Source organism: Mobula hypostoma, chromosome 12 (assembly GCF_963921235.1).
Source record: "Mobula hypostoma chromosome 12, sMobHyp1.1, whole genome shotgun sequence".
Classification (NCBI taxonomy): domain Eukaryota; kingdom Metazoa; phylum Chordata; class Chondrichthyes; order Myliobatiformes; family Myliobatidae; genus Mobula; species Mobula hypostoma.
In genome coordinates, this window is record NC_086108.1 from 31,558,700 (window position 1) to 31,630,788 (window position 72,089).

At 42.5% G+C, this 72,089-nt stretch overlaps 2 protein-coding genes across 4 annotated transcripts; both read right to left on the reverse strand.

The window, feature by feature from the left end:
* Nucleotides 1-9,450: 9,450 nt before the first annotated feature.
* Nucleotides 9,451-14,860, reverse strand: LOC134355127 (tumor necrosis factor ligand superfamily member 6-like). The gene is made up of 4 exons (XM_063064883.1): nucleotides 14,528-14,860; nucleotides 14,359-14,398; nucleotides 13,857-13,913; nucleotides 9,451-10,711 (listed from the first exon to the last, which is right to left on the reverse strand). The coding sequence occupies exons 1-4, from the start codon at nucleotides 14,762-14,764 to the stop codon at nucleotides 10,308-10,310; spliced, it is 738 nt and encodes a 245-aa protein (XP_062920953.1). The 5' UTR covers nucleotides 14,765-14,860; the 3' UTR covers nucleotides 9,451-10,307.
* Nucleotides 14,861-19,182: 4,322 nt separating this feature from the next.
* LOC134355128 (tumor necrosis factor ligand superfamily member 6-like) lies at nucleotides 19,183-51,651 on the reverse strand. Of its 3 annotated transcripts, none has more exons than XM_063064886.1 (4): nucleotides 44,586-44,886; nucleotides 44,464-44,503; nucleotides 44,291-44,347; nucleotides 19,183-19,370 (listed from the first exon to the last, which is right to left on the reverse strand). In XM_063064886.1, the coding sequence occupies exons 1-4, from the start codon at nucleotides 44,820-44,822 to the stop codon at nucleotides 19,312-19,314; spliced, it is 393 nt and encodes a 130-aa protein (XP_062920956.1). In that variant the 5' UTR covers nucleotides 44,823-44,886; the 3' UTR covers nucleotides 19,183-19,311. The 3 variants fall into 3 exon arrangements, with proteins under 3 accessions (XP_062920956.1, XP_062920955.1, XP_062920954.1); XM_063064885.1 differs by lacking the exons at nucleotides 19,183-19,370; nucleotides 44,586-44,886 and adding exons at nucleotides 42,115-43,515; nucleotides 51,383-51,651; XM_063064884.1 differs by lacking the exon at nucleotides 19,183-19,370 and adding an exon at nucleotides 42,115-43,515.
* Between the last annotated feature and the right edge of the window lie 20,438 nt (nucleotides 51,652-72,089).

The window sequence follows — 72,089 nt, forward strand, 5'->3', positions numbered from 1 at the left end:
GTTCTGTCCAGTCCCAAGTGTTCCAACAGGGACATTCACCAAGAATGACCACTCACCCAGGGAATGCCAGGACCCTCCAGTTTATCAAAAGGCGGTAGTGGTGGCCTGAAATGACAAAAGAGGTTCAGCAGTACGTCCAGGCATGCAAGGTGTGTGCCCGAAACAAGGAGCCCCGAACCTGACCTCAAGGGCTCCTCCACCCCCTACCTGTTCCGGAAAGATCATGGGCGCATGTCTCCATGAACTTTGTCATGGGTCTACCGTCATCCAAGGGAAAGATAGTATGGTAGTTGTCAATTGGTTTTCAAAAGCTTGCCTTGCAGAAGCTACCATCTGCAGTGAAAATGGCCAAAATTGTCCTGGATCAGGTCTCCAGGATCCACAGATTCCCGGAGAATATTTTCTCGGGGATTGTGGTCCACAAGATGAATTTAGGGAGTTAGGAGGTAAACTAAAATGTAGGACCACAAAGGTAATAATCTCTGGACTACTACCAGTGCCACGTGCGAGTCAGAGTAGAAATAGGAGGATATATCAGATGAATGCGTGGCTTGAAAAATGGTGCAAGGGGGAGGGATTCAAATTTCTGGGGCATTGGAACCAGATCTGGAGGAGGTGGGACCGGTACAAACAGGACGGTCTGCACTTGGGCTGGACTGGAAGCAATGTAATAGGGGGACCATTTGCTACTGTTGTTCAGGAGGATTTAAACTAATGTGGCAGGGGGATGGGAACAAGTGCGGAGAGACGGAGGGGTGTAAAATGAGGGTAGAAGCAAAAAGTGGTAAGGTGAAAAGTAAAAGTGGCAGGCCGGCAAATCCAGGGCAAAAATCAAAAACGGCCACTTTTCAACATAATTGTATAAGGGCTAAGAGTGTTGTAAAAGCAAGCCTGAAGGTTTTGTGTGTCAATGCAAGGAGCATTCGTAACAAGGTGGATGAATTGAAAGTGCAGATTGTTATTAATGAATATGATATAGTTGGGATCACAGAGACATGGCTCCAGAGTGACCAAGGATAGGAGCTCAACATTCAGGGATATTCAATATTCAGGAGGGATAGACATGAAAGAAAAGTAGGTAGGGTAGCATTACTGGTTAGAGAGGAGATTAACGCAATAGAAAGGAAGGACATTAGCAGGGAGGATGTGGAATCGATATGGGTAGAGCTGCATAACACTAAGGGGCATAAAACGCTGGTGGGAGTTGTGTACAGGCCACCTAACAGTAGTAGTGAGGTTGGGGATGGTATTAAACAGGAAATTAGAAATGCGTGAAATAAAGGAACAGCAGTTATAATGGGTGACTTCAATCTACATATAGATTGGGTGAACCAAGTTGGTAAGGGTGCTGAGGAAGAGGATTTCTTGGAATGTATGCGGGATGGTTTCCTGAACCAACATGTCGAGGAACCAACTAGAGAGCAGGCCATTCTAGACTGGATATTGAGCAATGAGGAAGGGTTCATTAGCAATCTAGTCGTGAGAGGCCCCTTGGGTAAGAGTGACCATAATATGGTGGAATTCATCATTAAGATGGAGAGTGACATAGTTAATTCCGAAACAAAGGTTCTGAACTTAAATAAGGGTAACTTTGAAGGTATGAGATGTGAATTAGCTAAGACAGATTGGCAAATGATACTTAAAGGGTTGATGGTGGATATGCAATGGCAAGCATTTAAAGATCGCATGGATGAACTGTAACAATTGTTCATCCCAGTCTGGCAAAAGAATAAACCAGGGAGGGTAGTGCACCCGTGTCTGACAAGGGAAATTAGGGATAGTATCAATTTCAAAGAAGAAACATACAATTTAGCCAGAAAAAGCGGCTCACCTGAGGACTGGGAGAAATTCAGAGGAGGACAAAGGGCTTAATTAGGAAAGGCAAAACGATTATGAGAGAAAACTGGCAGGGAACATAAAAACTGACTGTAAAAGCTTTTATAGATATGTGAAAAGAAAAAGATTGGTTAAGTCAAATGTAGGTCCCTTACAGTCAGAAACAGGTGAATTGATCATGGGGAACAAGGACATGGCAGACCAATTGAATAACTACTTTGGTTCTGTCTTCACTAAGGAGGACATAATTAATCTTCTGGAAATAGTAGGGGACCGAGGGTCTAGTGAGATGGAGGAAATGAGGGAAATACATGTTAGTAGGGAAGTGGTGTTAGGTAAATTGAAGGGATTAAAGGCAGATAAATCCCCAAGGCCAGATGGTCTGCATCTCAGAGTGCTTAAGGAAGTAGCCCAAGAAATAGTGGATGCATAAGTGATAATTTTTCAGAACTCTTTAGATTCTGGACTAGTTCCTGAGGATTGGGGGGTGGCTAATGTAACCCCGCTTTTTAAAAAGGGAAGGAGAGAGAAACCAGGGGATTATAGACCAGTTAGCCTGACATCGGTGGTGGGGAAAATGCTGGAGTCAGTTATCAAAGATGTGATAATAGCACATTTGGAAAGCGATGAAATCATCGGACAAAGTCAGCATGGATTTGTGAAAGGAAGATCATGTCTGACGAATCTCATAGAATTTTTTGAGGATGTAACTCGTAGAGTGGATAGGGGAGAACCAGTGGATGTGGTATATTTGGATTTTCAAAAGGCTTTTGACAAGGTCCCACACAGGAGATTAGTGTGCAAACTTAAAGCACACGGTATTGGGGGTATGGTATTGATGTGGATAGAGAATTGTTCGGCAGACAGGAAGCAAAGAGTGGGAATAAACGGGACCTTTTCAGAATGGCAGGCAGTGACTAGTGGGGTACTGCAAGGCTCAGTGCTGGGACCCCAGTTGTTTACAATATATATTAATGACTTAGATGAGGGAGTTAAATGTAGCATCTCCAAGTTTGCGGATGACACAAAGCTGAGTGGCAGTGTTAGCTGTGAAGAGGATGCTAAGAGGATGCCGGGTTACTTGGATAGGTTAGGTGAGTGGGCAAATTCATGGCAGATGCAATTTAATGTGGATAAATGTGAAGTTATCCACTTTGGTGGCAAAAACAGGAAAACAGATTATTATCTGAATGGTGGCCGATTAGGAAAAGGGGAGGTGCAACGAGACCTGGGTGTCATTATACACCAGTCATTGAAAGTGGGCTTGCAGGTACAGCAGGCGGTGAAAAAGGCGAATGGTATGCTGGCATTCATAGCAAGAGGATTCGAGTACAGGAGCAGGGAGGTACTACTGCAGTTGTACAAGGCCTTGGTGAGACCACACCTGGAGTATTGTGTGCAGTTTTGGTCCCCTAATCTGAGGAAAGACATTCTTGCCATAGAGGGAGTACAAAGAAGGTTCACCAGATTGATTCCTGGGATGGCAGGACTTTCATACGATGAAAGACTGGATCGACTAGGCTTATACTCGCAGGAATTTAGAAGATTAAGGGGGGATCTTATTGAAACGTATAAAATCCTAAAGGGATTGGACAGGCTAGGTGCAGGAAGATTGTTCCCAATGTTGGGGAAGTCTGGAATTAGGGGTCACAGATTAAGGATAAAGGGGAAGCCTTTTAGGACCGAGATGAGAAAAAACTTCTTCACACAGAGAGTGGTGAATCTGTGGAATTCTCTGCCACAGGAAACAGTTGAGGCCAGTTCATTGGCTATATTTAAGAGGGAGTTAGATATGGCCCTTGTGGCTAAAGGGATCAGGGGGTATGGAGGGAAGGCAGGTACAGGGTTCTGAGTTGGATGATCAGCCGTGATCATACTGAATGGCGGTGCAGGCTCGAAGGGCCGAACGGCCTACTCCTGCACCTATTTTCTATGTTTATATGTTACAATTTGCATCACATTTCTGGAGGGTATTCTGCATGCTATTTGGGACAACAGCAAGCCTTTCCTTAGGGTTTCACCCGCAGTCCAATGGCCAGATGGAACAGATCAACCATGATTTAGAATGCACCCTAAAGTACCTGGCATCAGAAAGACCTGATGTGTGCTTCAACCATTTGAAGTGGGCAGAGGTTGCCCACAACACCTTACACCATTCAGCAAACAGGGTGTCACTGTTCCAGTACCAGTTTGGTTATCCTCTGCCACTCTTTCCAGAACGGGAGGCTGAAGTTGGGGTCCCTGCGGCAGAAGATTTCATCCAATCTGCAAGTAAAAATGGATTAGGGCAAGAAAGATTTTGCTGACATCGACCTGGAAGGTGGAAATCAAGGCGAATGGAAGGAGAAGACAGGGTGCCACTTTGCAGCCTGGGCAAAAGGTCTGGCTGTCCACTCATGACTTGCCTCTCCAGGTGGAGTCTAGAAAGTTCCCGTCCAAGTTCACCAGACCCTTCAGAGTCCTGAGGATGTAAACCCGGTGGCTTACACCTTGCAGATCTCCAAGACTCTAAAGATCAATCCCACCTTCCAAATCTCTAAATTAAAACCTGTCTGCACCTACACCTTGACCCCACCACCACCCAGGTTTACCAATGGGGGAGCAGGTCTTCACCGTGAGAATGCTTTTGGGCACATACTGTTCAGGGTGTTCGGCAATACCTCATGGACTGGGAAGGATTCGGACCCCAGGAGAGATGCTGGGTGCCTGAAAGAGCCACCTTGAATCCAGCTCTCATCCACGACTGTCAAGGCTGTCAGGAGTCAGCCGAAGAGGAGGGGGTCTTGTTATGAGACGCTCCCAACCACGCCAGCTTCCGGGATATAGATGCTCTAACTCCCCGGAATATGGATAGCTGGTGCAGTCCCTTTAAGGGTTCAGGATGGTCACACTAAGTGGCAATCATGTTTTAGGCATGAAGAATTGAGTATTGAAAGAGCCCCTGAACTGAGGTTCAGTGTTCAATCGTAAGCCTACTAGTGATTTTGTCTAGTGTTTGTTTTGTGCTCAGTTTACAATCCAGTGTCTCAATCCTTGCTTCAAATACTCCAGCATTTGGGTCCAAACCACCCTTGTCACTTATCAGGGAGCACCCACTCAGGCAAGTGTATTCGAGATTCTAACCTCTGTCGGTGAAAATCTAAAGGTGCTGCAAGTGGCACTGTCTCATTGACCCACACAGCCTTTCTCCGTGCTACAAAAATTCTTTCATCTTAGATCCTTCCTAAACTTCTCTTCCATAACCCTAAACCTCTGCCATCCAGTGTTAGACCTCTCTGCTATGGAGAAACAGTTCCTACTAACCCACACTACCCTACCCACTCATATTTTGTAAAACTCTTCCAGAACTCCCCCTCTGCTCCAAGGAAAACAAACCAAGCCGCCTTTCAAATTTATGTGCATCTCCCCTGAACCCCATGTTTTTATCTTCGCCATCAACTCTCCTCACCTCCCAATACTGATCAGAGAGCTGTGTGGCGGTGAGACCAAGAGTTCAGGCCCAAAGACCTTGGTGTTAAATTTATTAGGTGCATGGGTTAGTAGGTTAACTAGTCACAATGGTGTAATGGGTGGTGTGGGCTCGTTGGGACAGAAGTGCTAGTTCCTGTGCTCTATCTCTGAATAAAAATAAAAATAGGAGGTAGTCAATTGCTTCGGGTGGGTGGTTGCAGTGAATGAATAGATAGTCATCCTTGACTGTTTCTTAGTTCACCACACCCCTGTCATTCACCAACCAACATCCTTTATCAAATAAGATTCACACCTCGCAAACATACGCTTCAGTCCAAACCCACTGTGGTGCTGTTGCAAGCCTTACGCCAAAGTCACTCATCTGTCACACAGTGCCAGAAATTCAGCCATGAGGGTCACTTCCCGCAAACAGCCTACTTGCCTCAAACCGGTACACACCTCCTCTGCTTCTTGCAGGCTGAGTAGCACACAAGTAGTAGGTTCCGTCCAGAGGGAGGAAGGCACCTTTGCATGTACCGCCCTTCGGGGAGAGGACAAGGACGCCCTTTTTGGAAAGGGCTTGGCCAGTTGAGGGGCTGAATCAATGCAGAGGAATGGAGAAGAGAGGTAAGCTGGCTTGTGAGGAGGGTGTCACCAAGTGTTCTCCAGGGAGCTGTCGAATCTTCAGGACACAGGGGGCTACAGACCAAGTGCCAGCTAGGGATGAGTATAGTCTTCTTACCTGTCCATGTTGAAGAGCTGAAAGGAGAAGGGAGCAAGCTGGTGATAAGAAGGGGCGAAGGCAAGGGGTGCGGGCTCATATCTGCAGCTTCCAAATCAAGGGCATGGGACATCAGAAGAGGGGCTGGGTCTGACGCTACTCTAATCTCCAAATCACTCGATCCCGCCACTGGTCACAGGATGGTGCCTCTGAACTCCCATCTGCCACTGGACTGAACCTGAGTCATGAGTAGACTTTGGGGTCATAGTTATACAGCACAGAACCAAGTCCTTTGACCCAAATGATCCATGCTGATCTGCTGAATCAACTGCCCACCTTGGGAATAAAAGTAAACACTCTGTTTATTTTCTTTACTTCACATGACCATAACTATTTCCATTAACTGTTAACACAAGGAAATCTGCAGATCCTGGAATTTCAAGCAACACAGATAAAAATTGCTGGTGAATGCAGCAGGCCAGGCAGCATCTATAGGAAGAGGTATAGCGAAGGGTCTCGGCCCGAAACGTCGACTGTACCTCTTCCTATAGATGCTGCCTGGCCTGCTGCGTTCACCAGCAATTTTTATGTGTGTCCATTAACTGTTACCTTGTTTTAATCAAATACATAATGATTCTTATTTTTTAATGGTTTTCATGGAATTTAAGGCAAATCTACTGATTGTCAAACATTTAAAAACAATTCAAAGGCTTCTGACAGCAGTAAGCTGTCATTAGGTCATCAGAGTGGGCAAGATTTGGATGGAGGATCAGTGATCTGAAACATTAACTTTGTTTCTCTCTCCACAGGTGCTACCCGATATGCTGAGTATCCCCTGCATTTTCTGCTTTTGTAATTTAACTATGGTTTATTTACTTAAAGTGCGCAAAACTACAGTTGGTGTTTCTGATGTGCTTAAGAGAATAAGTTTCCTTGAAACGACGCAATGGCCTGGACAACCAACATGATAAAAAACTCCAATAATTCACTTTCAAATGGTTCAGAAAATCTTGTGGTTTAGCATGTGGCTCACTGGGTGCTGACTCCCAAACTCTGTCGAACTCACTGGGACCCCAGCTCCCACGTTCCCTCTTTGCCACTCTCACCCCGCTCTAATCAGGAAGGAGGCTACATAGCAACCAAGCCAGGACCACAAGATTCAAAAACAGTTACTTTCCCCAAGCAGTAAGGCTGATCAACACCTCCACCCCCAACCACCACTACTTTATCGTTTCCTGTCGGTCACCTTATGTACAGACACTCCTGTGCCTAGCATTACTTTATGGACATACAATAAATCTATGTATATAAGCTATTTTATGTATTTATATTTATTATACATAAATAAGATTATTATTGTGTTCTTTGTTTTATTGCTTTTCTTGTGCTGCATCAGATCTTACTTACTGTCAACTATGTTGCTGGCAACAATGGAGGTCCTCCTTCTCTGACAGTGACCAGAGCTTCCTTCGTCTTGTCAGTAGCTTTCTCTTGGTTTTCACTACTGGCAGTCCTGCAAGTCCTGACTGGAGGCTCAGGAATACCATCACACTCAAATGTGGAAGGATTCTTCATTGCTGTTCCCGTAATAGTTTCGTTTTACAAGTCAGGGTTGTTACCCTGAGCTGATCCCCTGAACCTGGAGGACCAGACTGGCCTCTACCTTTTGGCCTGTTTGGTATTGGTGACCAAGAGCTAAAGCATAAAGCTCAGACCCCAGCCAACATAGCTGTCTGGGTCATTGAAGCACGCAAGCCTCCAAACCACAAGGTTGTGATCCTTTTGGAGGTGTATCATATCTGCAGTAACATTTATTTTGTTTCCCTTTACACTCGTGTACCAGAAATGACATTAAACAATCTTTAAATGACATTAAGTAATCTTGCACATTTGGACTCTGATTCCGATGATCTCGTTACACTCATCAAATTCTATTTTGTCCGTGCTCTTGAAACTTACCTGGAAACTGGAAATTAGAAAAAGGTTTACATTACTGTGCTGAGCAACATCTTAAAAAAAAGTGAATTAAACGTTAAATAAAATTACATCCAATGGTCTGAAAAATCTGCCTGTCCGGCACCACCAAAGTTCTGAGCATTCTGGATTAACCGATTTTTTTTCTGCAGTCTGCACAACAAAAGGAAATAGCAATTGTCTGCTTAACACTTTTGAGTACAGCTTCTTTTACACTAGATCTGTCTTTCTGCTCTAGGTCCATGCAAAGGTCACTTGGAGACAGAGCAGCCTCTGACTGGTTGACTGCAAAACAATCGCTGATTGGCTGCTCTAAAGACAAAGTGGAACGTGGGATAGGAAATTAGGCCATGAAGTATACCATCGCTGCTGGAGAGGTACTTAGCGAAACAGAGCCTTCCTCCTGTAGTAAAGGGGGAGCAGTGCATGATAGACTGTGTTTAATTTTAAGGTCAACATCAATATGAATCAGTTTTAAAACCACATTAGCTAAACCAGTAACTCTCTGAGTCAGAAGTTTGTCGGTTTAGCTTTTGTTCGGAGCTCTGGGTACAGTAGTCCAGCTCACTACTCTATATGGTACTGAGGATGTCCTGTTGACTGGATGCTATGTAAATATGAGGCCTGACCTGCCCTCCTACACTGCACTAATTAATCCCCATACACAGTAACCAACAATGAGCATTCCCAGAACCCCCTAGCCTTTCAGGTGCAGTGCTGAATTAGGGTTCATATAAGTAAACTACCATCATCCACCCCTCTTGCCAACTCTCTCAATTCCCATGCTATCTTCATTCCCACTGTCATCTGCCCCAGTCCCTTAACTCTGAAACTGCCACCCTTCCCTCCAAGTTCATCATGTAACAGCATTACCAATACAACCTCCTGAACTTGGCCTCCTAACAGGTGTAAGTGCATTAACAAAAGGTTTATTGGTCTAGTATTTGGAAAGGGCATGGTCTCTGTTGCGGCTTTTGTCTTCTGAAACTTAGAAGAAAGAGAGAGGACTTGAACCTATGCGGTCTTCATAGACCAGATGAGGAGTTCATTCTCCCAAGGGAATCGGGTCCCTGTTTTTGAGTTCAGAATGAGACGAGACAATTTTCCCTCTTTTGAGTGGTTGTGAATCACTCTAGCTTAAAGAGCAATGGAAGCAGAGTCTTGATTATTGCAGCGGCTCATTCTTGATAAGGTTAATGGCGGTAGAAAGGAATATGGAACTGAAGTTACAATGAGACCACTTATCATCTTGAATGGCAGAACATGCTTGAAGGCCAAGTGGCCCATTCCTGTTCCCTTGGTCGTTTGTAAATATCACAAACTCTAAATAGGCTAACCACTGCAGCTGAAATTGCAGCTAATGACTAACACTTTTTAGGTAGGATAGAACTTCCAGGAATATATCCTTATTAAGAGAAAAACGTCAAAGCCTTCCAATAAAATCCCTAACACAATTCATTGGCAATTTTTTCTAAAACTGATATTTATTTATAAATTATGTCATATATAAAATTAAAAATATAAGATCTACACATTACCATTGCAATCAGGTAAGTTAATATTGCACAATTTTTTTGTCATAAAAATGGTTACCAATAAAATCAAAGTGTGCTGTGTTTCAAAGTGACATAAAATCAAAGATGGTGTCCACCAGGACATTGATATGCTCTGGCAGATACCTTTTTGCACGATAGAAGAATCTCAAATGAGCAATTCAAAGAGTCTGCGTATAATGCACACATAACAGTATGTTTCTCAGGGAAGCTTCTCCACCTTCAAAAAGAATATTTTACAATGTATTCACAACCAAATCCATTGCACATATATCAAATTTAAGTAGATTTCTGAAATGGTATTGTCATCACTAAAATGCAATAGGTTGCTCTCAGTTCAACAGGAGTCTGAAGGTCAAATAAAAGACCAAGAACTTTTCAGAATTGCCTGTATCTGTGTTTTGCTTGTATATTTTCTTTTGAAGTTGAGTAATATTCATCCTTGATATTTTAAATTCACAACTGACTTAATTTTTCACTATAATAATCTACGTCATTGTTGACAAATTAATAGTTAAAAGAACAACTGAATAATTGAATCGTGGCCTCAGAAATGGCTCAGTCCTCCTTTTTGTCCTTATCCACTCCTCCATCAGGTGGAGTAGATCATCCTCAGTTAAAACAAACCGGATGCTTAATTGCTTTCCCAAATCCTTTCCTCTTTGGAAACAGAAAGGATCAATCAAAGGGTGAAGATCTTAAATGTTGGTGTGAGTGGAATGTATCCTTTTAATTTTTGTTTAAATAACATTATATAAATGAGCAAATGTGTGTTAAAGCTTATATAATCCAAAGAAAGTTTTAGACTCATCAGAATCAACTAACTTGGGATATGACACATTAACATAAAGTGACTCTCCTTTGGAAAGAAATACTATTCCTGCTTGGTAACTACTTGTGGCCCAGTCCTTGTCATTCAATGAACAATAGCTTGTTTTCTTTGCTTCCATGAGAATCAAGTCTTTGTGATAGCGATCTGTTCGTTTGAACACGGTGTGCTCTAAGTTCTTGTCTAGTTCACATCTAAATGCTCGGAAATAGATCTTAGAATATATGAAGAAAAATCCGGTTTCATTGACGATGAGACCTCTGTCTTTATATAGGACACCCCGGGTAAAGGCATTGCCCAGATGATCATGCCACGTGAGTGGGTTGGAACCTTTATTTTTATAAGAGCCTGGTGTAAAAACATTGCAAGTAAAGATTATTAATATACAATTCAAAATTAAACATAATGAATACTTATTACCTAGGAGTAACAAGAAGTATTGGTCATTAGTGGTCAGGATAACACATCAAGTAAATGAATGCATTCCACTTTTGTCCAGTGCCAAAATACCCAGGCCAATTGAATATGAAAACCGCTATAAATATAATATCATCAATGAATGTAAAGTACAATGGGAACTTTTCTATAATTTTAATGAAAGGAATACGGTTAAAACTGATGAACTGAGGTCTGAGCAACAGACACAAAATGCTGGAGGAACTCAGCAGGCCAGGCAGCATCGATGGAAAGGATTACAGTCCTCAGGAAGGGTCTGAGGTCAGAGGTCACAATGACTCTTGAAGGACATGAGGCTTGGCTAGGCTCAAATAAACTCCCAGTTATGCCCAAGCTCATTGGAAGAGATGATATGAAGGTGGAAACTATTATTGTAATCATAGGGTCACCTAGTCACCAAATAACCACATAACCATATAACTATATAACAATTACACCACGGAAACAGGCCATCTCAGCCCTTCTAGTCCATGCCGAACTCTCACCTAGTCCCACCTGCCTGCACTCAGCCCATAACCCTCCATTCCTTTCCTGTCCATATAGCTGTTCAATTTAACTTTAAACGACAACATGGAACCTGCCTCAACCACTTCTGCTGGAAGTTTGTTCCACACAGCTACCACTCTCTGAGTAAAGAAGTTCCCCCTCATGTTACCCCTAAACTTTTGTCCTTTAATTCTCTACTCATGTCCTCTTGTGTGAATCTCCCCCACTCTCAATGGAAAAAGCCTATCTACGTCAACTCTATCTATCCCCCTTATAATTTTAAATACCTCTATCAAGTCCCCCCTCAACCTTCTATGTTCCAAAGAATAAAGACCCAACTTGTTCAACCTTTCTCTGTAACTTAGGTGATGAAACCCAGGTAACATTCTAGTAAATCTCCTCTGTACTGTCTCTATTTTGTTGACATCTTTCCTATAATTCGGTGACCAAAACTGTACACGATACTCCAAATTTGGCCTCACCAATGCCTTGTACAATTTCAACATTACATCTCAACTCCTATACTCAATGCTCTGATTTATGAAGGCCAGCATACCAAAAGCTTTCTTCACCACCCTATCCACATGAGATTCCACCTTCAGGGAACTATGCACCATTATTCCTAGATCCCTCTGTTCTACTACATTCTTCAATGCCCTACCATTTACCATGTATGTCCTATTTTGATTAGTCCTACCAAAATGTAGCACCTCACATTTATCATCATTAAACTCCATCTGCCATCTTTCAGCCCACTCTTCTAACTGGCCTAAATCTCTCTGCAAGCTTTGAAAATGTACTTCATTATCCACAACTCCACCTATCTTAGTATCATCTGCATACTTACTAATCCAATTTACCACCCCTTCATCCAGATCATTAATATATATGACAAGTAACATTGGACCCAGTACAGATCCCTGAGGCACACCACTAGTCACCGGCCTCCAATCTGACAAACAGTTATCCACTGCCACTCTCTGGCATCTCCCATCCAGCCACTGCTGTATCCATTTTACTTCTTCAATATTAATACCTAATGATTGAACCTTCCTAACCAGCGTTCCATGTGGGACCTTGTCAAAGGCCTTACTGAAGTCCATATAGACAACATCCACCACTTTACCCTTATCAACTTTCCTAGTAACCTCTTCAAAAAATTCAATAAGATTTGTCAAACATGACCTTCCACGACCAATATCGAAATATCAATCTACCACATCTCATGATGCTTAAGGTCATGTTGAGCTGCTTGCTGACAAGGCAGAGGTGGGAGGTAGGAGTTGAGAATGTGACCTGTTCACTAAAATAACTTGGATCTCAACAAGCATAAAACACAAGCAAAGATGCTGCCTGACCTGCTTCCAACATTTTCTACTTCTATTTGCTTTGTATTTTAAATTTCACTGTATTACAGACCTGAAAGTAATTTCATGCCAAACTAATTGTTCATTCTCTTTAGTAATAAATGATTTCTGCTAGTATTACACTGAGCAGGTAAAAACACTGAGCTTGCAATAGGTCCTATACATACACAAGCCTTTCCTTTCTCTTAATCAGCAAGCATATATAAATTCTTATTTCTTTTAATTATCAAAAGACAATGTGTGCTTTAATCTATTTTTCGATGTACCTTAATGCTAAACAAATTCTTTCAGACTTTAGCTTATTTTTATTGGTTCCATTACCAGATTCAGTTACCAGGCATTTTGCCAACTTGTCTTACTAAATACGCTAGAGACAGCTAGTGGCAAGATTGTAGTACTGCAGCACATTTTGATATTTTTTATTACGAAGGCTGATATCAAAGTAGGAAGACATGCAAAAAGCCTAGCTGACCCATGCAATTTCTCCTGATATTTCCCTTCTTCCCTTAATCCCAGTATATATTATCTTATATATTTCTCTCCTCAACCTGGCTCCATACCCTACTCTTCTAACTTGTTGCACATAACTATTCTTCCACCCACATTATGTGAAGTCTCAATGAATTAATTTTTAAACTATGCCCCCCGGTGAATTGGATCAACATTATCCATTCCTATCATAAATTTGAGTATTTTATTACTTTTTTCCCAATGGTAGCAAATCTAAAATCTTCAATCTTTCCTCCCAGGGTTCCTGAGATTAGTTGACTCCTAATATCTAATTCTGGACAAACTTGAAAGCAATACAATCTATTGTATGTTTCCTGGGTGAACATTGGTTAAATTTTTGGCTGCATGGCTTCATCTTATCAAATCTAAATGAAATTCTAATCAAAACGAATAACATTTAATAAAATTCATGTCAGTAAAATGGAAGGAATCCAAGATATTAGTTCTGTCTTCATTTTATAGATTTATTTTTGCCCTATCTATTTTGTGTTTTTTTCACTGAACTTCACCCCCCACTGCCCACACCCCTTCTCTGCATAGCTTTTGGATCACTGTTCTTGCTGGTCTCTCCATTACTTTCTGTTTCATTTTATGTCTCCCAATCCTCTTCAGTACTACCATTCTAATATTGATTCCACGACAGTGCTCCCAAGAATTAATAATTCATCACTGACCTGTTAGATGTGCAGCTGCTTTGAGATTCCTGGGTGGTTCTGTCACATTTTTAACTCCTATGGAAGGCACAAAGTTATGATCCCTTAGCAAGAAGAGGCAGACCTGCATCATGTGTCACATACTGAACAAATAAAGTACAACTTTGGATAGCCCTCTACTTTGTTGCAAAACAATTTGGTTGAATGAATCAACAATTTGAAATAGTGTTGATTTTATCCGAGTCATTTTCTACACTCTTATGTAATTCAGATAGAGATCAATGTAAGAGTGATTCTTTTTCCTTTGCAAACTTCCTTTATAGTTAATACCATTTTAGTAATTGCCCCTTTTAACTTTATCTTCTTCATTTTGACTCTCTACACTCCTCCCCAGGACTCTGAATGATAACAGAATCCTTAGGTCTCTGCTGGGCCCCAAGAAGTACCAGATCATATTTGCAAGACTAGTAGATCAATGCAAGTGACATTTTGTATAATTATATTTAAACTAGCCCATGCTTACCAATAATTTTCTCTGCACGTGAACCCTTTGCTCTATTATCCTGATTAAAAGAAAAGAGAAAAAAAATTAGCCTGCACATTCTCATCCAAGTTGCCTGCTTTAATCCCACATCACTCAGTTCCTCCACCATTCCCACCTCAACCTTTCATTTAGTTGCTTAGCAATGTACCTCTTTTATCTCTTTGATGTCCTTTTGGAGGTCAATTAAATAGACCGTCCCCAGTGCAACCCATGCCAGAGCTAGTAGAACCAAGTTCAGAATCAGAATGGAGCCCACTGTCTTGCAGTCACACTTTCTCCTCTTCTTCAATGTGGGCAGAGTCCAAACTGGTGGCTGCACATAGGGATTGAGATTCGGATTCCCATCCACCATGAACACTTGCGGATATGCATAGCTCTGTTGCATCGTTGGTCACTCAAGCAAATAAATAAGCCTGCAGAGCAGTACTTCCTTTGATAATGTTTCCTTCAGTAGCCTCTCCTAGTGTAAAGTAATCCTTCAGCTTGTGTACCAAGTATCTCTACTGCTCAACCAACAGTGACAGTTTCTTTTTATAGTGAGAATCTGATCTGAGCATGCCCACATACACACCCCCTTTACTTAAAGTGTGAACAGACAACCAAACATTTCCAAGCACTGGCCACCTTCTATCAACTGATCACATTTAAACTTAAGGCTTGTGGTTTGTGCTTTAGCTGTTTCTACGTTTGTTGGCTGAAGCCTTTTTAGGTTAGGTGCATCAGTAAGCTGTTACAAATGATATTCAAAAAGATTGATAGTTCATATTGTTACGAGAATACACATAAAATTAAGATGTTTGCTGGCCTGGGCTAGCATCAGTGGCATCAGCAGTTGGTCTGCCACCTGCCCTCAGGGGAAGGAGAGATAAGGAACAATGGAGCAGCGTCTGGAGATGTGTAATGAAGGGATGTGGGAGGAAGAGCTGTCTGGAGCGGCTCCCCCCTTTGAACCCTGAACTGTTTGAAGTGATGGACAGGCGATACCCCAGCAGGGGGATAAAATGGGACAGGTTCGCTAAGACAGACACACACGCCACCCGAGGTAACAAGACCCTGGAAGCGGTGCGCCTCTCACGAGTGATGAGAAGTACCGGACAACGCACAGGGTGGAAAGGTACGATCAGCGGGAACCCGGTGTGTGTCCGCCCTTGCCTGGGTGCCGGGTTCACTGCAGAGGATCGACCGCATCTGGAGGAGGGGTCACAGTCGGTGACCTCAGGTGACATCACCAAGGACCCGCCCAAAAGCTGTTTGTGAGCCATCCCGCTGGTCTGTGAGTGAAGCAGTGTTCTGAATGATCAGTTGTTCCTATTCTGTGTCTCTCTTCCCCACCTTGTCCATCGCCATGGCAACGATTACTGCGAACTGAACTACAAACTGGACTGAACTTTTGAGTCATTTTGAAATTGGTCATTTAACCCCTAGACAACGATAGAGCTTGATTGATGCTGTTATCTTAATTCTGTGCACATGTGTTTATCATCACTGAACTGTTGCATTTATTATTCTTTCGATTACTGTGTTGCTTGTTTCTTTAATAAAACTTTCTTAGTTCTAGTACTCCAGACTCCAACTGAGTGATCCATTTCTGCTGGTTTGGCAACCCAGTTACGGGGTACGTAACAATATGCCTAAAATGAGCAGGTGTTCAGCTGCCCAGCCAAGTTTAAGGTGATAGTTATTGCGAAATACTTGTGAAGAGGTGGCCAGATAAGTGGATGTGACCTGTGCACCATTAATTTCTAAATTTATCTCACAGCTTGAACCTTTTAGTAACATCATAAAGCTCTCAGTAGACCTTATGCAATGAATTACTGTTCTCTTGGACTGCACTCCGTGAGTTGAAATTATTTTTTTAAAAGATCCAGAATATATCCATCCATATCATAGATTATAGGTTCTAAAATGGACGGTTCTTGAAATGGGTTTGGAGATTGCAAAGCGTGGTTAACTTGTACCTGGTTGACGAGAAGCTGGCAGCACACGAAGTATATCTTACTTGTTACTCAGCTTCCATCTCAAATTCTGAACCTAAAGTCTCAGATTCCTACAGAAAGGGTCTAGTTGCAAAGACAGGCTGGAACCAGTATAAGGCAGTCTTCACTTAATGAAAGGGGAAGAATGTTGTGCCTGCAGTAAGATCATCGTGAGGTGTTTAGCAACTAGTCTAAGAGGTGCCAACACAAAGAGAGCAGACTCTGACACTGTGGAAAGGTGGAGTTCTGTCTTTGTGTACACTCAGCAGCTGAGTGGCAATGACACACGAAGAAATTAATGGTGGGAATCAGGCTTTCAGCATCTGTTGCAAAGCTAGTCCTCAGATATGGATGGGGTTATCCAATGCCCCTTGAAAGACATCTATCCCACAAACAACAGCAGCAGCCTCACGCACTGCTCAATGCATCAATCCTCATGACTCAACCACCTATCACTCTTACAACTTACTGATGCATTCTCAGCTGCACCATCGCACAAACGCACGAGTCAGAACTGGCACGCCAAATGCGAGAGGAACCCCGTAAATTTAAAGGGAACACAGAAGCTCTTTGAGTTTACAGGGAGTGTGAGTAACAGATTGTGTGATGAGTAACCAAAAGAATAGGAGAGGAATGAATATTAAAATTGAGCTTCGAGCAGGGGTACCTAAGCAGGGGTCCACAGACTCCTTGCTTAATGGTATTGGTCCATGGCCAATAAAAGATTTAGAAACCCTGGCTTAAAGAAACTAAAGAGTTAAAAATTTATGGTCCACAATGTAGGTCAGGATTATGACGATTAAAAATTTACATCGAAATTGCTGACTCATGAGCTCACCTAAAGTTAATTCATCAATTGGAAAATGATTTTGACTTATACTAAAACCAAATATAACAAGAATTTTGCAGCCTTGAGTTACGTCTGTGTTGAGCCACTGTTGGTTAAGAGTGGCTGAATGCACGTGGAAAACGAAAAAGACAAAGAGGAAATCCTGGAACTGCAAAACCAAGGTGACCAAGTTACCGTCATCAGTATTTGTCATCGAATTGAACTAAGCCTAATTTTTGTCAGTATCGATTATGAAGCGTACTTCTAGTAACTGGCAGTGAACCGTTCAGAAACATATGGTAATTCCCCTTTGCCTTACTCTCACAGATGGACTGGTGAAAATTTGACACCTGTAATTTTCATCACTCCTTAAATATGAAATCTGATATTTGAAGATACAGTTAATTGTGCTGATGGACTTTTCAGTAGTTCAAGAACTGTGGGCAAAATGTAAACACTCCAGGAGTTGCAGCACACAATGAAATTGGTTACGGATCAGAGGACTGGTGAATGACTAAAAGGAATTTTTGTTTGACATAGCTTGGGTATCTTTGATTTGAGTTTTGAGCATCATTTAGGATAGAATAGAATGATAGAAACAGTTTGGACAAAAGAAAGCAAGTTAGTTCACTGGATCTCTACAGGTTACCTTTATCGATCCAGTGACAGAGTAGACAGCCATCACCTTTTTCCCAGAGCAGCAATGACCAATACGAGAGGACTTTTTGCAGTGTCTGGGTGCTCACACAGGCAGGCAGCTGAAAAAAAGACAGCAATCACGCACATGAGAATGCACACCTTGCGATGCCATTGGGCCTGGCCTCCGCCCCTGCTGTTTGCGAAGACCTGGTCAACAGTGTGCTCCGGGGTGTGTTGGGTCAGTTTGCTTCCGCGTACTTGGACAACATTTTTACCTATTCCAGCTCTCACCAGGAACACATCCAGCATGTCCAGAAGGTTCTCAAATGGCTCCTCGAGAACAACCTTTATGCCAAGCCAGAGAAGTGTGAATTCCATACAGGTGTCATTTTTGGGCTACATCCTCACTCTTCCCAATGTTCAAATGGACTCGCAGAGAGGCCCAAGCCATCTACAGTCAAACAGATGCTGCAGTTCATGGAGTTTGCAAACCTTTCAAGTCAAGTCAAGTCAAGTTTTTTGTCACTTAACTATATACATGTACAGTATATAACATAAATAACCATATAATGTATATAGAAACAAGACAACATTTCTCTGAGCCTTTTTTGTAAAGCATAGTAGTACACATAACACAGATAACACATGATAACTTATGAAGGTAAGGATAAAATCTACAGGTGAATCACACATAAATAGCAAACTAAAGTGCATTCATATTAAATATTGTAACATATGGAACAGATTAACCAGTGACGTAAGTACATGTTCAGCACAGCATTGTGGGCCGAAGGGCCTGTGTCGTGCTGTAGTTTTTTTCTATGTTTCTATGTTTCTCACTTCCAATACGATGCGGCAGGGAGCTCAGAAGTCCAATGGCCTGGGGAAAGAAGCTGTTTCTCATCCTGACCATTCTTGTTTTTATGCATTGTAGTCCCCTGCCTGATGGTAGAAAGCCAAAGAGGGTGCTGGAGGGATCACTGGAATCCTTAATAATACTAAAGGCCCTGCGTATGCAATATAAATAAATGTCCCCAATGAATGGGAAGGAGACCCTATGATCCTCTCAGCTGTTCTCACAGTCCTTTTATTGCTGCATCGTCAGAAGCTTCAGCTCCAGCGCAGGCCCCATAAATGCACTCACCAAGAAGACCTCTGCAAGATTCCAATGGACAAGTAAACCAGATCAAGCATTCTCAGAACTAAGGCAACACTTCACCAGTGCCCCAGGGCTGCAACATCTGGACTCATCCTGTCTATTCATCATGGAGGTTGATGCACCTGATGTGAGTATTGGAACTCACTCTCCCAGTGCTCTTCAGTAAACAATCAGCTGCAACCCTGTGATTTTCTTTCCCATCACTTGACACCCGTAGAATGTAACTACAATGGTGGGAACCAAGATCTTCTGGCTGTCAAGGAGAACTTGGAGGCAGCAGAGCATCCCTTTCTGGTATAGGCAGATAACAAAAACATTTTTATCCCCCATCAGAATGGTGTCAAAGCTCTCCGTTTCTTGCTGCTGGTGAAGAACAGTGAATACTTGCCTGTGGCAAACAAAACAAAGAAAACTAGTAAATACGCTAACACGAAGAAATCTGCAGATGCTGGAAATTCAAGCAACACACATAAAAAATGCTAGTGAAAACAGCAGGCCAGGCGGCATCTCTAGGAAGAGGTACAGTTGATGTTTTGGGCCGAGACCCTTCATCAGGACTAACTGAAAGAAGAGATAGTAAGAGATTTGAAAGTGGGAGGGGGAGAGGGAGATCCGAAATAGGAGAAGACAGGAGGGGGAGGGATGGAGCTAAGAGCTGGAAAGTTGATTGGCAAATGGGATATGAGGCTGGAGAAGGGAGAGGATCATGGGATGGGAGGCAATCATGGGGCGGGAGGCCTAGGGAGAAAGAAAGGGGAAGGGGAATCCACAGGATGGGCAAGGAGTTACAGTGAGAGGGACAGAGGGAGAAAAAAGAGAGAGAAAAAAAATAATCCATCAATCAATAAATAAGGGATAAGGTACGACAGGGAGGTGGGGCATTAACAGAAGTTAGAGAAGTCAATGTTCATGCCATCAGGTTGGAGGCTACCCAGACGGAATAAAATGTGTTGTTCCTCCAACCTGAGTGTGGCTTCATCTTCCAGACATAACCAGTTCCCCTCTACCACCACTCTCCTCCATCTAGCGGAATTAGTCCTTACTCTTAATGATTTCTCCTTTGGCTCCTCCCACTTCCTCCAAACTAAAGGTGTAGCCATGGGCACCCATATGGGTCCCAGCTATGCCTGCTTTTTGTTGGCTTTGTGGAACAATCCATGTTCCAAGCCTATACTGGTATCCATCCCCCACCTTTCCTTCACTACATCGACGACTGCATTGGTGCTGCTTCCTGCACGCATGCTGAGCTCATTGACTTCATTAACTTTGCCTCCAACCTTCACCCAGCCCTCAAGTTTACCTGGTCCATTTCCGACACCTCCCTCCCCTTTCTTGATCTTTCTGTCTCTGTCTCTGGAGACAGCTTATCTACTGATGTCTACTATCAGCCTACTGACTCTCACAGCTACCTGGACTATTCCTCTTCTCACCCTGTCTCATGCAAAAATGCCATCCCCTTCTCACAATTCCTCCGTCTCCGCCGCATCTGCTCTCAGGATGAGGCATTTAATTCCACGACAAAGGAAATGTCCTCCTTCCCCATCAACTCTGCTCTCCCATTTCACGCACACCTGCTCTCACCCCATCCTTCCGCCACCCCACTAGGAATAGTGTTCCCCTTGTCCTAACCTACCACCCCACCAGCCTCCGGGTCCAACATATAATTCTCTGTAACTTCCACCACCTCCAACGGGATTCCACCACTAAGCACATCTTTCCCTCCCCCCCTTTCTGCTTTCACAGGAATCACTCCCTATGTGACTCCCTTGTCCATTTGTTCCCCCATCCCTTCCCACCAATTTCCTTCCTGGCACTTATCCTTGTAAGTGGAACAAATGATACACATGCCCTTACACTTCCTCCCTCACCATGATTCAGGGCCCCAGACAGTCCTTCCAGGTGAGACAACACTTCACCTGTGAGTCGGCTGGGGTGATATACTGCGTCCGGTGCTCTCGATGCGGCCTTCTATATATTGGCGAGACCCGACGCAGGCTGGGAGACCATTTTGCTGATCACCTATGCTCTATCCGCCAGAGAAAGCAGGATCCCCCAGTGGCCACACATTTTAATTCCACATTCTATTCCCATTCTGATATGTCTATCCACGGCCTCCTCTACTGTCAAGATGAAGCCTCACTCAGGTAGGAGGAACAACACCTTATATTCCGTCTGGGTAGCCTCCAACCTGATGGCATGAACATTGACTTCTCTAACTTCCGTTAATGCCCCACCTCCCCTTCGTACCCCATGTTATTTATTAATTATTATTATTAATTTCTTTCTCTCTCTCCTTTTTCTCCCTCTGTCCCTTTCACTATAACTCCTTGCCCATGCTCTGGGCTCTCCTTCCCCTTTCTTTCTTCCTAGGCCTCCCATCCCATGATTCTCTCCCTTCTCCAGCCTCATATTCCTTTTGCCAATCAATTTTCCAGCTCTTAGCTCCATCCCACCCCCCTCCTGTATTTTCCTATCATTTCAGATCTCCCCCTCCCCCCAACTTTCAAATCTCTTACTATCTCTTCTTTCAGTTAGTCCTGACGAAGGGTCGCGGCCCAAAATGTTGACTGTACCTCTTCCTATAGATGCTGCCTGGCCTACTGTGTTCACCAGCAACTTTTATGTGTGTTGCTAAAAATACTAAATACTTTACTAATCACATTTTACCGGTAAAAAAAATTACTGAAATCAATAGCTTTGTAATGTCCCTTTCAGGATTTACCTTTTGAAACACCTGTTCTGACTTGGCATTTTTGAGGTATGAACAAAAGGCTCAAAGGTGCAGGACGGTTGTGGCATGGTATGTATGGGTCAAATCGACTCAGCATGGCCTGGATCCGAGAGCAGGGAATGAGCCAATACTTGGCCAGTGCTGGAGGCATCTCGATGAAGCAGAACCAAGACAAGGAGAGTGGAGGCGAGGCAGAGTCGAGGCAGTAGGAGCCCAGGCCCGAGAGAGGAGAGACCCAAGGTTTGATCGGTTTAAGCGCTGAGCCAAATTGAAAAGGTTGGCTCATACCTATTCACATTTCTCTTAAATGTTGAAAGTAAACCCGCATCCACCACTTCTGCTGGCACCTCTATCCACACCCTCACTACTCTCGAAGTAAAGAAGCTCCACCTCATGTTTCTCTTAAGCATTTCACCTTTCACCCTTAACCCATCACCTCTAGACCTAGTCTCACCCAATCTCAGTAGAAAAAGCCTGCTTTTACTTACCCTATCTACACCCCTCATAATTTTGTATACCTCAGTCAAATCTCTCATTCTCCCACAATCTAGGGAATGAAGTCCTAACCGGTTCAATCGATCCCTATAACTCACATACTCAAGTTCTGCCAATAGCCTTATAAACCTTCTCTGTACACTTTCTAATCTTATTGATATCTCTCCTGTAGGTAGGTGATCAAAACTGCACACAATACTCTAGATTAGGCCTCACCAGCGTCTTATGCAACTTCAACATAGCATTCCATTTCCTGAATTCAATACTTTGATTTATGAAGGTCAATATGCCAAAAGCTCTCTTAATAACCTTATCTACCTGTGGTGCTACTTTCAAGGAATTATGGATCTGTATTTCCAGATCCTTCTGTTCTACTATACTCCAGAGTGTCCTACCACTCACCATGTAACTCCTATCCTGGTTTGGTAACATCTCAAATTTATCTGCATAATTTCCATCTGCCATTTTTAGCCCATCTCTCCAGCTGGTCCAGATCCCACTGCAAACTTCTTTGCTGTCCATTATACCCTAAATTTTGGTATCATCTGTAAATTTGCTGATCCAGCTTACTACGTTATCATCCAGATCATTGATCTAGAAGACAAACGACACTGCTCTCTGCGGCACACCACTAGTCACAGGTCTCCAGTCAGAGAGGCAACCATCTACTATCTCTCATTGGCTTCTCCCATGAAGCCAATGTCTAATCCAATTTACTACCTTATCTTGGATGCCAAGTAACTGAATCTTCCTGTCCAACATCCCATGCAGGACCTTGTTAAAATCCTTGAAAAAGTCCATGCAGACAACATCCACTACCTTGGTTTCATTCCGAGCTCCTGAAATTATTCTCATAGAAGTATGGAGCTGTGTATTGATGATGTTTCTGTGAGCACTTCTCTCCCACGTGGGTGTGCAATATTCAGCAATTGAGAAACACAGTGTTAGGCTAGATATTTGTAGGACTCACTGGTTAGAATCTCATTAGGTTCCTGTTTCTCCCAGAAAGTGGTGAACCTGTGGAATTCTCTGCCCAGGGAAGTAGTTGAGGCTTCCTCACTAAATATATTTAAGATTCAGTTAGTAAGATTTTTACATAGTAAGGGAATTAAGGGTTATGGGGAAAAGGCAGTTAGATGGAGATGAGTTTACAGACATGATCTTATGGGGCAGGCTCGATGGGCCGGATGGCCTACTCCTGCTCTTATTTCTTATGTTCTTATGTTCTGTTATCTTCCTGATCATGGCTGTTCTGGATTCTAGTTTCTTTGCAACATTTTGAAGGTGGGTCTTGTATGAGAGTAAGACCAAGGAACTGATTGTAGACTTCAGGAGAGGGAAACCAGAGGTCCATGTGCCAATATTCATCTGAGGATCACAGCTGGAGAGGGTCTGTAACTTTAAACTTCTGGGAGTCACTATCTCAGAGGACCTGTCCTGGACCCATCATGTAAGTATAACTGCAAAGAAAGCATAACAAGGCCTCTACTTCCTCAGCAGTGTGTGGCGTTTCTCTTGTTCTTACCTGTCACTTTTGAAGCCTGCTACTTACCGAATACTCCTTTGACAGAAAACAAACTGTCCTAATCCGCACTTTCACTAATTTAGAATCTCAACCTAAGGATCAGACCTACCTTTCTCCATAATTATCTTGACACTAATGGCATTATGATCACTAGATGCAAAGTTCTCCCCTATACAAAATCCTGTCATCTGCCCTGTCTCATTCCCTATATGAGATCTAGTATTGCACTCTCTCTAGTTGGGCCTCTATATATTGGTTAAGGAAACTTTCCTGAACACATTTGACGAATTCTATCCTATCCAGCCCTTCTACAGTAAGGGATCCCCAGTCAATATATGGAAAGTTACAATCACTTACTATGTTTCTTCCAATAGTCTGTGATTTCTACAAATTTTCTCCCCTAAATCCCATTGACTGTTGAGAGGTCGATAATAAAATCCCATTAACATGCTGTACCTTACTTATTGCTCAGTTTCACCCATGTATTCTCAGTGGATGAGCTCTCCAGCCTGCCTGAGCGATGTCATGACATTTCCCTGACTAGTAGGCCACCCCTCCCCAATGGCCCATTTCTGAAATTTCTCTCTCCTTTCTCAATCTCTCTATCTCCGTCTCTGGAGAGAGACTGTCTACTGATAACTTTCATAGACCTACTGACTATCACAGCAGTTTGACTATACCTTTTCCCACCCTGTCACTTTAAAAATGCCGTTCCTCCTCCTCAGTTTCTCTGTCTCTGCTGAATCTGTTCTCAGGATGAGGCTTTCCATTCCAGAACATCCGAGATGTTCTCTTTCTTCAAAGGATGGTGTTCCTCTTCCTCTACTATTGATGCTGCCCTCATCTGTATCTCCTCCATTTCTCAGACATCTGCCTTCACCCAGTCTACCTGCTGCCATAACACTGGCGAAGTTTCTCTTGTTCTTACCTACCACCCCTCCAAGCCTTTGCATTGAGCACGTCATTCTCCGCAACCTTGCAACCTTTAGTGGGATCCTATCACTAAATATATATTTCCCTTCCCCCTGTTCTCCATTTTTCATAGGGATCGCTCTCTCTGAAACTACTAGTCACTCCTCACTCATCTCCCACTAGGTACATACTGTATCACTATAAGTGGGACAAGTGCCACACTGGCCCCTACACTTCCTCCCTCATCACTAATCAAGGCCCCAAACAGTCCTCCCAGGTGAGGCAACACTTCACCTGCAAGTCTGTCGGGATTATCTACTGTATCCGGTGCTCCTAGTGCAGCCTCCTCTCCATCGATGAGACCCAATATAGATTGGGGACTGCTTCATTGATCACTTTCACTCTGTCCGCCACACCAGGCAGGATTTCCTGGTGGTCACCCATTCCATTCTGACATGTCGGATCATTGCCTCCTACTGCCAAGATGAGACCACTCCCAGGTTCGAGGAACAACACCTCATGTTCCACCTAGGTAGCCTCCAAGCTGACAACGTGAACACTGAATTCAATAAATTCCAGTAATTTCTCTACCCTCCCCATTCTCCCTTTTTCCTTTCGTCATTTTGGCTCTCCTCTTACCCCTTCTCTCACCTCGCTCTGGTGCCTCTTCTCCTTCTCGTTCTCCCATGGTCCATTCTCCTCTCCTGTTAGAATCCTCCTTCAGCCCTTTACATTTTCCACCTATCACCTCCTAAGTTCTTCCACATCCACCCACTTTCCCTCTCACCTGGTTTCACCTATCACCTACCAGCTTGTAATCCATCCCTTCCCTCCACCTTCTTATTCTGGCTTCTTCCCCCTTCCTTTCCAGTCCTGATAAAGGGCATTAGCCCAAAATGTTGACCGTTCATTTCCCTCCATAGATGCTGCCTGACCTGTTGAGTTCCACCAACATTTTGTGTGTAAGACTGAAATGTCAACTTTCTGACTCCTAGCTCTTTACACAGATCCAGCTGCTGAGATCAAAAGCAAATTGCTGGTAGCTCTGAGTTGTTCCAACTAATTTTGAAGCAAAATAAAAGGTGGAAGCCGGTGGAAGTCTGTAATTATTGGAATTAGCTGAAAGTTAAAATGCAAATAAACCAGTGTTTGAATGTTGTGACATTGTTTTGGCAGCAGTAGAAAGAAAATGGCAATTAAACACAACTGAATTTTGGTGTATAGTAAGGCTTGTGAATCATTTACGCACTGTATTTAGCGGATGGAGATATATTCTATGACTAATACTGTTCTTGAGTTGGAAGACAGCTCTGGAAGTGCATAGGCAGAGAGAAAACTTAAGAAGCCAATATTGCTCATGAAATTTATCTCTGGTTAAATTGCCCATTCACTAAGAACAAACAAAAGCTAAGCACTAAGCACTAAGAAAAAACAAACAAAAAGAGACTGGATAAATTCTACAACCATTTGAGACAGTGTTGAACAATCATTTCTGCACAGTCAAGGCAAAATCTGAAAGAAATTGCATCATGGCATTTCACAGCTTCAGGAAGTTTCGCAGAAACAAGTTCATGAGCGGTCCAAAACTTGGAGTCATCGAAAAACAAAAAACTGCAGATGCTGGAAATTTGAAGTAAAAACAAAAGATCCAAGAAATACTCTGTAGGGTAGACAGCATCAGTGGAGAGACAAACAGGGGTAACTTTTTAGATTGATGAGGAAGATTCATCTTAAGATGATGGAGCGTCATTCAAGTGAAGTATTACAAACACAAGAGATTCTACAGATGCTGGTGCTCTTAAAATGCTGTAGGAACTCTGCAAGTCAGGGGGCATCTACGAAGGAAAATAAATAGTCATTGATTTGGGCAGAGACCCTTCATCAGGACTGTAAAGGAAGGGGGCAGAAGCTGGAATAAGAAGGTGGGAGAGGGAAAAGAATACAAACCGGCAGGTGTTAGGTGAAGCCAGGTAAGGGGGAAGGTGGGTAGATGGAGCAGGAGGGATGAAGTAGGAAAATGGGAGGTGATAGGTGGAGAATCAAAAGAAATCTGATAGGAGAGGAGAGTGGGCGATGAGAGCAAGGGAAGGAGGAGGGGATCTGGGGGTGATGATGGGCAATTGAGGAGAAGAGAAGTGAGTGAGAGAGTAAACAGAATGGGGAAGGTAAAAAGAGAGGGGGGAGTAGTGACTGGAAGTTCGAGAAGTCGATGTCATGCCATCAGTTTCAAGACTGCCCAGAAGGAACATGGGCTGTTGCTCCTTCCTCCTGAGTTTGACCACATCATAGCTGTAGAGGAGGCCAAGGACTGGCATGTCAGATTAGGAGTGGGAAACCGAATTGAAATTGGTGGTCACTGAGAGATCCTACTTTTTGCAGTGCACGGAACAAAGGTGCACGCTGAAGCAGTCCTTCAGTCTGCATCGGGTCTGAACGTTGTAGACGAGGCTGCACTGGGAGCACCGGCTATGATAGATGATCCCAACAGCTGAAAGGTCACCTCAGCTTGAAGGACTGCTTGGGGTCCTAAATGGTGGTGAGAGAGTAGGTGTATGGACAGCTGTAGCATTGGTCCCATTGCAGGGGTAAATGCCAGGAGGGAGATCAGTGTAGAGGGATGAGTGATCACAAGAATGTAGAGAGTGATCCCTATGTAAAGAAAAGGGGAGGAGAGGAAGAGAAAGGTGCTTAGTGGTCGTATTCCCTTGGAGAAGGCAGAAGTTATGAAGAATGATGTACTGGATACGAAGGCTCATGGAGTAGTGGGTAAAGACAAGGGGAACCCTATCACTGTTATGATGGCGGCAGGATGGGGTGAAGGCAAATGTCTGGGAAATGGAGGAGAGGTGGGTGAGGGCAGCATCAATGATGATGTAAAGGAAATCCCATCTTTGGAAAAAATGAGGACATCTCAGATGTTCTAGGGTGGAAAGCCTCGTCCATTTGTTGCAGCAGTGATGGAGGAACTGAGAGAAAGGAATAACTTTGTTTTTACAAGTGACAGGGTGGGAAGTGGTATCATCAAGATAACTGAGAGTCAGTAGGATTATTCTAAGCCTAACTAGTAATGCTTTCTAATTCTTTCTCACTACATTGATGACTGCTTTGGTACTTCTTCATGCACGCATGCTGAGCTCATCAATTTCACCAACATTCCCTCCAACTTCCACCCTGCACTCAAATTTACTTTACTTGCTCCATTGATGAACCTCTTTCCCCTTTCTTGATCTCCCTTTCTCCAGCTCTGGAGAGAGACTGTCTGCTGACAAGTTTTACAAAGTATTCACTCCCAGCTTCTTACACCTTCCTCCCCAACGCCCCCCCCCCCGCACACACAAACAACTGGTCTTACCTATCAGCTGCAAGTTTGTACACCTCCTCATTCCCCCACACCACCTTATTCTAGCTTCTGCACCCTTCCTTCCCAGTCCTAATGAGGGGTCTCAGCCCAAAACTTCAACTGTTTCTTCCTCTCCTTAGATGCAGCCTGTTTGCTGAGTTCCTCCAGTATTTTATGAAAATCAGCTGTTATTTTCTCTGCAATGCTATCTGATGTGTAACTATTTCCAACGTATTCTGCATTTATTACAAACTTTATGTTTGATTTGACTTATGGAATTGTGAATAAAAACATGGGGATGGCAGCCAAGAATGACAGGGACTTCTGTGACATGCCACCCACTAATGTAAAGGCAACTTCCCATCAAAGGACAGCTCCCAATGTTTGGTCAAGAAACAAGTTCAGGTAGATGCAACTGTAAATGGAATGAGTCATTATTATGGACAGTCATTTCCCAAACAATCATTCTCTTAAAGAATCCTGCCACTACTTCTCTCTCTCTCATGCACCGGTAGAAGAAATGAAAGGGTTGACTATTTTCTAAATGGAGGGAAAATACAAAAAAGTGAGGTGCAAAGAGACTTGGGAGTCCTAGAGCATGATTCCCTAAAGGTTAATTTGTAGATTGTGTCTGTGGTAAGGAAGCCAAATGCAATGTTAGCATTCATTTCAAGAGGACGAGAATATAAAAGCAAGGATGTAATGATGAAACTTAATAAAGCACTGATGAGCCTCACTTGGAGTGTTGTGAGCAAATTTGGTCCCTTTATCTTAGATAGGATGTGCTGAAACTGGAGAATGGCTTGTCATATGAGGAGCGTTTGATGGGTCTGGGTCTGTATTCACTAGTATTCAGAAAAATGTGGGGTGACCTAATTGAAACATATCGAATGGTGAAAGGCCTTGATAGAGTGGATGTGGAGAGAATGTTTCTTATGCTGGGAGAGTCCAAGACCAAAGGACACAGCCTCAGGATAGAGGGGCATCCTTTTAAAATGGAGATGAGGAGGAATTTCTTTAGCCAGAGTATGGTGAACCTGTGGAATTCTTTGCCACAGGCAGCTGTGCAGGTTAAGTCTTTATGTATATTCAGGGCAGAGGTTGATAGATTCTTGATTGGGCAGGGCATGAAGGAATATAGGGAGAAGGCAGGAGATTGGGGCTGAGAGGAACATTGGATCAGCAAAGATGAAATGATGGAGCAGACTTGGTGGGGCAAATGGCCTAATTCTGCTGCTATGTCTTATCATCTTATGGTCTTATAGTATCTATACTGAGAAAGTATCGAAAATTCTGACAGAGCTATCCATCTGGATCAAATAGGATCATACCCAGAAACATACCTCTTCACAATAATAATGTATATTGAAGAATCTCTTCCTATTGTGGATATGGTAAAATCCTGTTTAAGAGCCACAGCACAGCTGTGAGCCAAGGCAAGAGGATACAAGTTTCTCAGTTACAGGAACAAGAATAAGGTCAACAACATGTACACAGCTGAAGAGGTCAAACCAACGAAGGAAGTCTGTCAACACACTGAACCTGTAATGATTATTTTACGTGATATGGTTTCCAAAAGTAAATTATTTCAGCCCCAGGACATCACTGCGGAATTTCCTAGTTTCAGCCATCTTTAGTTGCCTCATGAATGACCTTCCTTCCTTCATGAGGTCAGAAATAGGGATATTTGCTGAGGAATGCATATTTTCAATTCTGCTTGCAATTCCGTAACATATCAAGTAGCCCATTCCTGCTTGCAACAGGACTGAGAAAATGTTCAAATTGTGAAAAATATATAAAATGATAAATGGGTAAATAAATAAATCTGTAGATAGAGAGATAAATTGATAGCAGGCAGGTAGATGGATAGATACCAGTTTTGCAAAGTTACTGTGTGTGGTCTAGTGGTAATGTGTGAAGAGTCTGCTGCTCTGGTTCCTTTTGATGATCAGGTGTTTAGTAAGAACTGTCGGAGTAGAGTTTTGAGTTTTGTACACATGCTCTTAAATCAGCTCATCATGCAATACCATCATCCTCTCAAAGCTAATCAATAAGCTTCAAGACCTTGGCCTCAGTACCCCTTTGTGCAATTGGATCCTTGATTTTCTCACTTGCAGACCCAGTCAGTTTGGATTGGCAGCAATATCTCCTCCACGACCTCCATCAGCACAGGTCCACCACAAAGCTGTGCACAGCCCCCTGCTCTCCTCACTTTCCACCTATGACTGTGTGGCTAAGCACAGCTCCAGTGCTGTATTCAAGTTTGCTAACATCACTGCCATAGGCTGAATCAAAGGTAATGAAAAAGCTGCACATAGGAAGGAGACTAAAACTCTGGCTGAGTCATGCCTGAACGACAATCTAATACTCAATGTCAGTGAGACTAAGGTCAGAATTGAGGACATTTGCTGAGGACTGCATAATTTTCAATTCTTTTTGCAACTCCTTAGCATATCAAGTAGTCTATGCCTGCAGAATCAGGTTTAATGTCTCCTGTTTATGTCGTGAAATTTGTTGTTACATTACAGTAGTACATTGCAATACATAATAATAGAAACTGTGAGTTACAATGTATAGTGTCCATGTGTTGAATATCCATACTGGAATCTGATTGGAGAGGGGACAGAAAATGTTCAAGTTGTGAAGAATAAATAAAATGATAAATAGGTAAATAAATAAATCAATTCATAGACAGACAGATGGATAGACAGATAGACAGGCAGGCAGACAGATGGATAGATAGCAGCTTTGTAAAGTTACTATGTGCAGTGTAGTTAGTTTACAAAGTTATTATCTATTCAGGTTACCATGGAAATTGAGGGTGAAGATTGTGCATCATTAGTAATGATATTTGTGTTGTCATTGGCCACAGGAGTAAAACCAACCAGAGGATTGGAGGATAGCAAATGCTATTTGTTTTGTTCAGGAAAGGTAATAGAAATAAACCTGAGAATGAAAGATCAATGAGTCTTAGGACATCATTGGTGGGCAAGCTATAGGAGAGCATTCTTAAAGACAGGATTTACAAGAAGGCAGAGGATGGTTGTAGATAGAGCATATTCTGCCTGGAGATTGGTGACCAGTGGTGTTCCACAGCAAATTGTTCTGGGACTCTAGGTTAATTTCTGGGATGTCCGGACTGTCTTGCGCAGAGAGGTTAGAGAGACTGGGCTTGTACACACTGGAATTAAGGAGATTGAGGGGGGATCTGATTGAGACATATAAGATTATTAGAGATTGGACAAGCTAGAGGCAGGAAATATGTTCCAGATGCTGGGAGAGTCCAGTATCAGAGGACATGGTTTAAGAATAAGGGGTAGGTCATTTAGGACAGAGTTGAGGAGGAACTTCTTCTCCCAGAGAGTTGTGGAGGTGTGGAATGCTCTGCCTCAGAAGGTAGTGGAGGCCAGTTCTCTGGATGCTTTCAAGAAGGATCTAGATAGGTATCTTATGGATAGGGGAATCAAGGGTTATGGGGACAAGGCAGGAACTGGGTATTGACAGTAAATGATCAGCCATGATCTCAGAATGGCGGTGCAGGCTCAAAGGGTCAAATGGTCTACTTCTGCACTTATTGTCTATTGTCTATTGACTCCTGCTCTTTTGTGAGTTTTATAAATGACTTAGATGAGGAAATGGAAAAGTGGATTAGTAAGTTGCAGATGACACAAAGATTGGTGGTGTGGGTAGCATAGAATATTGACATAGGTTACAAGAGACATTGATAGGACACAGAGCTCAGCTGGTAAGTGCAGAAGGAGTATAGTCCGGAAAAGTGTAAAATGATTCACTTTGGAAGGTTGAGCCTGTAGGCAGAGTACAAAGTTACTGGCAGCACAGGTTGATAGGGTGGTTGAGAAGGCTTATGGTGCACTGGCTTCATTAGTTGGAGAACTGAGCTCAAGAGCCACAAGGCAGTGTTTAAAGAGCATGTCTTTTCAGGATAGATTAGCAAGCTAGGGCTATTTGCTTTGGAGTAAAGGAGGATGAGAGGTGACTTGATAGAGATGTACAAGATAATAAGAGGCATAAACAGAGCTGAGAATTAGTGTCTTTTTCCCAGAGAGGGAATGGCCAATACTGTACAAGAAGAGAGATTTTGAAGGTGATCAGAGGAAAGTATAGAGGAGATCTCAGAGGTAGGTTATTGCACAGAGAGATAAGTGTACTGTTGGGAGCTGTGGTGGAGGTACATACATTAGTGAAATCTGAGACACATTTAGACAGACACATGGATGAAAGAAAAATGGTGTGCTATGTAGGATCGAAGGGTTGGATTGATCTTGAACGAGGTTAAAACGTCGGCAGAGTATTGTTGGCCGAAAGGCCTGTAGTGTGCTATACTGTTCTGTGTCCTATATATCTGCAGTCTTTATGCAGATAAAATCTTCAAAGGGACAAATCAATGCACGTGAACTATTTGTATACTTCAATTAATGGTAATTTCATGGTTACATAATTAGGCCATATGGTCAGATAAAATAGTGATATATGATGTAAGAAAGAGCAGAGAAAGATTGCTGCTGGGAAAGTTAGAACATCCTTCTGTACCCTGCAATTCTTACAATAAATAGAATTTATCAAAACCCCAGAATGTATCCAAACTGTTACAAGAATCTCCCCTTGTAATAGTCATCAGAGAGGCACAGAGAGATATGTAATTATCGCTAGGTACCTTTATTGTCTCAACGGAAGAACATATGAACGTACACAATCAATAGCTGTGTGTGTACCTGTTAAGTTTTCCAACCTTCCATGAACAGTTAAAGAACAGAAAATATAATACCAATTGTATGAAGTTGAATTCATGTCTAGTCATTGAATATAAGAACAGAAGCAGGAATGAACACCTTCTTGCACCATTTCCTTTTCCCTAAATTGCCTTAAAATCTGTTGATCTTGGCTTTGCTCAGCAACTGAGACAATATTTTTTTGGTAGAAAATTTCAAATATTTGGTACCTTCTGGGAGAAGAAATCACTTTGCATCTTAATCCTAAATAGCCAATTTTTGGGAGACATTGATCCTTGCATCTGGACTTCCCAGAAAGAACATCCCTCTATCCACTTGTAAAACTTCATCAATTTCAATGATATCAATCTTCATTTATGCAAACTCTAGTGAGTATATGTTGAGTCTGCATAACCTCTTCTGATATCACAACTCTGACCTCCAGCCCAGAATCTAATCTAGTGAAACTTTGCTGAACTTCTTCAATCACATTGAATTATCCTCATCTTTTATTTTCCCTTTCCTAATCAGTTTTTTTGGATCTCCTTTGCCAAAAGCTGAAATATTCCCTTTCTTCAATTTTTCACACCTTGTGGAGACAATGCTTATCTTTATTCATGACCTGCACCATTGACATGGAACATGCACAAAATGCTGGAGGAAATCAACAGGTCAGGCAGTGTATATGGCATCTCCATCTGTCTATCTTCAGCATTTTGTGTGTGTTCCATAGATGTTGCCTGACCTTCTGAGTTCCTCCAGTATTTTGTGTTTGGTGCTCTGGATTTCCAACATCTGCAAAATCCCTTGTGTTTACCATTGACTTGGATAGCTTCCATCCACCTAATTCCATGTCTGCTTTCAACAGTTACTTCCCATTACCATTATTGTAAGTTACCAAGGCATTGCTGGAATGAGTTAAATGCATCAGGTATGTCAGGTGTTCAGTGACTAGATCAATACATTGTTCTTATAGCAATACTGTCATCTTAGGTACAGCTGGTCCAACTATTTCCTTTCATGTTGGACCAAAAGGGTACTAGGGATGAAAGGCTTCAGTCTCATGGAGAAAACGCAGGTGTTCTCTTTGGAAAATGAAAGATTAAGCAGGAATTTGATAGAGATTCTCAAAATATTGAAGTTGAAAGAAAATATTGCTGAGGTCGGTAGATATTGAGTAGTTGGCTGAAAATTGCAAAAAAAAAGCTGCAGTTGCGGGAAATCTGAAATAAAAATGGAAGATGCTCGAAACACTCCTGAGGTATAAAGCATCTGTGGAAAGAGAAAAAGTTAACATTTCAAGTCTGGAATCTTTCATCAGAACTGCAGTTGCATTTGCTTCCTGTCTGCCTCCCGCCAAGTGGCAAAAGAGTTTAAGTTTTGTTTTGGTGATGACTATTATCTTTAAGATGGCATTCCTGTGAAATTCTATTTTAATTTGAGAAATACCACAATATACCTTTCATGTATCTCAATGATGACTCAAAGAACCAGAATCCAAAAGGCAGGAGCAAGAGCTGGGAATTAGGAGTGACATTTGGCTGCCATGGACATAATGACATTTCTGTGATGTCTATGATGGGATCTCACCTATGAAAAGGATTTCTGCCTTCATGTGGAGATGCAAAGCTTTTCCTTTGAAGTTATTCAAGATTTGCCAACTGTCAGAAGACTTACTCTATCATCTAAACTACCCATTTTACATGCAGCACTGAACTACTTCTAAGGTGATAAAATAAATGCCAATGTTAATTCGTAGATTGCACAAATAGACACTGCAGCCTACTCCTATCAATCACTTGCAGAAGCACTCTGCTTGCAGAGGATTTGAGATCTTGCCTTATCACATGTTGGGACAACTGGAGTCTAACCCTATGCCACCTTTTGATCTGAATCTGTTGTTTACATTTTTGCCTGAGTACTTCTTAATTGCTACAAAGGTGAAAATGAACAAACATTTGGTTAAAGGAAATGAGATAAAGATTGGGTGAGCAGCCGTATTTTATGCACCAAAGATTTTATGATTAACCTCACTTAATCAGTGCAAGTGATCTTTTATAATGTTGATAAAGGAAACGCAGCAATCTTCTCCATATTAGTATGTCATCTTTTGTGAACAAGATGTCGGAAACTGTTTGCTTGCAGATAAATTATTCACAATACAACTGTAAAATCAATATAGAAGTCCAAAGAACGCCAAATTACAAAGTGTTCAATGAACCATCTTGGAATACCATATTCAATGTAGGCAAACGACACAGAAGAGACACGCATTTACAAATCTGATAAAGGTCACATGATCTATTTTAGTGACATTGCTTAAAACCATAGAACCATAGAAACTACAGCACAGAAACAGGCCCTTTGGCCCTTCTTGGCTGTGCCGAACCATTTTCTGCCTAGTCCCACTGACCTGCACACGGACCATATCCCTCCATACACCTCCCATCCATGTATCTGTCCAATTTATTCTTAAATGTTAAAAAAGAACCCGCATTTACCACCTCGTCTGGCAGCTCATTCCATACTCCCACCGCTCTCTGTGTGAAGAAGCCCCCCCTAATGTTCCCTTTAAACTTTTCCCCCCTCACCCTTAACCCATGTCCTCTGGTTTTTTTTCCCCCCTTGCCTCAGTGGAAAAAGCCTGCTTGCATTCACTCTATCTATACCCATGATAATTTTATATACTATCAAATCTCTCCTCATTCTTCTACGCTCCAGGGAATGAAGTCCTAACCTATTCAACCTTTCTCTGTAGCTGAGTTTCTCAAGTCCCGGCAACATCCTTGTAAACCTTCTCTGCGCTTTTTCAACCTTATTTATATCCTTCCTGTAATTTGGTGACCAAAACTGAACACAATACTCCAGATTCGGCCTCACCAATGCCGACTTATAACAGTCCAGCTCTTATACTCAATACTTCGATTAATAAAGGCCAATGTACCAAAAGCTCTCTTTACGACCCTATCTACCTGTGACGACACTTTTAGGGAATTTTGTATCTGTATTCCCAGATCCCTCTGTTCCACTGCACTCCTCAGTGCCTTACCATTAACCCTGTATGTTCTACCTTGGTTTGTCCTTCCAACATGCAATACCTCACACTTGTCAGTATTAAACTCCATCTGCCATTTTTCAGCCCATTTTTCCAGCTGGTCCAAGTCCCTCTGCAGGCTCTGAAAACCTTCCTCACTGTCTACTACACCTCCAATCTTTGTATCGTCAGCAAACTTGCTGATCCAGTTTACCACATTATCATCCAGATCATTGATATAGATGACAAATAACAATGGACCCAGCACTGATCTCTGTGGCACACCACTAGTCACAGGCCTCCACTCAGAGAAGCAATTCTCTACCACCACTCTCTGGCTTTTTCCATCGAGCCAATGTCTAATCCAATTTACCACCTCTCCATGTATACCTAGCGACTGAATTTTCCTAACTAACATCCCATGCGGGACCTTGTCAAAGGCCTTACTGAAGTCCATGTAGACAATATCCACTGCCTTCCCTTCATCCACTTTCCTGGTAACCTCCTCGAAAAACTCCAACAGATTGGTCAAACACGACCTACCACGCACAAAGCCATGTTGACTCTCCCTAATAAGCCCCTGTCTATCCAAATGCTTGTAGATTCTGTCTCTTAGTACTCCCTCCAATAACTTACCTACTACTGACGTTAAACTCACCGGCCTATAATTTCCCGGATTACTTTTTGATCCTTTTTTAAACAACGGAACAACATGAGGCACTCTCCAATCCTCCAGCACTTCACCCGTAGACAGAGACATTTTAAATATTTCAGCCAGGGCCCCCGCAATTTCAACACTAGTCTCCTTCAAGGTCCGAGGGAGCACTCTGTCAGGTCCCGGGGATTTATCCACTTTTATTTTCCTCAAGACAGCAAGGACCTCCTCCTTTTCAATCTGTACAGTTTCTATGGTCTCACTACTTGATTCCCTCAATTCCATAGATTTCATGCCAACTTCCTTAGTAAATACAGACGCAAAAAACCTATTTAAGATCTCCCCCACTTCCTTTGGTTCCGCACAAAGCCGACCACTCTGATCTTCAAGAGGACCAATTTTATCCTTTACAATCCTTTTGCTCTTAATATACTTGTAAAAGCTCTTTGGATTATCCTTCACTTTGACTGCCAAGGCAACCTCATGTCTTCTTTTTGCCCTCCTGATTTCTTTCTTAAGTATTTTCTTGCACTTCTTATACTCCTCAAGCACCTGATTTACCCCCTGTTTCCTATACATTTCATACAACTCCCTCTTCTTCTTTATCAGAGTTGCAATATCCCTTGAGAACCAAGGTTCCTTATTCCTATTCAATTTGCCTTTGATCCTGACAGGAACATACAACTCTGCACTCTCAAAATGTCCCCTTTGAAGGCTTCCCACCTACCAATCAGATCTTTGCCAGAGAACAACCTGTTCCAATCCATGCTTTTTAGATCCTTTCTCATTTCTTCAAATTTCGCCTTCTTCCAGTTCAGAACCTCAACCCTAGGACCAGATCTATCCTTGTCCATGATCAAATTGAAACTAATGGTGTTGTGATCACTGGAACCAAGGTGCTCCCCTACACAGACTTCTGTCACTTGCCCTAATTCATTTCCTAACAGGAGATCCAATGTTGCATCCCCTCTAGTTGGTACCTCTATCGATTGATTTAGAAAACTTTCCTGAACACATTTTACAAACTCTAAACCAACTAGACCCCTAACAGTATGGGAGTCCCAATCAATGTATGGAAAATTAAAATCCCCTACCACCACAACTTTATGTTTCCTGCAGTTGCCTGCTATCTCTCTGCAGATTTTCTCTTCCAAGTCTCGTTAACTATTGGGTGGTCTGTAATACAATCCCACTAATGTGGCCATACCTTTCCTGTTTCTCAGCTCCACCCATAAGGACTCAGTAGTCAAGCCCTCTAATCTGTCCTGCCTGAGCACTGCTGTAATATTTTCCCTATCAAGCAGTGCTACTCCCCCACCTTTCATTCCTCTGCCTCGATCACATCTGAAACATCGGAACCCTGGAATATTAAGCTGCCAGTCCTGCCCCTCCTGTAGCCAAGTTTCACTAATTGCTACAACATCATAATTCCACGTGTCAATCCACGCCCTCAACTCATCCGCCTTCCCCGCAATACTCCTAGCATTGAAATATATATACCTCAGAAGATTTTTACCACCACTCACAACCTTTCCATCAGCGGATTTGCTTAAACTTTCCATATCATTTATTTTCACCCCAGCCACACTGTCAGCTCTGGCACTCTGGTTCCCATCCCCCTGCAAATCTAGTTTAAAGCCTCCCCAATAGCACTAACAAATCTCCCTGAAAGGATATTGGTCCCCCTGTGGTTCAAGTGTAACCCGTCTCTCTTGTACAGGTCCCACCTGCCCCAGAAGAGGTCCCAATGATCCTGAAATCTGAAACCCTGCCCCCTACACCAGTTCCTCAGCCACTTGTTCCTCCTCCAGAGCATCCTATTCCTACCCTCACTGGCATCTAGCACAGTATTAAGTAAAAGTAATACATATTAAAGCATAAGTATTATGCAAGACCCTTAGGGAACTCCCCTTGAATACACAAAAATACTGTAGTTGAAAATTTTGCATCAATTTGAGAGAGCAAATGCAGTTTTGGATTCTCCTTTCTACTGATAAATGGATGGAATTTATTAATAAGACCATAAGACCATAAGATATAGGAGCAGAATTATGCCATTTGGCCCATCGAGTTTGCTCCGCCATCTCATCATGGCTGATCCATTTTCTCTCTCAGCACTGATCATCTGCCCTCTCCCCATATCCCTTCATGCACTGACTAATCAAAAATATATCAACTTCTGACTTATGACTTGGCCTCCACAGCGGTCTTTGGCAACAAATGCCACAGATTCACCATTCTCTGGCAAAGGAAATTGCTTCTCGTCACCATTCTAAAAGGATGCCCCTCTATTCTGAGGCTGTGTCCTCTAGTCTTAAACTCTCCCACCACAGGAAACATTCTCTCCACATCCGTTCTATCAAGCCTCTCAAAATTCGATAGGTTTCAATAAGGTCACCCCTCATTCCTCTGAATTCCAGTGAGTAGAAGCCATGAGTCATCAAACACTTTTCATATGACAAGCCATTCAATCTCAGAATCATTTGCGTGAACCTCCTCGAACTCTCTCTAATGTCAGCACATCCTTTCTAAGTTAAGGGGACCAATACTCCAAGTGAGGCCCACCAGTACTTTATAAAGCCTCAACATTATATCCTGACTTTTATATTCTAATCCTCTTGAATTGAATGCTAACATTGCCTTTGCCTTCCTCACCATTGACTCAGCCTGCAAATTAACCTTTAGGGAATTCTGCACAAGGACTCCCAAATCCCTTTGTACCTCAGATTTTTGAATTTTCTCTCCATTTTGAAAATAGTTAACCCTTTCATTTCTTCTACCAAAGCGCAAGAGCGACACTGTATTCCATCTGCCACTCCTTTGCCCATCCTCCAAATCTGTGAAAGTCCTCCTATAGCCTCTCTACTTCTTCAAAACTACCTGCTTCTCCACCTGTCTTCGTATCATCCACAAACTTGGCCACAAAGCCATCAGTTCCATGTTCCAAGTCATTGAAATATAATGTAAAAAGAAGCGGTACCAACACAGACCCCTGTGGAACACGTCACCAGCAGCCAACCAGAAAAGGCTCCCTTTATTAGCACTGTTTGCTTCCTGTTAACTAGCCACTGCTTTATCTATGCCAGTATCTTTCCTGAAATACCATGGGCTCTTAACTTGTTAAGTAGCATCATGAGTGGATCTTGTCAAAGGCCTTCTGAAAATCCAAGTACACAACACCTATCGATTCTTCTTTGTCTATCCTACTTGATGTTTCTTCAAAGAATTCCAATGGATTTGTCAGGCAAGATTTTCCTTGAAGCAACCATGCTGAATACAGCCTATTTTGTTATATGCCTCCAAAACCACATCCTAACCAATCGAAACCAACATCTTCCCAACCACTGAAGTCAGACTTACTAGCCTATAATTCCCTTTCTTCTGCCCCTCTCTCTTCTTGAAGAGCGGAGTGACATTTGCAATTTTCCATTCCTTCAGAACTATACAAAAAAATCAATTGATTCTTGAAAGATCATTACTAGGTCCTCCACAACCTCTTCAGCTACCTCTTTCAGAACCCTGGGGTATACACCATCTGGTCCAAGTAATATATCTACCTTCAGATCTTTCATTTTCCTAAGAAACTTCTCTTTAGTCATGGTAACTTCACTCACTTCTTCCCCTTGACACATAGAAACATAGAAAATAGGTGCAGGAGTAGGCCATTCGGCCCTTTGAGCCTGCACCGCACACTTCCGGCATACTGCTGGTGTCTTTCACTGTGAAGACTGATGCAAAATACTTATTCAGTTCATATGCCATTTCCTTATCCCCCATTGCTACCACTCCAGCATAATTTTCCAGTGATCTGATATCCACTCTCACTCTCTTTTTGTGCCTGAAGAAACTTTTGATATCCTCTTTAATTTTATTGTCTAACTTTTACCTTTGTCTCCTGCAACCTAGGGGTGACTATCTCCCTGTAGCTCATTATCTATCACCTCCTCATGAGCTGAAGGACATCAGGCTGCAGCTCCTGCTCCTTTAGAGATTCTCTGAGGAACTGCAGTTCGGTTCACCTGAGGAAGGTGTGCTTATCCGAGCGATTGGAGGTCTCCCAGATTTCACACATCTCTCACACACAGTACAAACCACCACGCATGGAGCCATTCTCACTTCACTAGAATGCCTAACAGATGAAGAACAAAGAATTAAGAACAAAAAGAGAGACTTGCAAGATACTTTACCCTGCCCAAGCCTAATGAGCCAAAGCCACTCCAAACACTGACCCACTCACAACAACGGCTGCTCCACTTGCATGTGCATTATTTTTATTTGCCCTTTCTAATGAATCCCACTTGGTGATCAGTTGCTCTCCAACTCCAAAATATTGCCGTGAAGTTCGGCCTTTTTAATCTTGAGTGTGGACCCGATCCAAAAGGTGGCTCTCTTCACATATCCCTGCTTGGTGATTGGTCACAGCACAACTCCGTTAACGGATAGCTTGTGAAAATTCTTCTGGTGAAAGGTGGCTACAAAAATTAAAAAATTACAAGATTTGTCATTGGCCGTATTCTGCACCAGTAGGAGGAAATTCGAGTCAATGAGTTTGAGACAGTTTGAAAAATCTCCCAAAAAAATAGAATTTTGCATTTTCACCTTTCAGAAGCCTGACTGACAAGGCCAAGCTTTCTTGTCCACCAGTACAGAAACAGAAACTGCTGGAAACACTGAACAGCTCAGGCAGCATCTTTGGAAAGAGAGTTAATACTCCAGGTCTGAGTCCTTTGACCTTACACAATTTAGATCAAATGAAGAGTTCATTGTAGCACAAAGTAGTCATAATGTTGCTAAACTGAAATAGTGATTAGGGTTAGATTATCTGTGATAGAGTGAGACCACACAGGGCAGTGAGAGGATGGTTACATTTCATTGTTTGTTTATGTGTTAAAAAAGAGACTGGAACATTCTCGGCAAGTCACACTCTATTAATAGAGCAAAGACAACCGAGCAAAAAAATGTAGATGCATGACCGGCAGAGAGGACCAGCTCTGACAGTTACTTTAAATTGGAAAATTCAATATTGCATCCAGAAGGCCACAACGTACCCAGATAGAAGTTAGGCATTGCTTCTGAAGTTTGCATTGGGCCCTGTTGTAACTCTGCAGGAGGCCATGGTCCAGGGAGGAAGTGGCACAGAAAATTAAAGTGTCCGGCAACAGGAGCTGAGGATCACCCCTGTGACAATGTGCACAATGATCATCCAATCTGCACTTGGTTTTTGCGGTGTAGCAGAGAAAACCTTGTCAATCCCATATGAGTCCTTGCCAGTAGCCTTAATGGTATCAGCATTATTTTGTTGTCTGCTGGAATTCCTCATGGAACAACAAGGGCATAAGTGTAATTACATAATACTGAAATTAAAAGCCAAGGATCCAATGGTGACACATGAAGCAATTGGTGAAAAGCTTAAATGGTTCATTTCTGTCACTCAGGAGAAGAAATCAACCATTATAGGAGTTTCTGATTCCTGAGCCACCAATGTGTTCAGCTCGAAGTTCCCTCCTCAGTTCAGGGTCCAATAGGGGCAGACTATAAATGTTGGCTTTACTTATTTTTTACTAACTTGCTTATATCATGCGAGCAACTGCTATGCTACCTTTAACCTACTAATCGTCAGTAACATCAGTACAGATTCCAAGCCTTCATATAAAAATATACACACGAAAGCATGTAAGGTTTTACTTTGAAAGAATATTTATTGCATGCATTTTGCTTTTTTACAGGAATACTTGCAGGTATTATGAATTTGATACTAAATATAACTTGTGAACTGTGCAATAAAAGCAAAATTAAAACAATAGAAGTTACACCTTTAATGTCTTAACTCAACCAAAGAGCAACGATCAAGAACATTTCACAACTTCAGTTTGGCAAACACATTTGATACTCAGACTGTTTAATAATGCAAAGCACTGATTCAGTGCATGATGCTGATGCAAAAGTGGGGTCTGCTTCTGTTCTGTATGGGAAGCTATGAATGGCTGTAAGGAGAAGGGATTTTAAAGCAAACTCCATTGCCAAGGCAACAGGTGCTTCTATCTTCACTTGGAGATAATTAAGAGGCCTGACTGCCCTCAGTTAGGGAAGGTTCAAATACACAACCTCCATTGCAATGTTAAATACTGGATGGAGTGAGAGAACAATTCTCATGTGGGAAACACTTAAAGGACAAATATTAGAGCTGGGAATATTCAGGGTTCCTCGAACAAAAGATGGTGAAAGTCTGGGATTCGATTCATTCTTCCCAAATCTGCTGAGGATTAAAATATCAAAACTGAAATTAATGAAAACTTATTAGATTTGTGTACTAATGATATGAACACCTGTGGTACTGGCTTTAAATTTGATGACCATTTCTTTAGCTGACTGCTGGTAAAAAAAAAGAAACAACTGAACACATTGTCCAGATACAGCCAGGAAGTATGAGGCGCTTAATGGCTACACACGTTTAAATTTTAATTCAGCTTAAAGGCAGAAGTGAATATTGAAAATAAGAGAAACACACTGAGGTTTATATTTCGATAAATGGATTACAAAAGCATTTCTCCTGTTTTCTAAATAATACATAGCTTGCAATGATTTTTGTAGTTTGCAAAGGAAATAATGATCTTGTGGTCAAAGCATTGTGAAACTTTTCAACTTCCTTGCTGTCGCAATGACTGCTAGGCCTTCACTACATGTCAAGGTCATATGCACCTTGAAATCATGATCTAAATCTTGTAGATTCCAAAGAAGGTCATAAGCTCATCAGCACTGACCATTGTTGGATCCGAGACTTGAACAAACAACTCAACTCCTTCTCTCAGGTGAAATATTCCAGCCTGAAATGTGGTCTTCCCCCAAAATCCATGGCCACTGCAGAAGTTCATCTCTTGCACTCTCATCAGAGTCTGGTCGAGCTGGTAAGTGGCATCGTGTTTAAGAATGGTTTGGTGCAATGGCATCTGAGGGCATTTTATTCCTCGGAAGTAGATTTTTGAATAAATGTAGTATTTTCCAGTTTTATTGATGATCAGTGTTCCATTCCTGTATGCAAGCCCTTGTATAAAAGCATTGCCCATCTGAATCTCCCACATCAATCTATTGGAATGACCAGCCGTTGCCTTCCCTGTAATTGCATGTTGATGTTATTCTTGCATTTACATGCAATGAATCAAAAAAATTTGCATCAATATATGCCAGTCAATTTGCTCAAGTAAGCCAGAAGTATTGTCCATAATTCTAGGATAAGTATATTTTAATATATTAATTTCACTTTTCCTTTGTCATTTGACTAACATTAATAGCACAGAAAAAAAAACAACAATGTTATGCCAACAACAGGAATTCTGCAGATGCTGGAAATTCAAGCAACACACATCAAAGTTGCTGGTGAACACAGCAGGCCAGGCAGCATCTCTAGGAAGAGGTACAGTCGACGTTTCAGGCCGAGACCCTTCATCAGGACTGTTGTGCCAATGTTTTAACCTGCTCCATGATCAATCTGATTCTTCCCTCCTACACAGCCTATAACCCTCCATTTTTCTTTCATTAATTTGCCTAAGAATCCTTTCAATGTCGCTAATGTATCATCTTCTACTACCGTCCCTGACAGTGCATTCCAGACACTTACTGCTCACTCTGTATCTAAGATCTATCTCTGACATCTCCTCTAAGTTTTTTTTCCATTCACCTCTGATATTAATCATTCCCACCTGATTGTTTCTAATATTCTACTTCACCATTACTCCCCTTTCATTCTATTGTTTTAATTAACATTTAACTATTTTCTTTCACCTTATTCCCTAATTAATATATTTCCCCCCACTTTTTCCCCAGCCTTTTCTCCTGGTCTCCAGTTTCCCAGTTCAATTATTTATAGAACGAACAGAATAACAACAAACCTGTAAGATGAGCGGCCCTTTTAATGTCACCCTCTGCCTCGCTCTTCTTTGCAGTTCCTACAAGACAGCAAACGTAGACCATAACAATCAGCTTCCTGCAAACCCATGAATCTTCTTCAATGAATGAAAAAGACAATTACAAATTCGTAATTGAAAAAGAAGTTTGTACTTGCCAGTAAGCTTCTGTGGTGTGTTCTGCGGACTGCTGTTGATCTACAAATATTACAAGAACTGAGAGTAAATAGATCTTCAATACACACACTTTAAATAAGCAAGACATGCACAGTTAAATTACCTGGTTCATTTGGGTTACTTCTTGGTGCAGGTTGTGCAAGCTGTTTATGGTAAAAGCAAGTCCAGCCAGTGCCAATATGAGCATGACAGCGTTTACTGAAGCGCAGGCTGATATACACTTCATTTTCTTTTGAATTCTAGGTACTGGAAAGGGCAAGGGCCCTGCTGATGTCACCCTACTGGCAGCAAGGTCCTGACCTTCCCGCATTTCCAGAGATTGGAGGTTCCTGTGCTCCATGTCTGAAAGCGATCTGGCAAATAGAACAATGTGTAGCCCCCAGAGGCTTCCGTTCGTTCTGCTGGCGGGCAGGTTGCTCGCCTGTTATAAATTGTTGACCTGCGTTGTTTCCTTTATTTCTTGGTGTAAGTAGATGGGTATTTCAAAGCCAGAGACCGCATGGACCTTGCATGTTTTGATGTAGACTTAGTTTCAAGTTAGCAACTCCACCCACCAATACAGGCCTTTGCACAAGGACCAAAGCATTAATCATAATAATATTTGTTATAGCCTTATGTAGGCAGTGACAAATTACTCAACATTTTTAATCCTTTTACTTGAATCATATAACTACTCCAGATGTAATGTTGTACACATCTGCAGACTGCTACCATCTTTCCTTTTAATATCCTTTTAAGCTGAAGAGCAATCAGCTTCTTGCTAAGAGAGGAAGTGAACACGTAGAGCTCTGTTTTGAGACCACAAGCAGTGAGGTTATGCAAGAGCAAATATGCAGTAAGCTTCAGTTAGGAGACTGAATGAAATACATCAAAGCTTAGTGAAGATGCAGAGCTCAAAATGGAGTGACTGCTTCATGCCCCCAACAAAACCCCCAAAACAAACACTCTGATCCATGTCCTGTAACAGGGAAAGGTTATCTGGTGGACAAATGTAAAGACTGGAAGCTGTGCTCTAAGACTTCTTGAAATAAATTGAGGAATCCCTGCCCAGCAGAGAAGCATTCCGGATCATATTGAAGAGAGTGTCGGATCACTGGCCTTCAGCAGTCTGGGAGATGATGTAGGAAGTGGCAATGTTGTAGTTGAACAAGACACTCCTGGAGTATTGTGCACAGTTTTATTACTCTGTTATAGGAGAGACATCGATAATGGAAAGAGTGCCGAGATTTATAAGGATACTGCCCGATGCTTGAGTGAGAGAGAGAGAGATTGGGCTGGCTAGGACTTTACTCCTTGGAAGGTAGGAGATTGAGTGGCTTCCTTATAGAGGCATATTAAATCACAAGGGGTATAGATAGTGTGAATGCACACAATTAATTATCAGGAATAAGTGATTGCCAAGGTATATGGATCATATGGGACACAACAGGGTACGGGATGTCTGGAATCGGGTCCTGAATATTCTGAAGGGGGAGGGTGAGCAGCCAGTTGTCTTGGTACCTGTTGGTATCAATGACACAGATAAGACAAAGGAGGAGGTCCTGAAGAGAGATTTCCAGGAGTTAGGAAGGAAGCTGAGAAGCAGGACCTCCAGGGTAGTAATCTCGGGATTGCTACCTGTGCCACGTGCTAGTGAGGGCAAGAATATTAGGATCAGGCAGATGAATGTGTGGCTGAGAGACTGGTGCTGGGGACAGGGCTTCAGATTCTTGGATAATTGGGATCTCTTCTGGGGGAAGTATGACCTGTTCGAAAAGGACGGGTTACACCTGAACCCGAAGGGGACCAATATCTTGGCAGGAAAGTTTAATAGAGCTGTCAGGGAGGGTTTAAACTAATTTGGCAGGGGGATGGGAACCGGAATGACAGAGCGGAGGAAGGGGAAAACAGAAATAAATCTAAGATAGTGAGCAGTAAAGATGTCAGGAAAGACAGGCAGGCGATGGGGCAAATTTGTAGCCATTGGGATGAGTTGCAGTGCAATAAAGTTGTAGTGAAATCAAAGTGAAAAGTACCAAATACTGGTCTTAAGGTGTTATACTTAAATGCACGCAGCATAAGGAATAAGGTGGATGATCTTGTCATACAGCTACAGATTGGCAGGTATGATATTGTGGCCATCACTGAGACGTGGCTAAAGGATGCATGTCTCTGGGAGCTGAACATCCAAGGATACACGGTGTATCGGAAGGATAGGAAGGTAGGCAGAGGGGGAGGTGTGGCTTTATTGGTAAGAAATTACATTAAATCATTAGAAAGAGGTGATATAGGATCGGAAGGTGCAGAATCTTTATGGGTTGAGCTAAGAAATCGCAAGGGTGAAAGGACCCTGATGGCAGTTATCTATAGGCCTCCAAACAGCTGCAGGGATGTGAACTACAAATTACAACAGGAAATAGAAAAGGCTTGTCAGAAGGGCAGTGTTATGATAATTGTGGGGGATTTTAACATGCAAGCGGATTGGAAAAATCAGGTCGGCACTGGATCTCAAGAGAGAGAATTTGTAGAATGTCTGCGAGATGGCTTTTTAGAACAGCTTGTTGTTGAGCCCACTAGGGGATTGGCTGTACTGGATTGGGTATTGTGTAATGAACCGGAGGTGATTAGAGAGATTGAGGTGAAGGAACCCTTAGGTGACAGTGATCATAACATGACTGAGTTCACTGTGAAATTTGAAAAAGAGAAGCCAAAATCTGATGTGTCGGTATTTCAGTGGAGTAATGGAAATTACAGTGGCATGAGAGAGGAACTGGCCAAAGTTGACTGGAAAGGGACACTGGCGGGAAAGACGGCAGAGCAGCAGTAGCTGGAGTTTATGCGAGAAGTGAGGAAGGTGCAAGACAGGTATATTCCAAAAAAGAAGAAATTTTCAAATGGAAAAAGGATGCAACCGTGGTTGACAAGAGAAGTCAAAGCCAAAGTTAAAGCAGAGGAGAGGGCATACAAGGAACCAAAAATTAGTGGGAAGACAGAGGATTGGGAAGTTTTTAAAACCTTACAAAAAGAGACTAAGAAGGTCATTAAGAGGGAAAAGATTAACTACGAAAGGAAGCTAGCAAATAATATCAAAGAGGATACTACAAGCTTTTTCAAGTATATAAAGGGTAAAAGACACGTGAGAGTAGATATAGGACCGATAGAAAATGATGCTGGAGAAATTGTAATGGGAGATAAGGAGATGGCAGAGGAACTGAATGAGTATTTTGTATCAGTCTTCACTGAGGAAGACATCAGCAGTATACCAGACACTCAAGGATGGCAGGGAAGAGAAGTGTGCACAGTCACAATTACGACAGAGAAAGTACTCAGGAAACTGAATAGTCTAAAGGTAGATAAATCTCCCGGACCAGATGGAATGCACCCGTGTGTTCTGAAGGAAGTAGCTGTGGAGATTGCAGAGGCATTAGCGATAATCTTTCAAAAGTCGATAGATTCTGGCATGGTTCCAGAGGACTTGAAGATTGCAAATGTCACGCCGCTATTTAAGAAGGAGAGAAGGAAGCAAAAAGGAAATTATAGACCTGTTAGCTTGACATCGGTTGTTGGGAAGTTGTTGGAGTCGATTATCAAGGATGAGGTTACAGAGTACCTGGAGGCATATGACAAGATAGGCAGAACTCAGCATGGATTCCTTAAAGGAAAATCCTGCCTGACAAATCTATTACAATTTTTTGAGGAAATTACCAGTAGGCTAGACAAGGGAGATGCAGTGGATGTTGTATATTTGGATTTTCAGAAGGCCTTTGACAAGGTGCCACACATGAGGCTACTTAACAAGATAAGAGCCCATGGAATTACGGGAAAGTTGCATATGTGGTTAGAGCATTGGCTGATTGGCAGGAAACAGAGAGTGGGAATAAAGGGATCCTACTCTGGTTGGCTGCCGGTTACCAGTGGTGTTCCACAGGGGTCTGTGTTGGAGCCGCTTCTTTTTACATTGTACATCAACGATTTGGATTATGGAATAGATGGCTTTGTGGCTAAGTTTGCTGATGATACAAAGGTAGGCGTAGGGGCTGGTATTGCTAAGGAAACTGAGAGTCTGCAGCGAGACTTGGATAGATTGGAAGAATGGGCAAAGAGGTGGCAAATGAAATACAATGTTGGAAAGTGTATGGTTATGCACTTTGGCAGAAGAAATAAACAGGCAGACTATTATTTAAATGGGGAAAGAATTCAAAGTTCTGAGATGCAACGGGACTTGGGAGTCCTCGTACAGGATACCCTTAAGGTTAATCTCCAGGTTGAGTCGGTAGTGAAGAAGGCGAATGCAATGTTGGCATTCATTTCTAAAGGAGTAGAGTATAGGAGCAGGGATGTGATGTTGAGGCTCTATAAGGCACTGGTGAGACCTCACTTGGAGTACTGTGGGCAGTTTTAGTCTCCCTATTTAAGAAAGGATGTGCTGACGTTGGAGAGGGTACAGAGAAGATTCAACAGAATGATTCTGGGAATGAGAGGGTTAACATATGAGGAATGTTTGTCCGCTCTTGGACTGTATTCCTTGGAGTTTAGAAGAATGAGGGGAGACCTCATAGAAACGTTTCAAAAGTTGAAAAGCATGGACAGAGTAGATGTGACAAAGTTGTTTCCCATGATGGGGGAGTCTAGTACGAGAGGGCATGACTTAAGGATTGAAGGGCACCCATTCAGAACAGAGATATGAAGAAATTTTTTTAGCCAGAGGGTGGTGAATCTGTGGAATTTGTTGCCACGGGCGGCAGTGGAGGCCAAGTCATTGGGTGTATTTAAGGCAGAGATTGATAGGAATCCGAGTAACCAGGGCATCAAAGGTTATGGTGAGAAGGCGGGGGAGTGGGACTAAATGGGAGAATGGATCAGCTCATGATAAAATGTCGGAGCAGACTCGATGGGCCGAATGGCCGACTTCTGCTCCTTTGTCTTATGGTGTTATGGTCTAACATTAGACAAGGCAGGGATCTAATTCCAAAATGTAAATCTAACAACTTCTGGTACAGGAAATCCGAAAGAAAAACAGAAAATGCTGGAAACACTCAACAGATAAGGCAGCATCATTGGGAAAAGAAAAGGATTTAATATTTCAAGGTAAAGACCCTTTATCAGAAACAGGTAGGCTCTATGAGTCTTGGACCTGAAATACTAATTCGATCTTTGTTTTTACAGATTCTGCCTGACATTTCTATATTTTATATGTAAGGGATCTAAACTCAATAGCTTTGAGTTAATAGGAAAAGGAATGTGTGATTAACCAATGTCTGTTGTGAGCATGGCAGCAGCATGGCCCATGGTCATCACACTACATTTAGACTGTTAGAGTGAGTTTTTGGGTAGGTGATTCATTTACACTTAAATGACTCTGTCCACCAGTCTTCTATTTGACTAAGTACTGTGGATTGAGCTCACAACAATGTATTTCCTAAAAGCTGTGAATTTCGGGATACTAGCTAGATGCTGCAGATGGAAGTGTGAAGTTTACAAGTAGTTTCGAAGACAGTATTATCTATACTTTATAATATTAATTGTCCTCTATGTTAGCACGTAAAATGCCAAATAAACGTATTGTGGATTTAACTTGCATTCCTAAATGGCTGTGGATACCAACCCAGACATGTTGGCGTCGGAAGGAAGGAAAGGAAGGAAAATCAGAAGGTGTGATGTTTTGTATGTAGCTACAAAAGGAAGCATTGTTTATGCATTGTCTATAACTTTTTAAGTAGCGATTTCCTTTGTGTTTAGCATATAAATATCGAGCCCACATTGGGCTAGGAGACCTTTCTACTGAAAGTGTCTCCGTCCGTATGATGCATGCTGTACCTTGTTGTGTTGAATAAAGAAGCTGCTTTGTATCTACCAGTGACTCTGTCTCTCCGGTGATTTCATCCACGCCACAACATTAGACAACGGCCAGTATTAAACCACATCGATGAATCAGAATCTGATTTATTATCGCCGACATTCGTCTTGAAATTTGTTGTTTTGTGGCAGCAGTAGTGACAGAAATAAAATATCACTACAGGTTGCAAAAAATTAAATGAATAAACACAAAGTGCGAAGGAGAAATTGCGAGAAGGTGTTGGTTGACTGTTCAGAAATCTGATGGCTAAGGGGAAGAAGCTGTTCTTAAAATTTTGAGAGCAGGTATTCAGCCTCCTGTACCTCCTCTCTGTTGCTAGTAATGTGAAGAGGGCATGTCCCAGATTATCAGTCTGTAACTTTCAAAGCATTCATTACAATAATTATTAAATTAATAATTCCCTTCTTTGGCAGCAAGTTAGAACTGATGAATAAAAATTTACCATTATTTTTTACCCGAGGGCAGGGGTTCCCAGCCTGAAGTCCACAGACCCCTCAGTTAACGGCCAGGGTCCATGGCATAAAAAGGCTTGGGAACCCCTCCCCTCAGGGCGCTGAATGATTGTTTTCATATTTTCCTACAGCATAGAAGAAGCCCATTTGAAACCATTTTATCTCGCAGAGCAATCACATTCCCCAACTAAACTCCCTGTAACCTATTCTCACCCAACCCCCAGATTCTACCAGTCACCTACACACTAAATGACATTTACAGTGGGTCACTCAATTATCTGGAATGTGAGAGGGAATTGCACACCGGGAGAACACCCGAGCAGATACAAAGCAAGCTTGTAAACTCCACAAAGACAAAATCAAGATCAGCAACCTTGGTCACTAGAGCTGTGAGACAGTGGATTTATTCACTGTAGCACCATATCCCATGCAAATCAGAAATCTAATTCCCTTCTATCTGAGCTTTTCACAAACTTGAAACTTAATCAAAAAGGGAAAGAGTTACATTTTTTAGCTGGCGTGGACAGAATCAATATTGGCTAACAAATAACTCTCAGAATGGAGGCTGTATTTTAAAAATACCTTACCAACTTAAGCTGCAGTATGACATACCTGCTTGAGGTTGTTAATGTCCTGTTGTAATTTGAAGATGTAAATTGTACTCCCAGCAAGCCAAGTCAGTGCTATAAAAACCAAAACTGGAATGAACTTGGTGGCAGCCCTTTCTATTTTTACTTTCTTCTCCGTCTCGTTTTGCGAATTCAGATGCTTAGGTGTTGCTCCATTGTTCAAAGACGTCATCATGTCAACACTTGCTTTAATTCTTGAATTACCTGGTCTCTCATTCAAAATAACTTCAGAATTCAAGCTATGCTCCTTTGAAAAGCTGAACCTTTAAAAGTGGATTCAATGAAACTTCCCTATAAAGCTAAGAATGAACTGGAAGTGAAAGTGGAGAGTTATGCAAGATTTAAATAGATAGTAATTCAGTCATGGCTCAGATCATTTGCTAGAAACCCAAACACTACTAAAAGTATTTGCTGATATAGATCAATGCAGCGAATCCTTGTCAATTTCTGCAAATAGCAGGAGAATTTTTTATGCATATGACATACAATGAGACATGAATGTCAGGATTGTGAATCGTTGGACTTCAGCACAGTTATAAATGGACCCGTTACAAGTGTAAGCTTACAGATAGTGTGAGCTTTTAAAAACACTTGCATCAGGCAGTGGGTCTCTAGTAGAATGCCCAAACTGGGCCGTGTCAGAGAGCGAGTAACTAAGGCACCATGTGTCTTTGTCTCAAGACCTAGGCGTAACACCCTTGGCAAGAGAAATGATCAAAATGGTCAACAGACCCCGAGGAAAGTGGAACACTTTACCTCAATCGTTGGAGACATCCTGTCCATTAACCCGAGGTTATTTTCAGCATCATTCCAAGTAGGCCAATTGCATCAAATGCCACTTGATTTCTTCAGTTTTTTTATATGCCTCTCAGTACTGCAGTTGTAATGTCAAACAATTGGGAAGGAGGTACAGGAGCCTTAGATCCCATGCCACCATATTCAGGAACAGTTATTAACCTTCAACCATCAGACTCCTGAACAGCGTGGATAACTTCACTCACCTCAAATCTGAACTAATTCCACAACCTATGGTCTCACTTTCAAGGACTCATGTTCGCAGTATTATTTACTTCTGTTTTGTTTGCACAATTTGTAACAATGTGCAGAATATTTTGTGTTTACGACTTACTGCATACATGCTCTCTCTTAAGCTTTTACTGAAGATTGAACTGACCAGGTCAAACAACATCTGTGGAGGCAAGGGGATGGCCAATGTTCCAGATCCAGACTCTGCACTAGGAATGAGAATTGTAGAGCAAAGATTGCCAGTAGAAAAAGGTGAAAGGGAGGGGTGAGGCAGTGGGCTGGGAGGTGATGGGTGGAAACATAATAAAAGAAATGTTTGGGGTAAATAGAGGTGAGGAGAGAGGGGGAAGGTAGAAACAGAACCTTGTAGGTGATAGCTGAGACCAGGTATGACAAGGGAGGGATGACAGCTGGGGGATGGTAATGCCTAGGATTTGGGAGTGTATTGAAAAGAGGAATCAAAGGATAAAGCTTATGGCCTGACTAGTGGTAGTGAGAAATGAACACAGGGGGAGTGAGTTACCCTTTCTACACCTACCATGCAGAGTATCTCTTCCTTTGGTTACTCTTTCCATCCCTCAGAACACCCCCACCTCTGTTACTTGAACTCATCACACTTTCTCATCAGATTTCTTTGGACACTTGCACGTGCACACACACACACACACACACACACACACACGCGCGCGTTTCTTCTCTCTTTGTTCATCTTTGTTATCTTCACCCCCTCCATTATCTGGTTCAACATCTTACCCACCAGCCCCTGTCTTACCCATTCCTCTCACTACTACGCTCTGGCAATCTTTTTACTATACTCTCATCCGGAGGTGGGGCCTCGACCCAAATCATCAACTATCCCTTTGTCTCCGCAGATGCTGCTTGAATCACCAAGTTCTTCCAGAGTTTATTTTTTGTTGTATATTCCAGCATCTGTGGTCTCTTGTGTCTATGAAGCTCTTACCTTGTTGTGAAGCACGCATTACGCTGCTGTCCAATATGATTATACACACAAATACTGAAGAAACAGCCTGTCGATTCTATTATTACATAGGGATTTAACAATGGCTGATGTCAGACCTACTGTCAGGCCTGCACAGTCTGGTACCTCCCAGTCTCCACCCAGCTAACGGGAGTTACCTTCTACTCATTTCCAACTCATCACCTGCAGCCTATTTAAACCCAGCTCCCATCCACAGTCCTTGTTTACCCTCCAAAGCAGCCAGCCTCAACTATTTGCTCCTGGCCTTCAGTTACCTTGTTTCCTTGTTGCCTTAAGTATCCATTCTCCCTTATTTTGTGGCCCCTCGTGCCTTGTTATTTTGCAGTTTATTAGTAAAGTACCACTCATTGCTGAATTGTCTCCAGTGCTCTGCTCTTGGGTCAAGTCTCCACATTTCCTGACAAGATAGGTGAACCAACAACTAACCCGGTGGAGTATGCTTGCCTAAAGGAAATCAACCATTGACATGAGCATACTATCCAGGAATAGCAAGAAACCATTGACCATCTGCTTCCCACTCACTTCCAACTCTCCATCTTGATACAGCAACCCTATGGCAGTCAACATAGACTCCCTCTGAGCACCGGATTCTGGTGCCCAAACGCTTCAATGGATCCCCAACCTGATGCCCCAGCTTCCCGTCTCGGTACATTTTACACTTTGAGCGCCAGCCATCTCTGTATTCTACAGACTGAGCCAAAGTTGCCTTCCTCACCTCTCTCTTGGCTGGGAGAGCTCTGACCTGGGCCATGGCTAACTGGGACAATAAAACCACCATTTGCAATGAATATGAGGAATTCACTGCTGTGATGCACCAGGTTTTCGACCATCTGGGAAGTGGAAAGGAAACAGCGGATTGGATACTTCATCTGATCAAGGCTCACACTCAGAGCTGGAATACGCCGTGAGATTCCAGACCCCCACGGCGGAATGCAGATGGAATGCGGAAGTGCTGCCGGCCCATTATTAACACAGCCTGCTGGAGGGCTTGTAAAATGAGCTGTCTATCCAAGATGTGCACTGACATCGAAAGCCTCATCACTCTGGCCCTCCAATTGTGAAATATCTTGTGGAACAACCCTTCAGGTTATCAGCCAGAATCCGAGATCTGTTCACAAAACGATTTCAGGCTGCAGGGCCATCGTCATCAATGCCCCTGGATCCTATGCAGTTAGGCGGAGCTCCTTTAACCCTCCAGGAGCGTGAGTGTTGGTGGAGAAAAAACTTGTGCATTTACTGTGAAGCGGCCAATCACCCATGCAACAGATGCCCACTACATCCAGGAAATGGCACCACCAGGTAGAGACAAGGGACCTTCTACCTGGTTAGCTCCTCCCACCCTCCTGTTCTGACACCCACTCACTCTCCCCTCCTCAACATCCCAATGGCTCTCTACACACAGGAGGCTCTGAGTCCCACTGCTGCACGAAACTTTCTGCACTCGACCCTGTGTGCGTAGGACTCCCCTTCTTTTCTTTTTCAATCTTTTTATTAAGTTTCAAAATTGATAAACATAACGATAATAGTAATGATACAAAGAGATCAGGATTAAATTAATAACGGTTAACATGTACAAACACAGATTCCAAGTGACAAATATCGTTTAGCCTCCCAATCTCATAACAACTAACTATGAAAAAGATATTTTATAAAGGGGGGGAAAAACCCCAAACTAAAGAAAACTAAACAAAACAAACAAACAAACAAACAATGGGCTGTCATATTACAATAGCTGAAATTATTATTTGACGTTAACTCCGCTCCTCTATACATTAACAAAAAATCATTACAAAAGATTCAGAAAGGGTCAACTTACATCATATGAAAATATTAAATAAATGGCCTCCAAGTCTCTTCAAATTTAACCGAAGGATCCATAGTACTGCTCCTATTTTTTCCCAGGTTTAGGCATGCTATCATTTGGAAAAACCTTTGAAATGTAGTAGGGGGATTGGAATCTTTCCATTTAAGTAAAATGGATCTTCTGGCTATTGATGTTACAAATGCAATTAGACAACACGCTGATGAGGATAAATGACTACAGTCTATCACTGGTAGTCCAAAAATTGCAGTAATAGGATGTGGTTGTAAATCAATATGCAGAACTATTGAGATAATATCAAAAATATCTTTCCAGTATTTTTTAGAAGAGGACAAGACCAGAACATATGTGTCAAGGAAGCTACCTCGGAATTACATTTATCACAAACAGGATTTACATGGCAGTAAAAACGAGCTAACTTATCCTTGGACATGTGAGTGCTATGAACCACCTCAAATTGTATCAAAGCGTGTCTGGCACACACTGAAGAGGTATTAACTAGTTGAAGAATTTTCTCCCATTTCTCTGTAGGTCAAGGTATCTGAAGTTCTCTTTCCCACTCGTTCTTAATTTTATCGGCAGTACCTAGGCGTAATTTCATAATTAAATCATAAATAAAAGATATTAAACTCTTCTGATAGGGATTTAAACTTAAGATATTTTCCATAACTTCAATTTGATGTGATATCGGAAAGGTAGGTAAAATAACATTCAGAAAGTTTCTAATCTGTAAATATCTGAAAAAGTGTGACCTAGGCAAATTATATTTTTTAGACAACTGTTCAAAAGACATAAAACAATCATCTATAAATAAATAAATCATGAAAATATGTTATTCCCTTTGTTTTCCATAAAAGAAAAGCTTGATCAATTCTAGATGGTTGAAAGAAAAAATTAGATATAATAGAGCTTGACAGGATAAAGGACTTCCTACCAAGCCTACCTCTCACTCCTTCTGCATCATAGCCATTGACAGATGCCCCTTGGGTCTGGAAAGGTCAGAGCATGCACAAAGCCGGTGCACAAGCATCAGACAGCACTATGAGTCTATTCAATTCCTCTTTATTCACTCACCCAGCACTCCTCTTATCTTGGGTTATTCCTGACTCTCCAGCTACAAACCTCACTTCGTCAGCTCATCAGGTTCACTGCTGATTTGGGCACCCACCTGCCACACCATCTGCATGCAACCTCGATGGACGTCACCTCACAAATCCACGTAGACAGAGGAAACTCCCTCAGGAATACCATGACTTAGCCAACGCTTTCAATTAAAGGAAAGCTAGCACCCAGCCGCCTCACAGATCACATGATCAGTCTCCTCCCTGAGGCCATCTGTTCTCCCTCTCCCCTCCCAGGACCCAAGCCATGAATGGCTACATCATCAAAGCTCTGCAGAACAGCTACATTCATCCATACAGTCCCCAGCCAGTACAGGATGCTTCTTTGTCAAAACTAAAGATAGGGGTCTTCAGCACTGTATTGACATTCATGAACTCAACAAAATCACCACTAAGAACAGCTGCCCTCACCCCTTGATGAATAACTCATCCATGAGGCCCAGACCTTCACTAGACTGGATTTACAGAATGTGTACAACTTGATCTGCATCTACTGGGGGATGAGTGGAAGATGGTGTAAAGAGGGGAGGAGAAGATGGCGGCACGCGCAGCCGCTCTGAAATGATATCGTATTTGTAAGTAGGTACCGTGCACAATTCTGATTTGATGGAGACAGATGTGAGAAGCACAGAGGAACATCTGGAGAAACTTCTGAAATGCCTGCTTCACTGCCATTGCTACTGTGCGATCGAGAATCTCCAGAGGAGAAGGCCCCAAATCCTCGGATTTGTTTATTGCCTGTTGCCGTGGCCAGGGTCGAGGCGCTCGGCAGAGGTGGTGCTCGGTGCTCGGTGTCGGAGGCTCGGAGTTTTCGGACGGACTCAAGAGTCGGCTGTGGTCGGGCGCTTCATCGGCAAGTTTGCGGTGCTGGAGGTTCATGGCAGGAAGAGAGTTTCTCTTCCTTCTACCGTCTGCGTGAGATGATGGGACTTTCGAGAGACTTTAATACTTCTTTTTACCATGCCCATGGTCTGTTCTTTATCAAATTACGGTATTGCTTTGCACTGTCGTAATTATATGTTATAATTATGTGGTTTTTGTCAGTTTTTTTTAGTCTTGGTTTGTCTTGTGTTTCTGTGATATCATTCTGGAGGAACATTGTATCATTTCTTAATGCATGCATTACTAAATGACAATAAAAGAGGACTGTGTGTCCTCATAATCTAATCTAATCTAATCTAATAATCTAATACTGGCTACTGTGAATACTTAGCAATGCCCTTCAGAATTTCCAGCAATCCAGCAATTTGCCAAGCCTTCGTCAATGAGATCCTCCAAGATATGCTACATAGGTATGTATTTGTCTATCTTGACAATATTCTCATCTTCTCCAAGGACTCTGAAGACCACAGCAGTCACGTCAGTCCAGTCCCTCAGGGTCTTCTCAGAAACCAGCTGTAGTGCATTAGGAAAATGCCAGTTCCATACCCAAGTCATTTCCTTCCTGGATTATGTCCTTTCACTCCAAGGCATAATCATGGACCCAGAGAAAGCACATTCCATCACTGAATGGTCCCCACTGTGTTCTCTCAAACAGCTACAGCGCTTCTTGGGCCTCTCCAAATTCTACCGCCATTCCATCAGGAACTACAGCCAAATCACTGTTCCTCCTACTTCCCTCACCAAGTCACCTACCTCACGGATAACCCGGACTGCTGTTGCAGACCACACTTTCGAGGAGCTCAAGGTAGGCATCATCACCATTCCCATTCTCAATCATCCAAACCCCTCTAGACATTCAGTGGTAGAGGTGGACACATCCGACGTGAACGCCAGGGCCACCCTCTCCCAGCAAGGACCGGCTGGGAAGACACACCCATGTGCTACCTTCTCACGTGAAGTTCAGCTCTACACAGCACCATTATGGAGTAGGAGACAGGGAGCTACGTCATTAATGGGCCTTGGAGGAATAGAGGCATTGGCTTATATGAAACACCAAGCCCTTCCTGATCTGGACTGACCACCACACGCTCATCACCATGCAACAGACCCACCAACTCTACCCCCGTCAGGTTTGCTGGGACCTCTTCTTCCAGCAATTCAACTTCACCATCTCCTACTGACCTGGCTCCAAGAACACTGAGGTGGACGCCCTGTCATGACAGTCGACGCAGCTGAAACGGAGACTGACCCTCAGCCCATCATTCCAAAATCAGATTCGAGCAATATCACTGGCATATGTTGTGAAATTTGTTGCTTTGTGGCAGCAGTACATTACAATATACAATAATAATAAAACTATAAATTGCACTATATATATTTAAAAATTGGATTAAATAAGTAGAACAGAAAGATTTAAAAAATACTGTGTGATCCAATGCCGATTGGAGAGCCAGTGAGGATGCATCAACTGTAGTCCTATTGTGACATAGACAGCAAGGTGCAAGGCCATAACAAGGTATATTGTGAGGTCATCTTATCATACTAGGGGACCGTTCAGTAGTCTTATAACAGTGGATATAAGCTGTCCTTGAAAATGGCTGTACAAGTTTTCAGACATCTGTATCTTCTTACTGAAGTAGAGAGAAGTATAGACAAAGTCCATGTGAGAGAGATTAGTTTCTGTGATGTACTGAGCTGTGTCTACAACTCTGTCCAGTTTCTTGCAGAGTAATTGCCACACCAATCCATGGAGCACCCACATAGGATGCGTTCTATAGTGCATAGATAAAAATTGGTGAGGATCAAAAGGGACATGCCAACTTTCTTTAGCTGCTAGAGGAAGTAGGGATACCGGTGAGCTTTCTTGGCCCTGGCTTCTATGAGGTTGGTCCAGGACACGTTTTGCTGATGTTCACTCTCAGGAACTTGAGGGTTTCAATCCCCTCAACTTCAGCATTGCTGATGTAAACAGGAACTTGCGACCCACTTCTTGAAGTCAATGACCAGCTCTTTTGTTTCTCTGACATTGAGGGAAAGTTTGCTGTCAAGACACCAAGCCACTAGCCCCTCGATTTCCCTCCTAAACTCTAATTCATCATTATTTAAGATACGACCAACTGTGGTAGCACCACCTGTAAACTCGTAGATGGAGCTGGAGCAGAACCTGGCCACGCAGCCATGAGTGTATGGGGCTGAGAACGCAGCCTTGTGGGGCACCAGTGTTGAAGATTATCATTGCTGCCCAGCTTTACTGATTGCAGTCTGTAGGTGAGGAAGTTAAAGATCCATTTGCAAAGGGAGATGTTAAGTCCGAGATCTATGAGTTTGCTTGCAATGATAGCATTGAAGACAGAGCTGTAGTCAATAAGAGAGTAGTCTAACATTGAAGCCTTCACTGTACAGATGCACCTGAGATGAGAACAGGGCGAAGAAGATGGCATCTGCTGCAGACCTTTTTCAGCAATAGGCAAATTGCAGTGGGTCAAGGTTGCCAGGATGCCAAAGTTGATGTGTGCTATGACCAGCCCCTCAAAGCAACTCATGATTTGAATCTTCAAATTATACTTCAAAGAACTTCAAATTATACTTTATTGCGAAAGTCTTTGAAAATACATAATTCAGTAAATTGGATCATTTCAGCTTTTGTACTGCCTTTCTCTGTGCATTTGCAGGCTTTGAAGTATGCATTAAATGTCAAACCAACAGGTTAGCTACTGCCCACAGCTGCCCAGCACTGTTCCAGAGAGTTGAGTCACAAGAGAGCGATTAGACTGATATCAACCTTTGGTCTGGATATTCAGCACGTTACTCTCAAATCGAACCTAGCAGCTAGCTGCACAGACGGAGGTCACGTGGGGGAAAATTAGCAAGAATGCTGTTAGGTCTCAAATGGAAAGGTGTAAAGATTATGACTGGTGTCAGTTAGCAAGAACAGTTTCAATCGAGAGGTTTAAGCACCTGGGAATAAACCTGGGAAAATTATTTTTCTCTAGTTTTATTTCAATTGTTTCCTCCACCAGGCAGTCCCAAAAGCCATTAGAATGGCACAGTAGTTTTCTGCCATCGAAGTCAATCCTATGGCCATCACGTTTGCAATGTTCTGCTACAACCGATTTTCCCGGGTAACCCAAACAGATACACCTCTTATGCTCCTTGATGCAGGTTTCTACCATGCGCCCTACCTGGCTGATATATGCTACTCCACATTCACAAGAATTCCTGTAAGTGCCATGCATCCTGAGCCCCAGGTCATCTTTGACCCGACAAGTCCCAATTTCAGCTTCCTTGTGAGTTTGTGGATAACATTAATCCGGTATTTCTTCAGGATCCAGGCGATCCTTCCAGGAACCAGGGAAATATAGGGAAGACAGGGCGAGCGACCGGTTCCTCCTCATTGCTAAGTTTCCTGGTATTTTTCTGTCGGCCCTTTTAAGGGCCTGATTGATCTCCTTCACCTTGTAGCTATTCTGTAAGAATGTCGTGCACAAGGACCACTTGGTGAAGGAAGCCTTTGAAAAAGAAACTAGAGAAAAAGAATTTCACCCAAGACAAAGATCTCACTCTGTCATGGTCCTGATCAGTTATTCCCTGGGTCCCTTTAAATTTACTTTTTGTCCACTCAGGACCATTGACTCCTTGTTTTCCTTAATTCATTGTTTCCTTGTGTTTCTTGGGCTCTGTAATTAAAGGCACTTGAGTCTCAGCTGAACGAGCAGTATTTAGTGTCGGGTTCACAGCTCCTCGGTGCTAGATCGTCATCGGATGTCACCGAAGCAAGTGCGAGAAAGTCACCCTGCCGGAACGAGCCAAATTACTTTGCCGGAGCTACTCAAGTCTTCTCCCCGAAGAGAGTGCCAGTAAGTCGCCCCTCCTCACTGGAGCCAGCCTGTTAAGTTACCGCACCTGATCGAGCCGCTAAGCTACCTTGCCGGGGCAGGTCCGTCAGGTTAACCCACCGGAGTGAGACTAGAGCTGCTGTCTGTAGTTTCTGGGCCATGTCAAGGACTTGCCACTACTTGGAGCCATTTCGTGTCAAGGTATGAACTGTCTATCGTTGTTTGGTACCATCTCTTCGTGTCCTCGTCTCTGCTGGGTAGGTCCGGCCGTATGCCGCTACCTTGAGCGAGGAACTGTCTCTTCGTGTTCTCGTCTCCACTGAGTAGGTCCAGCCGTTTGCCGCTACTCTGTCTCTCAGTTTTCTGCGTCCTGTGTCTAAAAGAAGAGTCCTGGCTCTATGTCCTGTACCCACGGAGAAGTCCTGGCTCAGTGTTCTGTGTCCTGTGTCTAAGAAAGATCCAGGCTTCGATGTTCCAAGTTCCAAGTCCAGGTTTCAGATGTTCCGAGTTCCAAGTCCAGCTCTGGTGTTCCGAGTTCCAAGTCTGGATCCCGAGTTCCATGTTCCGAGTTCCAAGTCCGGATCCTGAGTTCCATGTTTGGAGTTCCAAACCCAAGTCTGAGTCTAGCCACGCTTATTCCAGCTTCTGTTTTGCTCACTCCTTGATCTCCCTCTGAACAATCCTTGCTTCCCTGCTTCCCTGGTAACGATTAATAAGTTCTATTCTTGTTAACGCTACAAGAAGTGTTTGTGTCCTGCTTTTGGGTCCACCCGTGCTCCTCTCTTGTTACACACTCTAAGAACTGGAATTTGTAAACAAAGTGGAAGCGCAGACACCTGATTGAATGAAAACTAACCAATCAGGAAGGACGGATGACAGCGGTATGTATACCACCAGTTCTAGACATGCCTAGGCATAATCCCTCATGAAGAAGGCAGAGCTTGCATCAAACATCAGTTAAAATCAATACCTAGAAGCCCGAGAAAAGTTTACTCATTGAGGAAGCAGTTTTGGGAAAGTCACCTCCTATATGGCACTTCGTGAAATCCCCATAAAAGCATGCAAAACTTCTCATTTGAGAATGATTTAAATACTGTGAAAGCCGGTATATTCATGATTCTGAGCACAATTCTTCATATTTCTCTTTAACTTGAGTGTAATTGATCATTATAGTTAGTCTGTACACAACAAGATAATGAGTAACAAATATTAACAACTGTTGGTCCTTATCAAGAGGAAGATCATTGTTGGTTATAGGCAATTCATGTCATTCAGATCACACGCAAGGCATCTAGTTTTATTTCACATCAAATTCAGGTCCACATGAAAATCTTTTTTTTTGATGAGAACAGGAATCTTGAAAAAGAAGCAAGCTGAAATAGCTCACTGTTTGATCACAACTGTGATAATGCACTCAACAGTTTTAGCTAAGAGTACATTAGGGCATATTAGTAACCTTCTGAAAGATAGGGAGGTATGTTAGTGAAGAGCAGATGAATTTAATGTGCTGAATCACAAAAGAAACTACTTCCTGGGTAACATGCCCCAAAGGTCTTGGAGCTTAGGAGACTAAACTATGGCTGTCAACCATGAGGGAAAGAGAGAGAGAAGTTTTTCTCAAAGTTGGGAGGAAGGTTTCTCCTAAAGTCCAGAATGAGGTGGGAAGGACAAGGAAACTGGCCAAAGGAAGAGCATGTGAGCAGCCAGTGATGATGAAAGAGCAAACAATAAGACCCATGTCAGAGGAGTTCGGTGTGGCTTTGCAGCAGGAGGTAGAACATTACTGTGGGAGGCCATTGATATGTCACAGCCTTATTTTTGTGTGAGGTCACATATCTGAGCTGGGAGAAAATGAGAAGATGGACATACAAACCTCTGTTCTTATACATGCAGGAGTCTCACCACATCCAATGAGGTGAAGCATCTGAAGGGCTGGAAGAGGGAGGCCAACTAACAGATAGTTGGAGAAAACGAGCTTCATGATTTTGATGGTATAGAATAAGATTTCGATGGCAGAGGGGTACAGTGAAGGAGACAAGGAGAGAAATGGGGTAATACCGCAATAATGAGTTTGGCAACTACTTTGGGGTGAAGCCGTGAATGAATCGTGTTCAAAGTTATCCCAGTCTTTTCTTCAGCTGAAATGGCACTGTAGAGTTTCAATGGACTGACGATCAAAGGTGCTAGAAAGACTGAGAAGCAATGATTTATAAAGTGCAAAGATAATGGGAATAAAGAGAGAAAAAGCTGGAAGTACTCAACAGGTCAGGTAGCATTAATGAAGAGTGATACAGAGTTACCACTTCAACTTGGTCATCTTTCATCAAATAAAGAATGTTACAATATCAAGCATATTTTGCTAGTGAAACACCAGGAAGACCCCTGGAATTTGTCCCAGAGGTTTAGCTCTCACAGGTTCACCATTAAGCAATGAATTCAAAAGACTGAGTTAAACAATGGGAAAGGGGAGAGCTCCACACCATTTAAAGTTTAGAGTTCAAAGTAAATTTATTATTAAGGTGCATATATGTCACCATATACTCTCCTGAGATTTATTTTCTTGCAGGCATTTACAGTGGAACAAAGAAATGTTATAGAATCAATAAAACACTACACACACACAAAGACTGACAAACAACTAATGTGCAAAAGAAAGCAAACTGTGCAAATACAAAAATAAATAAATATATATAGAACTATTGAGAACATGAATTGTTGAGTCCTGGAAGGTGAGTCTGTAAGTTGCAGGATCTGTTCAGCATTGAGGTGAGTGAAGTTATCCACATTGGTTCAGGAGCCCGATGGTAGAAGGGTAATAACTATTCCTAGACCTGGTGTTTTGTGACCCAGGGCTTCTTTAACTACTTCCTGATGGCAACATTAAGAAGAGATCATGGCCTGGATGGTGAGGGTCTTTGATGATGGATGTTGTTATCTTGTGACAGCACTCTTTGTAGATGTGCTCCATAGTGGGGAGAGCTTTTCCTATGATGGACTGGGCTGCATCCATCACTTTTGGTAGGATTTTCCATACTTCGGCATTGGTGCTCCCAAACCAAGCCGTGATGCAACCAGTCAGGAAACTCTCCACTGTGCTTCCATAGAAGTTTGTGGAAGTTTTAGATGCCATACTGAATCTACACAAACTTCTAATGATGTAGGAGTCTGAAGTGATTCTCTGAAGTAGGGCTAATCATCTTGAATATGTACAAGAACCTAATTATCTCCTTCCATTATTAAAAGCTGAACTTTACGGCTATAAAATTCCATGCAAAATCCAACATGCATGAGGCAGACATTGAACCCATTTGCAGTCTTTCATCTCCAATTCTTGACTGACTTAATCCTTCTATAGCACTCAGACAGGGTTACCTGCAGATTGCCTGTTCACCAAATCCACCGAAAAAGTGGTCAGTCTGCCCTCCCCACTACTGCTGCTGCTGAGAATTGAAATCCCTCTCCCCTCAGTCCTGACAAACTCCAGCTCCTCATTTAACCAGTCTTTATTCAGGTGTAAACTTTGACCAGCTACTCAACCACAGATGACACTACACAATATGCCATCCATTCCTCACATGGCATCCACACCTCTACATCAGCAGTGTGGTCCCAGGGCAATTTTCCCTGCTTTAGTGAGGCTCAAGTTACTGAACTTCAATCCTGCCTGTTGTGGCCAATTCCTGCAAAATCCATATGGAGCCAAGGTCTAACCTTTACTTCCTTCTGAACTGAGCGCCTTAGATGTTCATTGGATGAACTCATTGACATCTTAAAAGTATTTAGTGGAAGAAAGTACAATTTATTTACTGTTCCCTTGCAACCTATACTGTGAAAATTACCTTTGTATAATGGATCCCCAGCGGCAACCAAACGGAACAGTTTCAATTTGAGTGTGGGGCCACGCATCTTCATCATCATCACCATTACGTGCTGTGTCGTATGACGGGTGGGCAATCATGGTCATTTTTTGATCATGATTGTTCTTGGTAAATTTTTCTACAGCAGTGGTTTGCCATTGCCACCTTCTGAGCAGTGTCTTTACAAGACGGGTGATCCCCAGCCATTATCAATCTTCATAGATCTTCTAATTAGCTTCCCTGTACAAGACAAATATAATTAATTCCTTCTAATAAGGAACACTGTCAAACTCACTACAACAACAATTTAACACAGGCAGTACAGAAATCTCTCGGCAGGCAGCTGTTGCTAGTTTTAAAACTGAGATTGGCAGGATTTTTATTAACCAAATATATTAGAGGATGAGGATAAAATGTGGTTTGGATGCAGATGAGCTATTATTTCACTGGATGGCGAAACAGTTGCAAAGGGCTAAGCCTGGTGCTGATTCCTTAAGTTTCCTAAATAGGTACTTCACTGTGTACAAACTTTTGCCATTAAAAATTAAATATTCAAAATATAAAAAATTATATTGTGTGGTTATCTCACTCATTTCCTTTTAGAAATTTTACATCTCCAACTGCCCCATCACACCCACCAAGTGTATAATTTGTACACAACTATTTCAAAGATCCTCTGACACAGCTGCATTTGTTGAGATTAGTGGCTTGATAGTCATGGAAGAATAAAGCTCCCAAACTTTGAAGACCAGTAAATTAATTTGCACAGTGCGCATTTTGAGAACCAAATAGATATGTTTAAATTAACTTTATTGATTTTTTTTTTAATTAACTCAATTTATTCTGACATCTTCCCCCTTCCTTTCCAGCCCTGATGAAGGGTCTCAGCCTGAAACGTTGACTGTTTATTCATTTCCATAGATGCCGCCCGGTCTCCAGGATTTTGCCTGTGTTGCTCTGGATTTACAGCATTTTCAGAATCCCTTGTGCTTATAATTGTTTTCAAATCCTTTCCGCTGCCTTCATTTTTAGAATGTTTTAACATTTCAAGCACAAGTAAATTTTGAACTGTTTTGTAAATGTTTGATGTTTTAATATGATTAGTTATTTCAGTAGGTTCTTTTTTATTTTTCAATGAAGATTGCATTTCAGTGGCAGTCACAGACAAAGTCCTGACTGTGTTGGTAGCTGACGACTCCTGCTCGTGACCTTGACATCTGCAGCATGGTCAGTTGAGGCTGTGCCTACAGAAAATGCTCATCACTGCCTCAGTTATTGCCCTGTGAAGAACGTTTCTATCCATGTACTCTACACAGTCTGTGGGCCATGTCTGGCTTGTGAGAGCCACTCAGCACAGAAACCATGCCAATTCTGCTCACCACATCCACACCAATCGTCAACCACCCATTTCCACTGGAATTACGTTAATCACCATTTTTAATTTTCCCCACATTTTCTTTAACTCCTCCCCGATTCTAGCACTTATCTGCACAGTAGGGGTAGCTAACAGTGGCCACTACTCAGTATGTCTTTGGGATGAGGGACGAAACCAGAACATCAAAGGGAAACCAACAATGTACCAACAGGAGAGTGCCCCTGCTTTCAGTAATCCCAATTCCTCATTCTTGCTGACCACAGATAACCTTTGGGCCCCTTGCTTAGACTTAATTCTGATGGCAACAGCTAAACAATGCCATTTATTCCACTTTTCTGTGTACCATATCATCAAAAAAGTCAGTGATCTTCTCTGCAAAGGGAAAGAGGCAGTTTGTTGCCTCTGTCTCAAGCAATGATTATAGGCAGAGCAGGCCTGTGCATCTGCACAGATCTCCCTGGAAGGTATGTAGTGAACTCAAGTGCTGCCTTCGGTTCCTCCACATTAATCACAAGAATTTGCCTTACCCTGAGACACAACACAGGAGCAAATATGAGCAACAGCTTTTCAAACGTAATTCAAGTCCTGATGAAGGGTTCCGGCCGGAATGCAGGTGCTGCCTGTCATGCTGAGTAGCTCCAGCATTTTGTGTGTGTTTCTCAAATTCAGCTGCTGTCAGATCATGCTAAGTCTTTTCAAGGAACTGTTCTCCTAAACCGTTTTGAAAATTGAGCTTTAAAATGAGCCTTGTTTAATTATCTTAAGTGTCAGTGGAAAATACATATATCAGTCTCTGTTGGCCATATCCAAGTCAGATGAATGTCACACTTCAGCCACAAGACTGGTCTTGAAGTCACAATATTACACTAAGCAGAAGCATATTGCCTTAAACCGAAACTGTTTTTCCCTGAGAACTCTCCACCCACGTTCCTTCTGTGGTACTCCTTGACTGAAAGAGCTTCAGTTCACAGCTCCCCGCCAACACTCGAGGAAGAATTACCCAAAGCTGCTTGAAGCTGCGAGACAGATTGGCTCTTTTCAAATTTCAGTCGGTGGATTTCAGCCGTCTTGAGCTGGCGTTTATTTCTAGCCGCTTTCAGCTTTGTACAGAAAGCTGCATGCATATTGGGCAACAGCCACATCAGTGATGCCATTACTGACGTTAACGGGGACCTCATTCACCACAAGTAGTCAAAAAGGCACTAAAGGTGTTGCCTGGGTTCTTCCTGAAATCAACAGAAGCTAACAGTCGTTAACTTAGAAATAAGTCATCGGCTGAGGAACAGAGGGTGAGATTATAAACACGAGAAAGTCTGCAGTTGCTGGAATTCCCAAGCAACACACTCCTCAGGTCAGGCAGCATCTGTGGAAATTAATAAACAGTTGGTATTTCGGGCTGAGACCTCTCTTCAGGACTGGAAAGGAAAGCGGAAGCTGCCAGAATAAAAAGGTGGGGGGAGGGGAAGGAGGCTAGCTGGAAGGTGATCGGTGAAGCCAGGCGGATGGGAAAGATAAAGGGCTGGAGAAGAAGGAATCTGATAGGAGAAGCACTCCCTTCTCCTGACTAGTCCACTCTGACTACAAGAGAAAGGGAAGGAGCAGGGGACACAGTGGAAGGTGATCAGCAAGTGAGTACTGGTAAGAGGCCTGAATGGGGAATTGAAGAAGAGAGGAGGATTTTTTTTACCGAAAGGAGAAATCGACATTCGTGCCATCAGGTTGGAGACAGAATATAAGGTGTTGCTTCTCCACCTGAGGAAGGCCTCACATTGGAATAGGAGAAAGCCATGAACCGACAGGTGAGAGGCTGAGATTGCAGTCTGAGGAACCTATCACTAATTGTTGTCCTTTGCATCCCTCTTTCTCCTCGCTCATTCATCACCACTCCAGGATCAATCTTCACAGCACAGACAGTAATGTTTCTCCGTTATTGTCTTATTCATGTCTCCATTACTTTATAGACAGAGGCTATTTGACCAATCAATTATATCTGAGTGCATTCCCATTCCCTCATTACATGTCTCTGTAAGCTATTCTCTCTACCTTCCCAACAGCTATCCTCAGCTTGTGCCACCCACTGACTCTCGGGCAGCTGATAGACTTGCAGTCTCATAGAACTAAAGGCCCAGGTTCGATCATGATTTCCAGTCCTGTTTGGGCAGAGTTTACATATTCTCAATTAACCAGCAGAGTGGCCGATTAATCTTCCCAAACTTAATGTGAGAGGAAACTGGATCATTCAGAGGAAACCCACGCAGTTACAGGGAGAGCGTGCAAACTCCACACAGAGAGTATCAGAGGCCAGCACTGTACCCTGGCTACAGGAGCTGTGAGACAGCAGCTGCATTTATCATCAGCTGTCGATGAGAGCAACCCAACTAGTAGAAGGCACGAGAGCACCTCTACTTCCTTAGAAGTTTGTGCAGGTTTGCTAAGTCCTGGAGCTCTTTCCCTAACAGCCTTGTGGGTACAGCCACACCTCAAGCAACTCTGTAGACACTCAAGCTGGCTGCTCAAACCACCTTCTCAAGGGTTCTCAAGCAACTGGGGATGCGCTGTAAATTAAACATTACTTCAGCCTGCAAAGCCCACATTTCTTAAATTAATTTTTCAAAGCTATTTGAAATATAATATGCATCTTATTTTAACTTATAAACATGCCTGAGCATATCTGGAAATCAATAACTGTCAAATTTAACTGAAGTAAATCTCCTTATTAAAGATGCATTGAAGGAAGAAAGACTAGACAGGAAGCAGAAAGGCTAAAAATAACACAAGGGGCACAACAGGAATGGAGAATGCTTGGTCTCTCAATCTACCTCAGTGTGAACCTAGCATCTTATCTGTCTATTTGTTATCTGTAAATGTAAAACTATATTCAGCATTCTGGTTTTTTTGTCTTTTTGTACTATCTTAATGTACATATTTGGAATGATCTCTCTGGACTGCATGCTAGAAAAGTGTTTCACTGCATCTTGGTCGATCTGACAATAACAAACCAATAACCAATTACCAAATAGGAAATAGGTTTCACGGAAGCTTCTTAGAAAAAGCAGCAGAGCAGGACAAAATTAATGAGGGTTTAGGTTCAACATGTGAGGAAAGGGGTAGATTGATTTATAATAGGTTAAAAGATCAGCATGGTGGGACAAACTGTGCAGTAGTGTTCCACGGTTTATGTCTGTTTTAATAAACTCATGGGATGATGCCATGGCTGGTGATCTGTTAATCTGTTACCACCAGCATACATTGGCTATAGGTTGTACTTTCTACAAAATGGACTGTCGTTGCTCATTGTGACAGCACGCCCCAATCCCACAACCTCTACAACCGAGAAGGACGAGGGCAGCAAGCTTATTGACACTCAGTTCCCCTCTGAGTAATGCACCATCATGACTCAGAGGTACTTTATCGTTGCTTCATCTCCATAAGATCATAAGATATAAGAGCAGAGTTAGACTATTTGACCCATCAAGTCTGCTTAGCCATTTCATCATGGCTAATCCAATTTTTCTCTCGGCCTCAATCTCCTGCCTTCTCCTCATATCACTTCAAGCCCTGACCAATCAAGTATCAATCAACCCCTGCTTTAAATATACATGCAGATTTGGCCTTCACAGCTACCTGCGGCAAAGAATTCCACAGATTCACCACACTCTGGCTAAAGAAATTACTCCTCATCTCCATTTTAAAAGGATGCCCATCTATTCTGAGGCTGTGTCCTCTGGTCTTGGACTCGCCCATCATAGGAAGAAGCATCCTCTCCACGTCCATTCTATCAAGGCCATTCACCATTTGATAGATTTCAATGAGGTCACCCTTCATTCTTCTGAATTCTAGGGAATACAGGCCCAGAGCCATCAAACGCTCTTTATATGACAAGCCATTCAATCCTGGAATCATTTTCATGAACCTCCTTTGAACCTTCTCTCGATTTAGCACATCCTTTCTAAGATAAGGGTCCCAAAACTACTTACAATATTCCATAAAGCCTTGCCAGTGCTTATAAAGTTTCAACATTACACCCTTGCTTTTATATTCTAGTCCTCTTGAAATGAATGCTAACATTGCATTTACCTTCCTCACCACAGACTGAATTTGTAAATTACTCTTTAGGGAATACTGCACAAGTCCCTTTGCACCTCAGTTTTTTGTATTTTCTCTCCATTTAGAAAACAGTCAATCCTTTTGTTTCTTATACCAAAGTGCATGACCATACACTTCATGACACTGTATTCCATGTGCCATTTCTTTGCCCGTTCTCCTAATCTGTCTAAGTCCTCTGTAGCCTCTCTACTTCCTCAAAACTACCTGCCCCTCCACCTATATTCATATTGTCTGAAAACTTTGCAACAAAGCTATCAATTCCATCATCCAAATCACTGACATATAATTTAAAAAGAATCAGTCCCTCCACAGACCCCTATGAAACACTACTATTCACCAGTAGCCAACCAGAAAAGGCTCCCTTTATTCCCACTCTTTGCCTCCTGTCTATCAGCCACTGCTTTGTCCATGCTAGAATCTTTTCTGTACTACCATGGGCTCATACCTTGCTAAGCAGCCTCATGTGTAGCACCTTATCAAAGGCCTTCTAAAAATCCAAGTACATAACGTCAACCAATTCTCCTTTGTCTATCATGCTTGCTATTTCTTCAAAGAATTCCAACAGATTTGTCAGGCAAGGTTTTCCCTTGAGAAAACAATGCTGACTATGGCTTATTTCATCATGTGCCTCCAAGTACCCTGAGACCTCATCCTTAATAATTGACTCCAACATATTCCCAGCCACTGAGGTCAGACTAACTGGTCTATGATTTCCTTTCTTCTGCCTCTCTCCCTCTTGAAGAGCGCAGTGATATTTGCGATTTTCCAGTCCTCCAGAGCCATTTCATAATCTAGTGATTTTGAAAGATTATTATTAATGTCTTCACAATCTCTTTAGACTCCTCTTTCAGAATCCTGGGGTGTATACCATCTGGTCCACATGATTTATCTACCTTCAGACCTTTCAGTTTCCCAAGAACCTTCTCTCTAATAATGGTAACTTCATGGCTCCTGACACCTGGAAATTCCACCATACTGCTAGTGTCTTCCACAGTGAAGACTGATGCAAAATACTTTTCCAGTTCATCCACCAGCAGTCCAATATCCACCCTCACCTCTCTTTTACACGTATGTATCTGAATAAACCTTTGCTATCCTCTTTAGTAATACTGGCTAGCTTACTTTCATGTTCCACCTTTACCTTCTTAATGACTTTTTAGTTGCCTTCAGTTGTTTTTTAAAAGCTTCCCAATCTTCTAGCTTCCCACTAATTTTTGCTCTACTATATGCCCTCTCTTTGACTTTTATGTTGGGTTTGACTTCTCTTGTTAGCTATGGTTGTGTATTCTTGCCTTCAGAATGTTTCTTCCTCTTTGGATGTATGTATTCTGTGCCTTGCTAATTGCTTCCAGAAATTTTAGCCATTGCTGCTCTGCTGTCATCCCTGCCAGTGTTCATTTCCAATCAATTCTGGCCACCTCGTCTCTCATGCCTCTGTAATTCCCTTTACTCCACTGTAATACTGATGCATCTGACTTCAGCTTCTCCTCAAATTTCAGGGTGAATTTGATCACATTATGATCATTTTCCCCTAAGGTTTCTTTTACCTCAAGGTCTGTACTCAATTCTGATTCATTGCAAAATACTCAATCCAGAATAGCTGAACCCTTAGTGGGCTCAACCAAAAGCTGATCTGGAAAGCCATCTCCTAGGCACTCTAGAAA

Excerpts from the sequence above, each read along its gene's own strand:
- LOC134355128 (XM_063064884.1), bottom strand. The coding sequence starts at position 44,822 with ATGGAGCACAGGAACCTCCAATCTCTGGAAATGCGGGAAGGTCAGGAC. Across the intron at positions 44,348-44,463 it reads CACACCACAGAAGCTTACTG|GAACTGCAAAGAAGAGCGAG; the intron begins GCAAGTACAAAC and ends GCTGTCTTGTAG. Across the intron at positions 43,516-44,290 it reads AAGGGCCGCTCATCTTACAG|GGAAGGCAACGGCTGGTCAT; the intron begins GTTTGTTGTTAT and ends ATGCAATTACAG.
- LOC134355127 (XM_063064883.1), bottom strand. The coding sequence starts at position 14,764 with ATGCAACAGAGCTATGCATATCCGCAAGTGTTCATGGTGGATGGGAAT. Across the intron at positions 14,399-14,527 it reads ACATCAAAGAGATAAAAGAG|GATAATAGAGCAAAGGGTTC; the intron begins GTACATTGCTAA and ends TCTTTTAATCAG. Across the intron at positions 10,712-13,856 it reads AGCAGCTGCACATCTAACAG|GCTCTTATAAAAATAAAGGT; the intron begins GTCAGTGATGAA and ends TTTTTACACCAG.